General features: G+C 36.2%; 5 protein-coding genes across 15 annotated transcripts; 3 read left to right on the top strand and 2 right to left on the bottom strand.

The window, feature by feature from the left end:
- Positions 1-2,913: 2,913 nt before the first annotated feature.
- Positions 2,914-11,292, bottom strand: sigirr (single immunoglobulin and toll-interleukin 1 receptor (TIR) domain). Of its 2 annotated transcripts, none has more exons than XM_083547429.1 (9): positions 11,049-11,292; positions 5,458-5,668; positions 5,164-5,303; positions 4,799-4,939; positions 4,536-4,679; positions 4,183-4,285; positions 3,876-4,026; positions 3,281-3,458; positions 2,914-3,126 (listed from the first exon to the last, which is right to left on the bottom strand). In XM_083547429.1, exons 1-9 carry the CDS (start codon positions 11,107-11,109, stop codon positions 2,960-2,962), a joined length of 1,296 nt encoding a protein of 431 aa, XP_083403555.1. In that variant the 5' UTR covers positions 11,110-11,292; the 3' UTR covers positions 2,914-2,959. The 2 variants fall into 2 exon arrangements, with proteins under 2 accessions (XP_083403555.1, XP_083403556.1); XM_083547430.1 differs by having other exon boundaries at positions 5,176-5,303; positions 11,049-11,291.
- A 1,627-nt stretch (positions 11,293-12,919) lies between these two features.
- Positions 12,920-24,102, bottom strand: LOC310728395 (anoctamin-9). 2 transcript variants are annotated; one of them, XM_083545756.1, is made up of 24 exons: positions 23,950-24,102; positions 22,888-22,965; positions 22,482-22,607; positions 22,253-22,392; positions 22,119-22,168; positions 20,737-20,804; positions 20,031-20,110; positions 19,796-19,930; positions 18,520-18,613; positions 18,162-18,222; positions 17,989-18,071; positions 17,750-17,854; positions 17,404-17,571; positions 17,197-17,233; positions 17,005-17,116; positions 16,835-16,892; positions 16,596-16,693; positions 15,713-15,909; positions 15,474-15,626; positions 14,867-15,014; positions 14,606-14,725; positions 14,082-14,175; positions 13,832-13,944; positions 12,920-13,115 (listed from the first exon to the last, which is right to left on the bottom strand). In XM_083545756.1, exons 1-24 carry the CDS (start codon positions 23,977-23,979, stop codon positions 13,076-13,078), a joined length of 2,388 nt encoding a protein of 795 aa, XP_083401882.1. In that variant the 5' UTR covers positions 23,980-24,102; the 3' UTR covers positions 12,920-13,075. The 2 variants fall into 2 exon arrangements, 1 of the variants encoding a protein (XP_083401882.1); XR_014534250.1 differs by lacking the exons at positions 12,920-13,115; positions 13,832-13,944 and having other exon boundaries at positions 14,872-15,014.
- Positions 24,103-28,469: 4,367 nt separating this feature from the next.
- On the top strand, positions 28,470-53,909 carry ano5a (anoctamin 5a). 9 transcript variants are annotated; one of them, XM_083547301.1, is made up of 22 exons: positions 28,518-28,750; positions 34,206-34,267; positions 35,340-35,471; positions 36,838-36,879; positions 42,085-42,192; positions 42,779-42,847; positions 46,962-47,246; positions 47,425-47,544; positions 47,697-47,812; positions 47,900-48,034; positions 48,108-48,213; positions 48,304-48,364; positions 48,512-48,663; positions 49,243-49,323; positions 50,730-50,958; positions 51,247-51,425; positions 51,510-51,607; positions 51,803-51,933; positions 52,150-52,355; positions 52,576-52,778; positions 52,904-53,009; positions 53,118-53,909. In XM_083547301.1, exons 1-22 carry the CDS (start codon positions 28,681-28,683, stop codon positions 53,346-53,348), a joined length of 2,922 nt encoding a protein of 973 aa, XP_083403427.1. In that variant the 5' UTR covers positions 28,518-28,680; the 3' UTR covers positions 53,349-53,909. The 9 variants fall into 9 exon arrangements, with proteins under 9 accessions (XP_083403430.1, XP_083403429.1, XP_083403427.1 ...); XM_083547299.1 differs by having other exon boundaries at positions 36,823-36,879; XM_083547302.1 differs by lacking the exon at positions 49,243-49,323 and adding an exon at positions 50,230-50,304 and having other exon boundaries at positions 28,519-28,750.
- A 1,423-nt stretch (positions 53,910-55,332) lies between these two features.
- LOC310729261 (succinate receptor 1-like) lies at positions 55,333-56,793 on the top strand. Its single transcript, XM_083547348.1, has 2 exons — positions 55,333-55,494; positions 55,667-56,793. The coding sequence occupies exons 1-2, from the start codon at positions 55,462-55,464 to the stop codon at positions 56,681-56,683; spliced, it is 1,050 nt and encodes a 349-aa protein (XP_083403474.1). The 5' UTR covers positions 55,333-55,461; the 3' UTR covers positions 56,684-56,793.
- A 522-nt stretch (positions 56,794-57,315) lies between these two features.
- On the top strand, positions 57,316-66,480 carry slc17a6a (solute carrier family 17 member 6a). The gene is made up of 13 exons (XM_083547345.1): positions 57,316-57,921; positions 59,025-59,280; positions 59,911-60,029; positions 61,059-61,173; positions 61,982-62,069; positions 62,168-62,254; positions 62,370-62,512; positions 62,694-62,843; positions 63,027-63,159; positions 63,265-63,375; positions 63,500-63,627; positions 63,724-64,429; positions 64,572-66,480. The coding sequence occupies exons 1-12, from the start codon at positions 57,836-57,838 to the stop codon at positions 64,075-64,077; spliced, it is 1,770 nt and encodes a 589-aa protein (XP_083403471.1). The 5' UTR covers positions 57,316-57,835; the 3' UTR covers positions 64,078-64,429; positions 64,572-66,480.
- Positions 66,481-71,278: the final 4,798 nt, after the last annotated feature.

The following is a 71,278-nucleotide window of genomic DNA, read 5'->3' as shown; positions in this document are numbered from 1 at the left end:
GTCTGTTGTGTTTATTGTATCCTATGAGGTTTTCTGTCTTTCTCTCTAGCCCATCTTTTTATTTACAGTTGCTGTGAAGTGCAGTAGTTAATGGCGTAGACATGAATTTGCACAGCAGAAGTGACGACAGTAAAAGTGCTGCACTGACGTCAGGAAAGGTTTCAGTCACCAACCACAAGCCAGGCAGAGAACACATGAGCCTTAGAAAGAAAAAAAAAAACATTACGGTTATAAAATGCATAAACAATTGTACATTAATTTAATTTTTTTTAGTAATTAATTAGGCAACAGTAGTTTTACTTTACAAAGATATATTTAGATTAATTTTGACCTGTTATGAAGAAATTTATTGGAATTTGGATTCTACAAAAACATTCGAAGCAAATACAGTAGGTTTTCCTAGTATTTAACTCTATTAGATATTCTACTGTTGAAGCCACAGGGACAGTTTTGTTTGTATCCCTATTTGTTGAAATGAAAGTACCAATGTACCAAAGTAGTTTGTTGCAACAGTTTACATACCAGTCACTCTGCTACTCCACCTTTGTCTGACACACCTGTGCATCTATGACTAAATTTCCCAGCAGGTGAGGTAGATTTTCTCATACAAATTTTATATAGCTTGCATTTGACAGCTTCGTCTTCAGTGTAAGTGAAGCATATTGGAACTGTTTCATGAACATTTGGTTGGAAGGATCTTGTTTTTTGACATCTAATGTTAAATATAACACAGTATTACAAGAGTTGTTTCGATTAACAAACCATCTATTGTATTTGTATTGATGTATTGTATTGTAGATCTTATATGTATATCTCAACATGTTAAGGGATTGCAGCTGGCTAATTGATGAACAAATCCTGTTGTTTCAGGATTTTGTATTACATTTTAAACAAAACTAAATTTGTAAAATAAATAAATAAATCCAGGGAAAAGGTCCAAACAAATCCTGAACAAGGAACTGAACCAGGAAAGAACATACAATTTCACACTAGAACATACAATTTAACAACAATAAAAAGTATATTGTACAGTACTGTTTGAATATCAGTCCTAAAGATAAAAAGAATTTGGGGAAATATTTTTTGTATTTCATTTTTTCATGCTTCATCTATCTCAAGGCCAAATCTTGAGAGTACTGACAGAACAGGTTGAAGTGATGTGAATCACAGAGCTGTCTAGCCATTGCATGATATCGATGTCTTCTGTGCTGCTGACAACTGAGAAAGCACTTCCTTTTTTTCCCCCCTTCTTCTTCTTTTTTTACCCACATATTGGAACCATATACAGTGAGAGGAAATAAGTATTCAGACACTTTTGTTCTTTATTACTGAATATGCTGTATTGCCTTTGCATATAAACTTTTTATATACACACACATAATATCTTTTAACTTTGTACTTATAATTATGTATGAAAAAAATATGTATTCATATACATTAACATTAGGCTGGCAATTGCACCTTCTGAACCATCTGAGGTCAGAATTGTTTTTTTGTAGAATGGTGGTTACATTTTGGCCCATTCTTCTAATAATCTTACTTTCTCCAAGGTTAGTTCATCTGATTGACATTTACAAATTCAGTATCTATATAAATTTTTAATGAATGCAAAAGGCAGGAGCCAGTTAGATACCAGTCATGAGTTGTATGTTTAGGATCAATTCAGTGTCTTTGATAATGAGATAAAATTTTGTTTCCTTTTTGTTTTATTCAGTAACATATGTAACATAATTCCAATGAATGCCATTATATGCTTGCCGTGTGAGGAGCTTGTGTGATACACGCTACAAGGAATTATATGTTCTATACATATGTTTTATACACATATAATACATACAAACAACTGATGCATAGTGTGTTATGTGAAATTTGCTTTTAAACCAGCACTGAAATTCTAAATTCATTTTGCACTAGATTGCACTTTTAGTATTGGTATAAATAATGATATTTATATTATTATTTATATATTTATAAATAATGAAGTTCCAGAATATATTTCCACTACTTTCCAGTGCTGCCATCTACAGGTAGAAGTGGGCAAAATAATAAAAATGTAAATTTTTTTGAAGACAGAAAATTCGGTTTATATTACCAAGTTGGACAAAAGAATAAAAAAAATGATAATTTGTATTTAAATATTAAGATGTTTATTCAATATTAAAGTGTATTTTAAAGATTTGTTCGTTCAAAAGATTTTTTCATGCACTGCACATGAAACGCAAAAGAACCACACAGGCTTGTTGTGTCAAAATGGAAATAAAATTCAAATGAAGTGTGGAACACACCACTACAATTGGTTTTTAAAACTGAATATGAAAATCCTTGAGGCCTTTGGTTGACCTTTAAGGATTTGGTGTTTTTCTATAGTGTGTCATGCAGGCTAATACAAGTAGAACCTGAAATGCATTTTCACAACAAATATATATATTTTGAAAACTTTTATTTAAAGTATACAACTCATACAACATATAAAAAACTAATATGAAATGGTAGCAATATTGTGCACTTCAACAGTTTTGCATTAATGTGTGCTCATAGTACAAGAAAGACAAACAAAACACTACTTGTGTTAAAGGCATGACCTCCGAGAACTAACCGTTTAACCAGCTAGTAACATTAATTTAAACCAAAAACAATGACTTTTTTTTTAAGAAACATACAAACAAAATGTTAAAGATTCCAATTGAAGGGTAACGACATTCTGACATTCTTTACATAAACTCAGACCCTTGGAAATGATTTGTGCTAATCTTATCTGGTCAAATATACTTCCCTAAAACACATACATTTTTTCAAACACAAAGAGTGACCACTAAAAACGGCTTTAGCCGTTTTTAGTGGTCAGTGGTCACTCTTTGTGTTTGAAAAAATAGCTGCTCTATTTTGAAAAAATTTTGAAAAAATTAGCTGCTCTATGCTCATTGGAGTAAAAGAGGAATATGGTGTGGGTGCTCCAGATTCAAATATCTTCGGTAACCAGACAATAAAAATCTCTCCGAGCAGCATAGTTCCTGGAGCCCAGGTCAGACACATCAATCTCAAGAGCTTTGGCTTCAGTCAGTGGATCAGAGGTTGGTGGATGAACTTGGTCCCTGGACATTGCTTTATAGACAGGAAAGCGTACACCTAAAAGAGATCAGAGAATGTGTTTTAAGCCTGGTTATGTTACTCTTAGTTATGATACAGTTTTGTTACTTGTAGCATATCTGACATGTATGGTACCAAGATTAAAAGGAAAATTGAGAACAATTAGCAGGTGAATCAGTATTAATGTTCTTACCCAAATCTCCAGCGGGGTCTGGGTCAGGCCTGCAGTCTAGGTAGTCTGGCTGCATGGTGAGCATGGGGTCTCTATCCCCCTGGAGCAGAGTCTGCGGATCTCCAGGTGACTCACTGTGGAACACCACTTTACGGGGCATTGCCAAGGCTAGAGCCTTCCAAAATCCAGATGATGGGGCCTGATTTTGAGGAATGATATGCATATTTTGTAGGCATAATAGATAGCACTATGTGCAGCCTGATATTTTAGATCAGAGGGGATAAAACCTTATAAGTGTAAGTACCCTTTTTGCATGAAGTGTTACTGCAACCCTCAATTATTTGCATTGTACAAGAGTGCAATGTGCTGGTCTAATCATGTTAATTTTCTTACTACTAAATAACACTAAGATCCACTAATATTATATATATATATAAAATACAACAGACGTTTATGTGGCCCCCATAGTGGATTGTATTTTAAGAGACAATGTTCTAGGTAAATGATTAGATTAGATTAATTTAATTAATTAACAGAAATAAATAGCAGAATTAAATGACATTTTGTTTGTATATACAGTAGACCAAATGGGTGTGTTTACTGTGGGAAGGCTCACAATGGAATGTGCTCCCCAGATGAGAGTCTTGATTCGTGCCTGGTGATCACGTAGTTGCTGAATGATGTCCACGCTCACATGCTTCTGCTTAGACTGAAAGACAATGAAGATGGGCTTCTGAGACAGCTCCAGCAGGTGAGATAAGCCCTGTCTAAAAGCAGGACAAACCTCTCTTAGAACTGGATAGTTAGCCTGTTCCACATTTAAAATAATACAAACAATTCAAAATCTCAATTATTTCTTTTAGAAAAAACATAAATGAAATCTGTTACAACCATTAACTTGACATAGCAGGAAGCATTTGTACCTAAAGTTGGAAGTGCACCAATCCTGCTGTACATAGGCCTGTGACAACACGACGATGAGCCGCCGACATCGACTAATGTTCATAAGTAACTCTGCAGATGGCTCTGAGGACACAATCCCAACACACAAACTAGCTTTTGAGAAATGAGCGGAATGAACAACATCTACAGATAGAATCAACTGGTAGGAAATTCCTTCAAAAAAGTTTAACTGCATTCTAACATGAAGTGTAAAAAAAAAAACTGTAAAAGAATCAAGATCAAAGCATAGAAATGCAAGATTTTAATTTAGATCTGTTTGCCTGACTGACTTGGACTGTATGGAATCCTGTTATTATAGGCCTTATAGATGTACCTGCTCCAGGGAGGATGTTCGTGTTGTTAAGTAGTAATTTGTACCCATATTTATTCTCCAGTTGAGGTTTCAGAATAAAATTGACAAACTTAAGGTCATTTTCATCGTCTATGTAAGAAATGTAGGCATCATAAATTTTGCCATCTGAAGAAAAAAAAAATAGATCATTAACAAATGACATTCTAAACATTTTGCAAGATATTGTAACATTTGGTGTAAGTAAAAACAAAAACATTGGATACCTCTGTACAGTATATATTTACCATTGAGTTCATAATCTCCATATGAGTTTTTATACCAGAGTTTGAAGCTGAGGTGGCATTTTGAATATACTACAGCAGCCAAGACTAACATGATGAACAAAACCAAGGATGCCAACACTGCCCCTGTGTGACTGGGGAACACTGGGATAAAAGAAAAGAAATGTCATTATTGTTATACATTAATCTAGTCACTTGAGCATTGGTTAAATGCTGCATAGACTATTATACAATGAATAAAACAAAAAATCATTGATCAACTTTGAAAAACATGCAGACATTTGAATCACACTGTGAGTAGTCTTTAAAACATTAAACAGTCACTATCAGTATCTATCTCCTCCATCATGACTAATATGATTATTTACTGGAGGTTTTACCGGTGTTTTGAAGCCTGAACGTGGTTGTAGTGTTCGCTATTTCACATGAGTAGAGACCAAAATCAAACTCTTCCTTTAACTTCACTGTCAGAACACTGCTCACCATCAGCTGCTCTTCATCTGTGAACCTGTGACAGTAATGATAAAGATCTTTCAAGATCCATTCCAATCATGAGGGCATTTTATAACAGCATATATTCAAACATGAATTTGATGAAAATTTAAATAAATAAAGTACTTTCTTTGGATGTCTGGGATGGTACTTTGACATGTAGCACTCACCACTGGGAAGTGTTTTGAGTGAAAGAACCAGGGATCAGGAGAGGTTCTCCATCTTTGCTCCAATGCACATTGGCTTTGCATTCAGTCTTACTGTTGTTTCCATAATGTATCAGAGCTGTGCAGTTCAGTTTAACACTGGAACCTTGGCTTTCCCACACATCTTTCTCAGTGCTACTATGTAGCAATTGCAGTGTTTTGTTACAAAGAGGTTCTGCATGTAAAGAACAAAACATATATAAGAACACATAGTCAGTTAAGTAAACATATAGTCAGAAATACTACTCCATATATTGATAAGCATGAAATAAATGACAGAAATTCTTGCCATGAGAAGAAATGTGTTTAACAAAAATATGCAGCACCACTTTCAATTAAAAATAGTTTTATTTAGTGTGTATTTTATTTAGTTTATTTAGTGTCCAAAATGGGGCAACAAAAATGTGTTCATGTTATAATTTGGACTGTAGAAAGTTTCAATCAATGTGATGTCATAATTATTTGTGGCTGGGAGTCAAGAGGGCAAAATTAATCATGTTTTCTGGAAAAGCGGGAAGGCACACTGGCATACAATTACCACTAGCTAATTTTGAATGTCTGTGAGTTTGTGTACATGGAAATTTTTTATTTGCTTTTTGTGGAACAATTTATGAATGATTTTTTTTTTATTATTATTAATTCACTCACTCTATGGTCCATTTAAAAATGTAAATATTTTTTTTAAATCTTTTTTTATTTAGGTCTGAGTGGAAATAGTGTCTCAGCTGAACAAAGTAAAACCTTATTCTCCTTCACAGGTGAAGCTGATAATCATCACACCCTTCCCCGATCTCCCTTCAGTTTCTGTACTGTGGTTCAATTCTGACCCCAGTTGCACTGTGACCTACAATACTATACTATACTATACTATACTATACTATACTATACTATACTATACTATACTAATAGTAAGTATAGTATATATGTATACTAATATTACTGAGTATTAACAGTGCTGAAAAAAAATTATATTTTTACAAATATTTAAATTATATGAAAATAATGTTGCATGCAAGGTTTACGGAAAAGAAACAAGAAACTTTAAGAATATAAAAAATATGATTACGTACATATATTATTATTTATACAAATAGGTTTCACTACCTACAGATGAAAGACTTAAATGCAAAATTTCTCTTTATGTACTACATTATTAACTACAGTCTCTATAGATGCAGGCTATGTGTTTATCTCTCTCTCTCTCTCTCTCTCTCTCTCTCTCTCTCTCTCTCTCTCTCTCTCTCTCTATATATATATATATATATATATATATATATATATATATATATATATATATATATATATATATATATATACAGTGGGTACGGAAAGTATTCAGACCCCCTTAAATTTTTCACTCTTTTTTATTTTGCAGCCATTTGCTAAAATCATTTAAGTTCATTTCTTTTCCTCATGAATGTACACATAGCACCCCATACTGACAGAAAAACACAGAATTGTTGACACTGTTGCAGATTTATTAAAAAAGAAAAACTAAAATATCACATGGTCCTAATTATTCAGACCCTTTGCTCAGTATTTAGTAGAAGCCCCCTTTTGATCTAATATAGCCATGAGTCTTTTTGGGAAAGATGCAACAAGTTTTTCACACCTGGATTCAGGGATCCTCTGCCATTCCTCCTTGCAGATCCTCTCCAGTTCTGTCAGGTTGGACGGTAAACGTTGGTGGGCAGCTTTTTTTAGGTCTCTCCAGAGATGCTCAATTGGGTTTAAGTCAGGGCTCTGGCTGGGCCATTCAAGAACAGTCACGGAGTTGTTGTGAAGCCACTCCTTCGTTATTTTAGCTGTGTGCTTAGGGTCATTGTCTTGTTGGAAGGTAAACCTTCGGCCCAGTCTGAGGTCCAGAGCACTCTGGAGAAGGTTTTCGTCCAGGATATCCCTGTGCTTGGCCGCATTCATCTTTCCCTTGATTGCAACCAGTTGTCCTGTCCCTGCAGCTGAAAAACACCCCCACAGCATGATGCTGCCACCACCATGCTTCATTGTTGAGACTGTACTGGACAGGTGATGAGCAGTGCCTGGTTTTCTCCACACATACCGCTTAGAATTAAGGCCAAAAAGTTCTATCTTGGTCTCATCAGACCAGAGAATCCTATTTCTCACCATCTTGGAGAACTCCATGCGGGTTTTCATGTGTCCTGCACTGAGGAAAGGCTTCCGTCGGGCCACTCTGCTATAAAGCCCCACTGGTGAAGGGCTGCAGTGATGGTTGACTTTCTACAACTTTCTCCCATCTCCCGACTGCATCTCTGGAGCTCAGCCACAGTGATCTTTGGGTTCTTCTTTACCTCTCTTACCAAGGCTGTTCTCCCCCGATAGCTCAGTTTGGCCGGACGGCCAGCTCTAGGAAGGGTTCTGGTCGTCCCAAACGTCTTCCATTTGAGGATTATGGAGGCCACTGTGCTCTTAGGAACCTTAAGTGCAGCAGAAATTTTTTTGGAACCTTGGCCAGATCTGTGCCTTGCCACAATTCTGTCTCTGAGCTCTTCAGGCAGTTCCTTTGACCTTAATGATTCTCATTTGCTCTGACATGCATTGTGATCTGTAAGGTCTTATATAAACAGTGTGGCTTTCCTAATCAAGTCCAATCAGTATAATCAAAAATTTCTGGACTCAAATGAAGGTGTAGAACCATCTTAAGGATGATCAGAAGAAATGGAGAGCACCTGAGTTAAATATATGAGTGTCACAGCAAAGGGTCTGAATACTTAGGACCATGTGATATTTCAGTTTTTCTTTTTTAATAAATCTGCAAAAAGGTCAACAATTCTGTGTTTTTCTGTCAGTATGGGGTGCTATGTGTACATTCATGGGGAAAATAAATGAACTTAAATGATTTTAGCAAATGGCTGCAATATAACAAAAAGTGAAAAATTGAAGGGGGTCTGAATACTTTCCGTACCCACTGTATATTTATATATTTATCTATATATATTTATGTAATGACACAAGCATAAAAATAAGTGTGGCATGATAGGGGTATTAGAAAGACATCAACACTGGGTTTGCAAACATTCAAATGTGTACTTAATCACCGCTTAGTCATAAGCTAAAAAAAAAAAAAAAAAAAAGGTTAAAAAGTTTAACAGTTTAAAAGCTTTTTTTAAATTGTTTGTTTGCTATGGTAATTTCTGTAACATGGGGCTTTTTGAAAAACTTCATGACTAAAGTGAATAAGTGAAGAGAAAATTGTCGCCATATTCCAGTAATGACTCATCTTCAGTTACCTGTTGGAACTCGTTAAACCTGTTTGTTTTCATCTGCATGTGTAATATGCATTCAATTCACTTCTCTCATATTTTATCCTCTATTAAACTAGACAAAACATTGAGTTGTTTTGGTTGTTACTTTGTATTTTTCACACCATCTTTGGTTATAGTGGATGAGAACAAGCCTGAATATCCAATCTTTAGCTTAAATTAGCCTAAATGTTTTACCTTGTGCTGGATAACTAGATAATTAAAAGTTTATTTTCTGTAGTACTGCAGAATTTCCAATAATAGCATCATATAATTACATCCAGATAGTCTTGGGTATTTAGGTTGCATTTTTAATTAAATGTTACCTTTCTAAATATGCCAGAATGTCAACTACTATTTAAAATGAACACGTGTACAAATTGACATAAGGTTGTATGTCAGTTTTATAAAAACAGAGCCCTCTCTTGATGATCTTTGGCAAAATGTATTAAATCTTGACATATGATCAGTTCCCTTTATGCAGTGTAGCCTAAACTAGAGTGAATACCAAATTAATGGTATTCGTATTTATTAATTAATGGTAACGGTTTTTACATTTTCCTATTGGCTTTGCCATTAATAAAAAGTAAATAACCAACATATTTGTTCTCTAAAAGTTCAAACAAATGTGTATAATCATCATATAGAAGCATGTTTAATCATTGTGAAAATCAATATGATTACTTATTTGTAAATATGGGAAAGTATATTTGGTATGCAGTTGTTAATAATTTTAATCTTTTCTTTCAGCTTCACTGATAGATAAAATGCAAGCAAGCAAGCAAGAAAGAAAGCAAGAAAGAAAGAAAGCAAGAAAGAAAGCAAGAAAAAAAGCAAGAAAAAAAAGCAAGAAAGAAAGAAAGAAAGAAAATTGCCAAATATATTCTAAACAGACTATGAAGAACACGCATGTCAAACAAGCTGCTAAAAACCTTGTGTTGTTTATCATTTTGCTGTTGTGTTTCTCATAATGTTGCTACTGTCTAGTTCATAATATATGACCACTTTAATGCAAAAGTAAAATAACATTAAAAAGTAGATGTTCATCATCTGACAACTTTCCCCAGTTTGCTGCTGTATGAGGCGAGTGCAGGTGCAGTACAGATAAGTAAGAATAGACATTTTTAAAACAGGGAGTTTCATGGCCGCAGGAAGTGGGGGTGCTGGGGTGCTGCATTGTATTGGCTGTATTGGCGAGAGAGAGTTTTTTTTTAAATGTAGCCCTATTAAAAATATTTTGCACAATTTATAAATTCCTTATGAATATTTTAGGAAATGATTTTGCAGCCCTATGTTATTTTTTTAAATGTATTGTAAATAGGCTCATAGTTTTTTTTTGTCAAAAAAAAAAAGAAAGAAAAAATTCACAGCACCCCCTGTTCAAAATTACTTCCAGCGGCCCTGAGGAGTTTTGAAGTTAGCTAAATGGACATCATGGCAGGTGTATATCAGCTGGATATTGATGCCTTCACATTTAACAAGAGCTTTGTCTGCTTTTTGTCTTTAACATACTATATGCAGACACAAGTCTTCCCAGAGATTTAAACCAGGAAATAAACATTGAAAGATGAGAAGCATGCACACTATCAGTGCATGCAAAACCAATCCTGCATGCATTTGCATTTATTCAAAAAAAAAAAAGGACTGAGAGCAAGGTGGATGGGGAATGAGAAAAGAAGAAAAGGATACTGATCAGTTAATGCTTATATGCCATCAAAGTATGAGCTTAAATAGGGACAGTAGTAAACCGAGTAACTAAACAGGTTCAAAACAGCCTGTTGACTATGACAACAATTTGTGTGAGAAAATGACACCAGGTTTGACCTAGCAATCTAGTTGTTCAGGTACAAGAATGCTTATGAACTTTGGCTACAATAAAAAAACAATGTGTCTAGTGTGATCACTAGAAAAAAAATCACCCATGCAATAAGATCAAAATATAATCATAATTTATTTACTGTGTTCAGTCTGCGTGGTTATAGAGGGGCAGGTTGAGGTTATGATCATATGGTTTAGCTTGTGTTCCTTAGCTTTCTGTTGTGCTGACACTGATAAACTCCATCACTCATTAACCAGTTTGAGACTCCATTCTCAAGGTACAAAGTTCAGGGTGATTTTACTTATTTACTTATTTGGTTGTTTGCTTTTAATAAACATAGTAACCTACAAAAAAGCACATTATATTTTATTTATTTTTTACATTACATATATTTTTACATTATATAAAAAAAAAAAAAAAACTAAACAAAACAAAAAGCATGTAAGCAATTCCTTGAAGAAAATTCTAAGCCTCACCTCCGATCATGAGTGCAACCTGGATCCAGATTAAACACATGAAGAGAATCCTGCGCCCCATCCTGCTTTTAATACTTATAAAATTCAGCCACAGTGACCTTCGTGGAGTTGAGTTCAAGATATAAAACAGGTGTAAATAAATATACGGCGTATGAAACAATCATTTCACATGTAAGCAAACGCATACATCCACAGGCGAGGTGCGCACCGGCTGCGCAGTGAAACCGCAACAAAAAAGTGGAACTGTTGTCACGTGATACTATACAGTATTAATGGTGGCCTGGAACAACCTTTAACTCTTAACAACGCTCCACTCTTTTATAATATCTTTCGCTTATATCTAATATCTAATATCTCTCTCTCTCTCTCTCTCTCTCTCTCTCTCTCTCTCTCTCTCTCTGATAGATAGATAGATAGATAGATAGATAGATAGATAGATAGATAGATAGATAGATAGATAGATAGATAGATAGATAGATAGATAGACTTAAAAACACATCTTGACCATACAGTGATAATATCTTGTAAATAAGGTCACAATAGTAAAGATGATGAGGATGATTATGATGATGATTTCTTTATGACATTAAATTTTACATCTTTTATGGGATGTCATCTATCTTTACAGAGAGCTGTACCATGGAGTCTGTAAACTGGTTTCTTGTGTATTTGCATTGATATTTGCAGAAGGTTAAAAAAGAAAAAAACAAGTCAAATCAAAGTATATTTTTACACTTTACACACACAGTATAAAACACACTCTAAGTGCATGCATAATTGTGAAGTATATTGTTCACATACCAGTCGATGCCAAGCCTTGTATTTTTGTCAGAATCTTTGCTCTTTGCCTAGCCTATGTCTGTGCTGTTTTCACATCACCTGACCTTTAACTTTATGTGCAACATAAATCTGTGAATAATATTACACGTAAGTACCGAAGACTTACATATTTGATGATATTGTGATTTGTGGTGAGAGAAGAGAGCAGGTTGAGAAGAGATGGAGAGGTGGAGGTACATGCTGGAGAGAAGGGGAAAGAAAGTCAGTAGGAGTAAGACAGAGTACATGTGTGTGAATGAGAGGGAGGGCAGTGGAGTGGTGTGGTTGCAGGGAGAAGAGGTGAAGAAGGTGGAGGAGTTTAAATACCTAGGATCAATAGTGCAAAGTAATGGAGAGTGTGTTAGAGAAGGCCAAAGAGGAGGTTTATGGATGTGGTGAGGGAAGACATGCAGGTAGTTGGTGTGAAAGAGACAGATGTAAAGGACAGAGTGGTATGGAGATGAATGATCCGCTGTGGTGACCCTTAATGGGAGCAGCCAAAAAGAAGAAGAAAAAGTTGTACTTTATAACACCAACATGCATCTGTTTAGCCCTATTTATTTAAGCTGGTCTAACATTTTAATTGTGTTTTGTTGTTTTCTTATTTTTTAGGAAAATGGTTTCCAATTAAAAAAAAAAAATTTATTTTAGAAACTGAAAAAAGGCTTCAGAAAAACTCCTGTCTATAACGGAATCCACTATTCCGAGCTAAAAAAATATGATACAGGTTGAGCTAAATGTTCAAAATTTATTGTTTACTGTACAGGCCCATTCAATTGCATTTCTAAACCCATATTTATTGATTTGTTTTAATAAATTCCAAAAAATACAAACTCCACAAAAATGTACATACTGTATCAGTCCATAAACTGGAAACAAAAAAAATAAGCAAAAAATTGAAATAAATATAAAGCTCACAGTGGATTGTAAATCCAATGTAATAAAAAAAAAATGTAGTGAACTAATATGTATGTATGTATATATATATATATATATATATATATATATATATATATATATATATATATATATATATATATATATATATATAGACAAATTCAATAATCAACTTAGCAAGAGTACTGAATTAATCACATGGAAACAGTAAGTGTACAGCTGTACCCAGCAGCAACAACTTGCAAATTTCATAATTAGAAAACACACTGTTCATATCTTGTTTTCCAAATTGGAACATCCAGTGAAGTTTCTTATTCTCTCTGTGTTTTGATATGTTGTGTTCCTCCTCGGCTGAAAAAAAAAGTATTAAGTCGGAAATTGGGATGCACATGATTTATGCATGTGATGCATGTTAGAGGCACAATACCGCATACAGGGCACTTATTTTATGCCATTTTTCCAATAAGGCTTCACTTATATCTGTATTAATTTAAACAGAATATCAATAATATTTTTGTCTGGAAATCATTTTCTATCATTAATTTCTATGTTATTAATGGCAGGCACCAAGTACAGCGGTTGTTGATTTCTTTATTAAAAAAAGAATACTGATGTAAACTTGTATAAACTTGCTGACAGAATATGAACTCCATAAATAACCTTAAACTTTATTTAGGAAGATCATATTTAAGCAGAAAATAAAATAAATATAGCTGCTAAGACTTGCTGTATATAATATTGATTAATACAAATATAACAAAGCTTTCTTTCGGCTTCTCCCATTAGGGGTCGCCAAAGCGGATTATCCGTATTCGTGATCCGCATATTTGATTTGGCACATGTTTTTACGCTGGATGCCCTTCCTAACGCAACCCTCCCCATTTATCCGAGCTTGGGACCGGCACTAAGAGTGCACTGTTTGTGCAACCATAATGGCTGGGTTTGATTCCCTGACCAGGAATCGAACCTGGGCCGCGGCGGTGAGAGCGCAGAATCCTAACCACTGGACATGATACAATTATAACAAATTAAGGTATAATAGATTAATAATCATTTTGATCACTCACCGTAGTTCTTCTTTTAGTCTTCCAAGTTTTTCTTGCAGTCTTGTATTTTTAACCTCTAAGGGAGAACTGGGGACAAACCAGCCTGCGATGAACTTACACATGACCACCACGTGCTGCTTAGACAAAATGTCCAGTGCATTTTGGAAAGCAGGAGAAAAAGTTTAAATCATTAAATCCATATTATCCAAATATGAATGCATAATTGGATTATTCTCAATATGTCAACTTTGCTGTTTGTCAGCTACTGTACCTCAAAAAGGACAACGAAGGCAAAGCGGACTGCCTGAATGACCCAAAACTGATTGGTCAAAGTGTAGTTATCATCACTTCTGTAATCTCTATAACTAAAAAAAAACAAAACAAAAAATAACCACAATGACAACAGCAATAAACTGTGAGGGAACCACCAACCACGCCTCCCTCCTGCACTCAGCACACTCGCACAGCCTCGCCTTCCTACTAATCCCCTACACCTGTCTCTAATCTACTCTCCCCTATATAAGGCCCCCCCTTCCCACTCGTTTACCGGCCTATCTACAGTTTGCACTAGAGACCATCCCTGGACTTCCTATGTTACGGATTCTACCCTGTCTCGTGTACTAAGGCAAATAAAGCTTATTAACTGTATTCTGGTTTTCGACTCTTGATCCAAGCATGACAAACAGATCATAAACCTCTCGTGCTCTAAATGCTAATTGCAAGTATCTTTCAGCAGAAATAAAAAAGTGGCAGTTAATGTTTTGTGAATTAATTTTTTTTTTATATTACCAGTACCTGCAGTGCGTCACATTCATGTCATTGTGAATGAGTTGGTGGGGTAAAAAGTCTTTTCTGATGTTCTCATCATTTGTATCAGCAATAGATAGAGAATTATTAATATAACCAGTCATGCATCTGTGTAAGAGAAACAGAGAAAATTTGAGTTTGATAATGACAATTTGATGATTGCTTGGTAATTACAGCATGCAGTGTTGTATAATGTAGATAGTATAATATGTAGATAATGTTGTATAATGTAGATAGTATAATGCATACTCAACACCACTAGCATTGAAATTTGCACAGGGTCCATAGCGGTAGCGATACACCAACCGAGGGATAAAATCAGAGGATATGCCAATGACTAGCCCATTGGCAATAACAGCTAGCACACCAATTGTTTCCAGTATATCTGTCCAAACACCTAAAAAAAACCACAAACTGTACTTATGTGCAAAATGTAACCTGAAGATAAATTAGCAGTTATATATTGTGTGTGTGTGTGTGTGTGTGTGTGTGTGTGTGTGTGTTTGTGTGTATTGTGTGTATTGTGTGTGTATGTATATATATATATATATATATATATATATATATATATATATATATATATATATATATAATGTATGTATGTATATATACAGTAGATTTTTGAGACCTGTTGCAGCATTCAAATTCAAAAGCAATAAACCATATTTTTTCCTCAAAATATATTCTATATATGTATATATTCTCAATTTAAATAGTTGATGTTTTTTGTATTACTGTGAATAGAATATGGATTTATGGGATTTCTCGAACATTGCATTTTGTTTTTATTTACATTTTACACAGTGTACCAACCATGTTGGAATTATATAAATATATATATTTCTTTTGCTCTAACCTATGTCATTAGTCTTCCTGGGCACCAGTCTTCGCTCTAAACTGACCATTTTAATGGCATCCATTCTGATCTCAATGATGTTGTTAAGAAGAGCAAGCAGAGGAGCCAGAGGAAATGCAGCCACGAAGATGGTGGTGAAACTAAACTGGAGTACTAAGCAGAAGGGAAAATAAGCAAAGTTAACAAATATTTCAAACTGGAAGGGAACCTATGCTGCATCATAAAAACTTAGCCTGTACCCATTTCGAGAAATTCATTGAAGAGGCTGAAGGAGTCCACATTGTTAAGGTCAAAGTTCCTGAGCAAGTCCTTGAGTTTACAGTTGTCACACACATTCACACCTCCTGTACCCTCTAGACAGTCCTTCTGTGAACACTGTCTAACCTTTCGCCTGAGCTTACTACTCTGTCGCTGTTTCACCCACCGTCTGAACCAGCTGTGGAGAGAGTAAATACTTTAGTATTTAGTATAGTATTGAATAAGAGCTAGTAGCCAAGTACTGATAATTATTCTTTACTTTTAACACTGATATTTTCAGCATACACTACAGTGCTCTGTTAGACAGCTTATTTCAGCTAAATTTAAAAGCAGCATTGCAGTGGTGGAGTTTTTTCTTTCTTTTTGCTCAGCAACTTGCCAAAAAACAACCCTCGCTCCAAATGCTTTTAGTAATATTTTTTTTTCTTATTTGTGTTTATTATTTTCCAAAACAAATTAACCATAGTAATGGTTTTTAACTGATTGAGATTATTTATAATTTGCATATTGGTTATTTAGGTCTACAAGAATACAGGAACAAAACCTTAGTTAAAGCTGCATTTTCAACTGCAGTGATTATTGCAGTGAAAAAAGTTGTGAATCCTGAATCATGTTTTGTTTTCATTTTTGTCTACATTTTTATTTAAATGTTTGCTCAGTGAATCAAGAAAAGGCAAAAAAAAAAAAATGTATGAATGGTTGTGACATCATGCATTTAACTATACATGCATCCTTAAAGTGTGTACACTCAAAACAAAAATGTTGATTTATGAACTTTTGAATATAGAAGATCCACTCCTTCTTTCGTCCTATGAACAACAAATACATTTTGTAACAATTAACAGTGTAAAAATCCTGACTTACGGGCCTGAAATCTCAAACACGTTGCTGATGATCTGTTTGAGCAACATGATAATGGCCATCTGAATGAACAGGTCAGTCAGACATCCACTAGGGTGACACTAAACACAAGAAATTGTCATACTTCATTAATCCACTAGGGGGTAATAGACACACTATTAATATTACTTTCTTTAATTTAAATCTAGTCATGTCAATTATGAGATATTTATGAGATATAATATATTAGCATATATGCTCACTTCCTCTAATCTCCAAATTCCAGCTATCCTCACATATCCACCGGGATGTCCGTTTATCCTGCAATAAATTAACACATCTTTTGTAGGCATAATATAACCATGCTGGTAGTTACCACATTTTAAGAACAAAGTTTACAAATATTTATTCATCTTTTTTTGTGATTTCTTACCTGCCAAGAAAGAATGCTGTGTATATGAGTGAGGAGAAAAGAGTGAAGAACTGAAAGGTAAACATCTTCACTGTGAAGCTCCTTTCTACAGCAGCATGTGAACGCACATTTTCTACAACATAAAAAGATAAATAAACTATTGAACATTTAAAGTCATAAGCGATATAGTTTTATAGAAACATTTCCACCTACCGAATTCACATAACTTCAGAGCCACTCTGCGATTGACCTGCCCCAATTGAAAAGAAGGAGAAGCTAATAAGCATAGTTTAATGTAAAATTGGATGAACACATAATTCATTCACAAAACACACTTTTGCCACTTAGAAAACTATGAAAGCTTGAATATTAAAAATTTTATTGCAATTCTAATTAAATTAAACTTTTTATCCTTTTTACCCAAGTCATGATGGTTATTGTGATGAAGTGCAGCACTGCTCCAAGCATGAAGGCCACTGTGTTGCTGTGTTTATTAAGATAAGTCCAACTTGTGTATTTAGCAAACTTTTCACTGGTGATTACCCTGAACACCACAAGGGCCTGTGCCAACCCAATGATGAGTAGCAACTGTGAACACACACACACCCACACACACACCACACACATGTGTGTACATCTTCAGTTTGTATGCAATCATAGGGTCACTTCAGAAAAGATAGACAACAAAATATTAACTGAACCCGTGTTAAAGCAACAGTATGGTTACTCAACTGGCTCAAACGCCACATTAGAGGGAAATCCTTACCATGAGTGTCATTATCACCATTATTAGTGTACTGCGAAGGTATGAGTGACTGTGCTTCTTCGACTTGCAATCAGGATCATTTACAATTTCTAATATCAGTTCCTCCTGCACAGGTGTAAACATGCATACAAATGCAGAAATGATAAATATATGTTCACTATCAAATAAACTCCCCCTGATTGCTGTTCCCTTTGTATAATATAAAAAAAAGGGGGCACCAATTGTTTTTTATTTCCTACCTCTTCTTCACACCAGTCAAACACTTTCCACTCACAGACATATGAGGCTGTGTGGCGTTTCCAGAACTCTAGAAACACAGTAGCTGAAGGGAACAGTAGTAGTGATCTTAGCCTAACTTCAAATAGAAATGTTTTCAAAGTTTTGATGACTATAAGCAGAAATCAGAGCTTACCCCAGACTGCCATAAACATAGCAAATGCGACTGTTCCTTCATTATCGAACAATGTGCTCAACTACAAAAAGTGAAAAGCCAAAATATAACATCTGAGCTCTTTACACTGAGACACTGACCATCAAGTATGAAACTAAATCCAGAATGTTCAGAATGTGTCCAGACCTTGTGCTAGAGCACTACAGGTTCTTAATCTATTACTTTTTTTTTTTTTAAACAATTTCATGATTCAAAGATTGAACTGCATTTTAGGACAATGTTTGTTAAATAACCTACAAGCAAAGACAATTCAGCAACATTCCACTTATGTTTGTTTCATGTATAACAATATGTATTTAATGCATTCGCATGAGAATACCTTTGCGTATATGCATGTATCAGAGAGCCGCCAGACCTTACATCTCTCATCACACAGTGGGCACATTATAGTGTTTGATTCACACACCTCCTGTCTACGACACAAACACGCAAAAGCACACACACACACACACACACACACACACACACACACACACACACACACACACACACACACACACACACACACACACAAACATTATTAAGTTATGTGAAAATGACATCCAATTTAATGTTGCATTATATCTAAATGAGAGCTCGCTATTAAAAGTGTTAGAGCTACGCATCAGGGTTTGTATCAAAGACATGTGTAGCTCCTGAATTTTCTATGAATTTTTCTTTGGTGTAAATGGTTGTATTTGCATATAAATAAGATTTTTACTTTCTGACAGGTCAATTAAAACTCAGGGAAGGTGGGTTTAATAGATAATAAGCAAGGTAAGTGAAGTGCCTATCTGATGAGGTGTAGAAACCATGAGGTCAAACTAGATTTTAAATTCACTCTCCTGAAATATGATATGCGAGTAAATATATATACCGGTTTCAAGGCAAGTAGTCCAAGATAAACAATTTGGTTCATATAAACAAAAGCCAAATATAAAATGTCTATGTACCTAATGACATAAGCACTATAAGGTGTGTGAGTAATATGCTGCAGTTATGTGTAGTCTCTGTCATTATAGAAACTGTTTTACCTTTAAACAGCACATTATGCAAGTCAGATTATACAAAAAGATTATACATTTTTTTTATTATTTTTTTTATTGCTTTTATATCCTAATGGTGGTTTCATATGGTATTACTTCTTTCCATTGCTGCTAGATTATTTATTCCTTTAGTTCTGAAATGCTTAAGACTCAGTCTGTAAGTAACTTAGAACAAGTGATTAGACAAAAGCAATATTTTCAAAGTGGCTGAAAGCAAATGCTACAAAATGGATTGCAAAACGGTGTCAGAATGTTTCAAGAACATTTAGAGACATTTTTAACATAGTCTTGATCATTCCAACTGTCATTAATCATGTCTGAATTAGTTTCAGTGTAGCATGTGTGTTAACAGTACTTCACATCCTAGTATGTTCGGTGATATTCACTATCTAAAAATGCCTGCAAACTACATGTTTAAAAGAGCTATAAAATATCAGTGCAATTCTACTAATCAGATCATACCAGCCTACCTCATCAGTTGTAAATCATATACAAATCAGACATTCTATTAAGCAGTTTTGCCTTTATCGTTGTTATAATAATAAAATAGAGTAATGTAACAAAACTTACATTAGAGGGTTGGGGTGGAAGAAAAATAGGCCATAAAGAAAGACTATGACCCCTAGGAAAGCAGCAGGGATGAGCAGAAATGTGTACCAGCCCAACCAAAGGAAATACAAAGCCACCTTTTCTCCAAAGTAGTGTCTAAATAAGCACAAATAATCAAAGATTTATCAGAATTTCTATCAGATTTCAACACATTTTACAATTATTGATTTGTACCTACTAGATTCATTCACAGTACCTTACATCAGCTATGGGCTGCCCATTAAGACAGGCTGTCCATCTAGCCCAACTCTTTCTCAATTCTTTCTGTTCCTCTTTCTTCAGTAGGGAAAAAAGAAAGATCATACTTAGTGTTTAATGATTTAATTTTAATTGTGACAGCTAAACCTTTCTTTTCATGTTTACAATAGTCCCTGTTTACCTTCCTATCCCACATGATAAGCCACTAAATGTATAATTTGTCCTGGGTCCCTTTCTATAGAGTTTATTAAAAAAAACTTGTGTAAGCATTATACCAACAATACAAGAATGAATTCTCCTTTTCATATGGGAATTTTGAGTATTATGTTTGTTATGCAACAATAAGGGGAATTCTAAAAAAAACTTGATCCTTTTTATGAGTATTAAAATGATTTACAGCAAGCTTAAATTAGTTGTAGACATATGTAGACAGCTTTACTGTAGATAAAGAGAGAGAGAGCACAAGAGAGTGAAAGAACGAGAGAGAGAGAGAGAGAGAGAGAGAGAGAGAGAGAGAGAGAGAGAGAGAGAGAGAGAGAGAGAGAGACATTTATTTAAATTTATGGAGATATATATATATATATATATATATATATATATATATATATATATATATATATATATATATATGTAGATTGAAAGGGCACAACGACTAAAAAAACATTTTTGAATAACAAAAATGAAAACAACAAATTAGAACAAACCTCATGAAGACAAAACTGAGCCTGAAATACATTCTCTTTAATGAGGTCTGACAAATACTCTGCACCACCTGAGAGCCATGAAAACACACAATGTATTACAAAATTTATGCTTTATACTACAAGTCAAATATATAGACATCTGGCATACGTCGTTTTTTTTTTTTTTTTTTTTTTCGTCATAAAAATAAAGTACACACCCTTCTATTCCATGATTCTATTTATCAGGACCTAAATAATTGTGTTGATCTTACAAACTATTAAAAACATATTTTAAGATGTAGTCATTTTTCCAAAGCATAAACTAACATTTAAAAACCAGTTGAGAAAAAATATGCACACCCTACAATGTAGTGTCATTTAAAACTATCATCGGCAACAATAACTTTACATTATTTTCGTGAAACTTTAGGCGAATTTTTTTTTACATCATTGCTCAACAATTTAGTGATGTATGATGGCATTTATTTATGCACAGCTTTTTTAAGATACACCAACAGCATCTCAATAGAGTTGAGGTCTGGACATTACAACTTGTTGATTTTTCCTCTTTTGCTAGTCAGATGTGAATTTGCTCATGTGTCGCCATGGTTTGCTCATCAGGGATAAATGCACACCATTCACCTTGACTGTTGATTTCTGTAAAGCTGCTTTGAGACAATGTCTGTTGTGAAAAGCGCTATAGAAATAAACTTGACTTGACTTGACTTGACTTGACTTGACTTGACTTGACTTGTTTAGAATCAATGTCCTTTTGCTGGACAAATGGCCTGACATTTTTCTGAATAATATTCTAGCATAAAGTGAAGTACATCTAAATAGGTATAAGTTTCCTAGGACCTATGGCTGCAAAACAAGTCCAAATCATCACCCTTTACAGTTGGTATGAGGTGTTTGAGGTTATTATTTTTGTTTTTTCACCAAACATAGTGCATAGACTATAGCAGAATGATCATTTTCAAATAGTTTAAAGAAGCCTTATAACCATTACATAATGAAATAGCATCAATAATTATCAACACAAACGTGAGTGCTCCAAAACACCAAACTGCCAAATAAACTGCTTTTATAAAGTCACAGAATTATTAATAACAAATCACATGCATATTTTTTTTTGTTATAGCTGGCTGCTTATTACACACTTTTGTGGAATTGTGGAAGTACTTATTATTTCTCATCTGGTTTCTTTTTGAAAATCAGTAACCAATCATTTAAATCTGTTCTGTCAAAACATTGATCTGAATAGTTTTAAGCAATGCAATACTTTCTACAATGCATAATTGTTTATTCTACCGAGTTACTAGACAGAATAAACAATTCAAATGCATGTGCAAGTTTATGAAGTAATGCCAAAGCAATGATATGCTAATGGTACAACCACTCACCATCAGTCTCTATGCTGGTGTGATGAAGGATGTAGTCAACTATCCGTATCCTACAACAGAAATTAGACTCTAAATTAATTTGCTTCATAACAGAGCAGCCGAAGACCTGTGCATGTGTGTGTCTGCGTTATCACCTTGTTGATTGTGGTATATTCTCTTGCTGTGTGCAGCTCCAGCTACATGCATCAGATACTTTAAGTAGATATCTGTATGTATCAAAAGTTTCTTTTGGTGCTTTGATCCCATAAAAAACTTTATCTTCATCAGCAATTTTCTGTCACATAACATATATAATCAGTTCAAGACATACATTTATGTGAACTTATTCATGTAATTTAACATACTCTGAATGCATAAAAACACCGTTATCTGTAAATTCTTGTTCTTCAGAGCTATGATGAAATCCCTTTTCTTCCTGGCTTTGTCTTGTCCTTTTTCTTTATCCATTTCCTGGCACACCAACACATAGTCAAAGGACTTTGGGAAGTGCTAAGGTGAAGCAAAGATTTGGGGTATGTTAAAACCATGTCATACATACAGAACAGGGTACAAACCAGCCTGTAAATTAAAAATGTGTTAGCTTTTGGAATACTACTGAAAAACATGCAAAATTAGCATTTTTCTATTACTGTTTTTCAAGCAATTTAAAACTTTTTGTGTAATTGTGACATGCTTACTTATTACAGAATTTACTTATTACTGGCGAGGAAATGCGTGCAATTCAAAATACCATGTTTATGTTTATGGTATGTGATGCAATGGCTCTTACTAAAGGAAGCATAGAAAGGCTCCCAGTGCCATTTTCCTTTTTCACCACCCCAATTGCTTCCAGTAGTTCAATGCTTCCCTGCAACAAACAAAACGTTTGTTAACAGAGTAAATATAAAAAATCACACAGTAAAAAAATGGAATAGACTGTTGTCTGACTACTAAAAGTACATTTGTTTTTACTGCTCTGTCTGAAAAGTAAACTGAAGACCTGACTGGTTATTTAAATGTAAATTTATATTTTAACAATTAATGGAATGCATAGTATTGATGGTATCATGGGAGAGGATGTTAAGAATGAATGTCAATCTTATAGTTCAACTGTTTGGAGCATTTCTAAACAAAGATGATAGTGATTAACCTTTAAATTGCTTTTGTGTCATATGGCAGTGTTGCATAACTGAATGCATTTCAATATGTCAAAATGATATTATTCATCACTTTGGCTTCATCACTGGTCTCAGTTCCTTAGAATCACTAAGACATGTGGTTAGGGTAGTTTCTTTTCAAATGGAATTTTTTTTAAAGACAGTTTACATACTTTGCTTAGATCTGAGATTTTATTATTTTGACCAACATAAAAATAAAATAATCGCCACCATTACAAAAGTTTCACCATATGAAACTCTTACCCTTTATTGAACCTTATAATAATCATATGTAGCTGTAGCACTAGTACATTAAGAAATATCCCTAGATTTTGTAACATATTTAACATATTGTGTACGCATTAACAGAAAGTATACAAGAAGTAATGTCTGAACTTTTCCAATGAGAAAAAAAGTTTACAAGACAGCAAGTTTTAAAAGTTTACAAGACAGCAATTTCAAATTGTGTGTCTTAAAATCTTTTAAAGAGAATGTTTGAGAAAAAAAAACCCACCAAAAATGTGCAAATAATTAGTATTAGTATTAATGTGCATATTAATCAATAATTACAGTTTACTGCACACTGATCTGTAACAGCAGCGTCAACTTGTCTGCCAGCATGGTGTTTATTTTCTTCAATTATTCTCCATGTTTTAATTGGACCAAATCGATCCTGAGTGCAGATTCTACCTCACCTGTCTTCTGTGACCTATTTTGCGCTCCATCACTAAGGCAAATCCAGGTATATTCAAGAAAGACGTGAAATGACCTGGAGCGGAGTTCTTTGTCCTTCAACAACTTCAGGTCTGAACTTGCCCCAAATCTTGCCTGCTTCCGCAATTCTTTACTGAGTGGGTGAGCAAGAGGGAGAAACGTCTCAATGACTGGAATGTCACCTGTCGACTTGCTGGGATGCCTCACGTTTCGCCTATTGCATAAAGATTTTCATCTTAATATAATAACGACTTACTAATTAATAAGTCTAAATAAAAATTATTAACTGACTAATAATCCGGTCAGGCATTACATGAACAGGAACATTTGTGTAAAAACATGGACCAAGCGAAACGTTAAGGGGATCGTATCTAAATGTCAAAACAAATTTCTGACACTTGATGGCAGCAGAGGGTAATCTATAAAAGCTAGCTTCATTAATAGGGGAGAATGAGGTTGGTTATCACAGGAGGTGGTTGTCACAGTCTACACCGATCTGTCATTAAATTAAAACCATTTTCATTTTGTTTTGTTGTGTCTTGCACCAAGATGTTAGCAACAGATCCTTTAGGTCCTTATTTGCCCAGCATATCCCAGAGACCATTTCGAGATCTGATGTATTTGGAGGCCAAGTTAATACTCTTTAAACTCATGTTCCTGAAACACTTCCTGAACAATTTTTTCTGTGTCAGGGCACATTATCCTGCTGAAAGACGTCACTATCTTTAGTGGTTATCTAGGTGGTACGTGTCAAAGTAACCTCCATATGAATTATTAGATCCAAAGTTTCCCAGAAAAACATATTGACCATGGCAATATACTGCCTTTGACACCTTGACCTTTTTCTGTAGTGCATCCTAGTGCCATCTCTTCCAAAAGTAAACATACATACACACATACACCTGGTGGTCCACAAAAAAAAACATAATTCATCACCCCAGGTGCTTATGGCAGTGTACAGTAGTCAAAATGGGTACTTTGACAGCTCTGTAGATGTGCAGCCACATGCACAGCAAGCTGGCATGCACTATGTGTACTGATACCTTTTTATCATGGACAGCTTTTTTCCACTTATACAGTGGGTACGGAAAGTATTCAGACCCCCTTAAATTATTCACTCTTTGTTATATTGCAGCCATTTGCTAAAATCATTTAGGTTCATTCTTCTTCCTCATGAATGTACACACAGCTCCCCATATTGACAGAAAAACACAGAATTGTTGACATTGTTGCAGATTTATTAAAAAAGAAAAACTGAAATATCACATGGTCCTAAGTATTCAGACCCTTTGCTCAGTATTTAGTAGAAGCCCCCTTTTGATCTAATACAGCCAGGAGTCTTTTTGGGAAAGATGCAACAAGTCTTTCACACCTGGATTTGGGGATCCTCTGCCATTCCTCCTTGCAGATCCTCTCCAGTTCTGTCAGGTTGGATGGTAAACGTTGGTGGACAGCCATTTTCAGGTCTCTCCAGAGATGCTCAATTGGGTTTAAGTCAGGGCTCTGGCTGGGCCATTCAAGAACAGTCACGGAGTTGCTGTGAAGCCACTCCTTCGTTATTTTAGCTGTGTGCTTAGGGTCATTGTCTTGTTGGAAGGTAAACCTTCGGCCCAGTCTGAGGTCCAGAGCACTCTGGAGAAGGTTTTTGTCCAGGATATCCCTGTACTTGGCCGCATTCATCTTTCCCTCGATTGCAACCAGTCGTCCTGTCCCTGCAGCTGAAAAACACCCCCACAGCATGATGCTGCCAGCACCATGCTTCACTGTTGGGACTGTATTGGACAGGTGATGAGCAGTGCCTGGTTTTCTCCACACATACCGCTTAGAATTAAGCCCAAAAAGTTCTATTTTGGTCTCATCAGACCAGAGAATCTTAATTCTCACCATCTTGGAGTCCTTCAGGTGTTTTTTAGCAAACTCCATGCGGGCTTACATGTGTCTTACACTGAGGAGAGGCTTCCGTCGGGCCACTCTGCCATAAAGCCCCGACTGGTGGAGGGCTGCAGTGATGGTTGACTTTCTACAACTTTCTCCCATCTCCTGACTGCATCTCTGGAGCTTAGCCACAGTGATCTTTGGGTTCTTCTTTACCTCTCTCACCAAGGCTCTTCTCCCCCGATAGCTCAGTTTGGCCGGACGGCCAGCTCTAGGAAGGGTTCTGGTCATCCCAAACGTCTTCCATTTGAGGATTATGGAGGCCACTGTGCTCTTAGGAACCTTAAGTGGAGCAGAAATCTTTTTGTAACCTTGGCCAGATCTGTGCCTTGCCACAATTCTGTCTCTGAGCTCTTCAGGCAGTTCCTTTGACCTCATGATTCTCATTTGCTCTGACATGCATTGTGATCTGGAAGGTCTTATATAGACAGGTGTGTGGCTTTCCTAATCAAGTCCAATCAGTATAATCAAACACAGCTGGACTCAAATAAAGGTGTAGAACCATCTCAAGGATGATCAGAAGAAATGGAAAGCACCTGAGTTAAATATATGAGTGTCACAGCAAAGGGTCTGAATACTTAGGACCATGTGATATTTCAGTTTTTCTTTTTTAATAAATCTGCAACAATGTCAACAATTCTGTGTTTTTCTGTCAATATGGGGAGCTGTGTGTACATTCATGAGGAAGAAGAATGAACTTAAATGATTTTAGCAAATGGCTGCAATATAACAAAGAGTGAAAAATTTAAGGGGGTCTGAATACTTTCCGGACCCACTGTATATGCAACAGTAGCTTTTCTGTAGCATCAAACCTGACATGGTAGCCTTCACTCTGCACATGCATCAATTTTCCTGTTGCCAGTTCATTGCTTGTGCTTCCTTGAACCACTATTAATTAGTTGTAACCATTGCATATCAAGAACACCCCAAAGACCTGTCGATCTGACAGTGATCAGAATTTAGAGTCCATCAGATATAACTCCTGGTGTCCTGACTACGAACACAAGTCTCTTTTTTAATCTTTATTCCAATAGATTATACCCAGACCACCCAATAATGTTACTGCTGACCTATACAGGGTTTTCCTCACATCTGCCTTGTATTCAGTCTCAGCCATTTGGCAACATGTTAGCAAGATTGGAGGGCCTGAGGTTTAGGAAATAAGCACCTATAGCACTATTTCTGACCTTTTTGCCACACCCTTGGAAAAACCATGGTGTAATTGCTAGGCCAAAGGAGTGTACTAACCACTTGAAGGGCATATTTGACAAACAGTGTCTATATGCAGGCTCCCCTGCTTACAGGAGGCAAAGAGGGAGATAAAGAAATAGACACAGTTCAACATATGTACAATAAAAAACTTTTTCAGACCTGCTTTAAACTGCTAAAGACCAATGTTTAAGTTATGGTAAAATTATTATTCATGTGAAACACACTCTGATTACACAACATAAAATCCTAATAAATCTGAAGGGAAGAGGGTGGAATCCACTGCACTCGAAAAACAATACAAGAAGACTTGTGGGCCTACTTCCATCCAACAGAAGTTGGTTGGTGTCCAAACTGACCACTATGAGGGTGAAATGCTACGAGAAATGCATTGTGCATCTGTGCTTAACAGATTTTTTCGATGCTCACACACACACACACACACACACACACACACACACACACACACACACACACACACACACACACACACACACACACACACACAGAGACAAATTCCCAATTTATTTTCTATTTCAGTGTGTTGGATTTTTTCACATTTTATATGAAATTTTTTCAATGATATGTCTCTTGTAACTGTTTCCTTGAAATCACATTAGTTTGTAAGCAAATTATAAGCAAGCAAAAAATATTTGAATCATGAACTGAATCATGATGCTATGTTTGTGTGAGCTTACTTGCATCAAAACAAAACATGATCAAGTGTGCCTAATAAATCAGTGTTATACTCAGTCGTAAAATAGCAAATAATATTTTAGTATGAAATTATTTTTCTCATAAGATATTGTGTGTGCTCCAGAGGGAGGTTTTTGTTGTTGTGTCATCATTTGTGCCTTACATGTTAAAGGATCATTGTGATTAGAGTTATGGGCATTCGTGTATATGTAGGTTTCTCCTTTTTATTAAAAAAATTATACATGCATATACAACTTGTCCCATGCATGAAACAAAATATAAAGAACACACACACACACACACCAAACACACACACACACACACACACACACACACACACACACACACACACACACACACACCTAAAGAGATAGCTAGTCAATCACCTATCTGAAAGATATAACAGATCAAATATGTCATTTGAACTGAATCATGGAAAGGAATCGTTTTGGTTTGCAGTTTAATCATGTGTTTTACCTTTATAATAAAGATAACCTAAAATAAAACACAATGGAATAATTTTTTATTTGTATAAAACTGATAAGATGTGAAAATCAGGGAATTAAACCCTAATGAAGACTTTCTGTTTTATCATGGCTTCTCTGTAGACTACTGCCCTTTAAAGCACAGTGTGTGTGTGTGTGTGTGTGTGTGTGTGTGTGGGGTGGGGGGTGGCTTGTGGGCTGTGTTCTAGTTGAAATACCCACGTAAGACGACGCTGAGTGAGGCGAAGTGAGTGAGTGCCGTTAGCAAACAGGCCGCTGCTCTAGAGAGCGGATGTCTGGGGCGTGGGAAAGAGAAAAGTGTCACAGTGTAGAAAACGAGCTCAGTTTCTGTATCTTCTTATAAACTTTTAAATCGTTTTAGCAGACATGAGTCAGGGAAAGGGAAAGTCAGCTCAGGAGACGCTTATTGAAATGAGTGAGACCGCTTCTCAGGGTGGTGAGTGTTACCCGCTTTTACTGTTTTTTCGAGACGTTTCGGTAACGGTGCTTTAGACAAGAAAGAATGATGAACTGCGCCTGATATCTAACTGTTGGGACGTGAATAAACTGCTTCACAAACACTTTATTTTGTGTAACTAATATCCATATATATATATATATATATATATATATATATATATATATATATATATATATATATATATATATATATATATATATATATATATGTATATTATTGGAAGTACTGTATGTAGGCCACAGCTGAAACTATCCATTAGAACGTTGTAGTCATGATGTTGGCGCATGTGGTTCATGGTTAAACAATACAAACGTGCCGCTGGAGAATCAAAACATGCTGAATGTTTAAAATATATTTCCTGAAGTATAAAGGTTGGGAATTGCCTCCGTGTTTAGATGATATTTTAGTAAATTAGACGTAGGCGTGTAGGTTAATAGACTAGGATATTGTGGATAACGGATTCTGTAAGAGAAATATGCTGAGAATGAGCGCTTTTTACAGACGTGCGCAACAAGTCATCAACTTGTGATTCAAAGTATGCCGGGGTTGAGTTTCCATTTCGAACCCTGTCTGCCCAAGATCTCAGTCTTTTTTAGGACGGTCTCTCTCTCTCTCTCTCTCTCTCTCTCTCTCTCTCTCTCTCTCTCAATCCCCCCCCCCTCTCTTTCTCTCCCCTCTCAATCTTTCTCTCTCTCTCTCTCTCTCTCTCTCTCTCTCTCTCTCTCTCTCTCTCTCTCTCAATCCCCCCCCCCTCTCTTTCTCTCCCCTCTCAATCTTTCTCTCGCTCTCTCTCTCTCTCTCTCTTTCTCTCTCTCTCTCTCGCTCTCTCTCTTTCTCTGGAAATACTCTGTCACACAGCTGTAGCTATATCAGTTGCTATTTCTTCGGCCAACCTCCTAGGCAAGCCCTTCTAAATAAACACAAAGCAAACACAATACTCGACTAAACCGAACAATACTGTTTACTGTCAACACTTTCCAGTACACATTAGTTAAAGGTTGTGATATTTCATCACCAGGGTTTTGGTCCTGTGTATCCAAAAGATTTGGACTATTAAAAATTATTAAGAATACTGATGCCATGACTTAGATTTCAGAGATTAGGTTAAGCTTTCCCATTTTGCATGCAGTGACACGTCAGATAATACAACAAAACATTATTGCTTAAGCATGTTTGCATTGCAATTATATAATTTCGAGTTGTTTGTATTTATCATCTTTATAGCCTATAAAGCGAAATAAATAATGGTTATTTTAAGACATGAGGTGACTGCTTGGGAAGTCAGTACATTGCACATCTTGATTTTATTTTTGCAGTTAAGAAGCTATAAAGATCATGACCTCTTGGCACTTGGAACTTCATCACCTCACCATTTAAATACAGACAATACTTTGCACTCTCTTATCACTGTTATCATAGGTGTAGATAGAGCTTTACATAACTGTTTTCAGGTCTTGCACAGTGGTTGCTGTGGTGATAGAAGGGGGTAGAGGAAAGGAAAAAAGAAAAAAGTCAGATTTGTGAAGACGTTTGCAACCAAAATATGATTCATTACTATTTTAATATCCAGCAAAAAAAGTTAATATAATTTTCAGACAATAAGGGTGGGGTTTGCAACAGCAGCAAAGACTTCCTGAATCCTGAAGCAATATGAAATATGAGGCTATTAGTGTTTAGAAAGGCCACCATGGTTTTTAGCCCCAGCAGAATTGTCCTCTGGTGGCTTATCCTCTGCCATCTCTGTATCATCCGTGACCTTGTAGGGTGTGTCACAGCCGGATTATGAAATACTAGCAGTTGTAAATTTTACAAATTATCTACAGGGACAAATCATTTTTTAACTTTCAGCTTAGTTTATGGTCGAAAGGATTATGTACTAGTCAGGCAACAATATGATCAAACTTATGGACATAAATTATGCAATTGCTGTTTAATTTGATTAAACTTGTTATACTGGTAAGCATAAAAGTATAAATAATTGGTGACATTTCAATAACTTCATCTTCAATGTGGGATACTTTGGATACTTTAAATTTTTTAAAGCAAACGGAGCTGTACTGGGTAAATAATAATAATATTAATAATAATAGCATTTATGTCAAACACAAGACTGATCCTTTCCTGTTATTTTTAGACAGATGCTCTATCTAATGATTCAAATTAGCATCGCTGCACTCTGCTCTTGCATCACTCTGTAGAATACAGAGAATGGTATTTGTCATGCATGTTAAAAAAAAAGGGCTGATTTGCTGCAGATTAGGCTAGTGTTTGAAAAGTCTTGTCTTCTTTGTTATATTGCTGTATATGTAATATGCAAACATTGTAGGACACTAAATGAATTGAATGGTATTAAAAATCTTTATTATTGGTATTAAAAATACCTGATAGAATGGAAAAAGTGGATATGCTTGATATAGACTTTCATTTACCTAGACACTTTTTATACTGTTTATACTGCATACTTTTTACAGCGATCGGTTAATATTAAGCATTAGAAAACAAGATGCAAGAATATAAAAAACACTATAATAAGTTTTTGTTGTAGTGGTGATTTAGTGGTTAAGGCTCTTGGTTACTGATTATAAGGTCAGGGGACAAGCCCCAGCATTGTTAAACTGCCACTGCTGGGCCCTTGAGCAAGGTGCTTATGCCTACCTGCTCCAGGGGAGTTGTACCATGGCTGACCCTGTGCTCTGACTTCAGCCCCTAATAACCTAGGATATGTGAAAATGACATTTTCTTTGGCATTAATAAAGTATTATTTAAAAAGGTTTCATGGCAGGGGTTTTTAATTATTATTTTGCTTTCCTCTGTTAATTAGTTTCCTCTATTTGGCGATGTGTATCCCAGGCTTTATATATATGCTGGGTATACATGCAATATATGCATGTGAATATTTGTATCATATGTGCAACTGTGTATGCATGTGTGTCCTGATTAGAGATATAAGGGAAGTAAACATCTTTCACAGGAGGGTGTGTTGATGTGATTAAAATGAAAAGTTTATTACCCTTCACAAACCATAAACTGTATTTTATTGTGTATAAGAGACATCATTATGCAGTATGCTGAATTGATTGTTCAGTGCGCATATCAAGCCAAGAAATACTTATCAAACAATATGATTTGCAGTATTCTAACACTGATTATATAGTTATAGAGTTTTCATAGTTACCATAACAGACATATTTGGTCAGTGTGACGTTTGAAGTAAAGGTGTGTTGTTTTAACACAGCTTATGTTTGCTTGCTTAAGTTTCTTTACACTGATGGCAGTTGAAGTCTTCAGGAGCTGAGAAGTAAGATCCGTGCTGTGCACTGACAAATCATGAAATTACTAAGAAATACAGTTTCAATTTACCCAAACCCTAACCACCTCTGTGGACAGTGTGTTTAAAATGTAAACAGAATTAAGTCCAAGACATATCTCGGCAATACTGACAAATAAAATATAGCATTTTCATTCACTCTTTTTGTAATGACAATTAATCAGACCAATGAAATGTGTAATACATCACACATATTTTAAGAGAATACAAGGATTTCTTCTCATCCAAGCAAAACTGGTTTCTGGTTATTGCAGTACCCTCATGAAAAGCATTTCCACAAACATCAAGTGTGATAGACATATGATATATGCATATCTGATGATGTGTGGGTGGTAACAAACTGTGAATTCTGGATAGTGTAAATAATGTAGAGCAGTAGTGTGCCAGAGGCCATTTTTCTTTTCTTTTTTTAAGTTTCATATACCAAATGAAAAAAGACCATGGACCTCTGATGACACATGTGTCATAACACTACCTTCTGATTAGTTGGCACCATTGGCATTGAGCTCTTGTTTCTTATCTAAAGTTTAGCTAGATAGACCTAGCTGTCTGATGTCCTCATCTGTACATTCTGCTCAATCTGATGTCCTCATTTGAACATTCAGCTCAAACTGTCAAGGTTCCAAATCATCAACCTCCAAAACGCACTGCTCCGATTATAGGTAGCTAACTTATAAAACCGAGTCTGATGTAACTGTCATTTTTCCATTATGTTAGCATTGGATTGATATGACATTGAAACGATTTTTATTATATATTGGAACCATTATCTCTTTTTGAGGTTCACACAAACATGAAAAGTCAACAAAAACTAAGAAATTCTTTAAAAAAAAAAGGAAAGTGCATGAACAGGGGGATGGTATATAGCACAACATTTTGTGGCTCCACTTACACATAAGTGTATGCACAATCTGTTTCCTATTCACAGTGTTGGTGAAATGTAATTATTTACAATTTCTTTATTTTAATATGTTTTTCACTGGCGGTGGAGACACAGATCAGGGTCATGTCAAGCAGCTGCCTAGATCTTGTTCTGTATAAATGTTAGAGACATGTGGAATCACACATGGAATATTTTTCCTCTTTTTACCTTGGCGTTCAGCCCCCTATTCGCTACTACACAAGTTAATCTTCCACATTTCAGTTTCAAGTTCCTGGTTTCATGTACGATTTTGGTATTTGCAGCTTCTCATATTACTGTCTTTGGTTGTGACTGTTTCTTGGGAGGGTTTGTCACAACACGACTAAGGTTCTACTGGCAATTATCGGTGATTGCTGTCAGAATGCTGCACTGAGAAATCCAGCAGGAAAAAAATTCCACTTGTGAGTTGTTAAGGTGTATGTGTGTAAATGCACTGGCTTGGTTCAATAGGGATTTCATATATGAGTAAATAAACAAAACAAAACAAAAACGCAGGGAAGCAGATTTTTATTTTAAGATAATTTGCCAGTTCCAAGGCATGTATAAGAATGATACATAGGCTGCAAAGAGAGCTTTTAAATGTATAAACTTTAAAATGTATAAAATTGCTTAATTTTTCTCCTCATTCGTTCGTCTTTAACTGTGATACAAATTCAGATTATATGGCACTAGCGGTTTCCAGGACACCCATTTTGCCTCTGTGTTCTGTGATCATTCGTCTTTGCTTGACAGCAGCTCCTCATAAACCCTGGCTTTGTCTAGAGTAAATTTACTGTTGCAAAAGAATGACCCTCCATAATATGGTCTGTAGTTACAGTAAGCTTTTGTTTCTTAGATACTTATTTTCCCCTGTTTTCTCATTTCTGCTTGTCATGGGTATATCATCTTTGAATAGGGATAGATATGATAGGGCTGTTTTATTTTAGTCTTTGTTTAATTTGAGCAGCTGCTTTTTATGATCATCACCTTTGCTTTTATTTACAGCAGGGCGTTCTAACAATTATACCACTCAGAGTATCAGAGGATAGTGGTTCCAGTGTTATTAGGTAGAAATTGCATAAAATGCTGTTTAATTTTCTTTACAAACTTGAAACATGATATAGATGAGTAAGACACAGGAAATGATGAATTTGAAAGAATGTTGTAAGCATCATGTGATAATTGGCTTTCTTTTTTCATAGAGGAGAACAATGGTTTCTTTCCCAATTCAGAGAGCGTGTCCCTCAAGCAACGTGATTCAAAGGTAAGTCATAAACACTCACACATGCAGTATGTTCTAAACATTCAACAGGTTATCACTTTATATATTTTATAAGCCAATGTCCCAGTTTGCACCAACAGGGGGACCTCAGGCATGTAGTTTGAATTTTAGCTTCAGGAAGTGCTGCTAAGTTTCACATCCTTTCATATGAATTTGCAAAATAGAGCTTCAACCAGATAGAGCTGCACATTGTATGCTTCAGTACTGTTAAGTATGAAACAAGGAAATAATGCACTAAACTTGCCTGCAGGACTCTCTACTCATATAATATTCTACTGAGTGGTATATAAACCTTTGGCAGGCTAGAAGTGATCATTATGGTAAACTAAATAAAAAATCTCTTATCATGTTTATCATGCTTGATCACTTTATTTATTATCTCTGGATATCATGATGACAACGTTTTCTGAAACCTTGACCAAATATAATATATGAGGTTTGAGCTTTAGCAAATGTTGCATATTTTTTCATTAATGTGCTCTGCCATGCAAAATAACCCACATCTTGGACTTGCCCATTATTTGAATATGAAAATCAGTATGGCTACCATTTCCATTATTTTTCCTAGCTCCCTGTCATTGCTTGGATGATCTTACTTTTCAGCGCAATACAAGACAAATACTTCGAAGAGCACAGACTCTATTTCGAGCAGTATTTAAGGAAGGATTTACCATTGTGTATAAAATTAGTTGTTCGGGAGTCTTTTTCCTTTTGTGCATTGCATACTGTATGTGAATTGCCTCCTCTGATTGGGAGGTACAATATGAAGAGGAAGTTCCTGTTTTTCTGTAGTTCATAATTAACCATTGACTGCCAAATCCTAAAATAATAAAAAAGTATCCATTAAAACACACAAGTGATATAATTAGTGTATTGTTATTCAAGCAGTTGGTATTTATATCATTTAAAGTCCATTATGCATTTTTTTTTATTTCATGCTTAATTTATCATTTCTTTTTTATAGCAGTTCATTCTTTCATTCCTGACTTCACTCAATCAGTTACACTGATTTTATTTTAGCTTACCCCAACATTGTATAATTTTTCTTCCTCAGTCTTTAGAAAGTCTTTGTTCAGAGTGCAATGGCTCTGTGTCTAAGAGCTCAAGTCACTCCTCAGAGTTTTTGTGTGATCAGTGTGAGAGAGAACACACTGAACCTGTCCAACATCTTTCAAGCTTTGCAGGGGTAAGAGGTGTGTGGTTTTGCTTGTTGTGTGATGTGTTGTGTAAGCGCTTGCTGTTCTCACACTAACATACAATTAAGCTTTGCAGTGCATAGTGTGCAGGCCTGTGTCAAAAAAGTGCAATTCAGAGTCAGTGGTTTGAAATAAATATCAGTTCAGTGTTACGGTAAATATGCTGTGAACTTTGCTGGATAAGTTGATTTAAAATGCTAGACTTGGTGCTCGACTGCTTTGAATGCATTTGTGGTGGAATGTGTGTTCACTGCCTAGTTTTAGTCTGTAGCACAGAGTGACATTTAGACTTGTATCTTGTGTTGTGATCCAGGACTGCAGTTGTCCCATTGATTGCTTGATGGGTCAGGACTGTTTTAGCAGTAAAAGTGGGACCAACTCAATATTAGGCAGATGGCCATAAAGTTATGCCTGGTCAGTGTATATAGCATGTAAGCATATACACAATAGTATGTAAGAGAATAGCAATATTTACTGACATTAATTATTATACCGTAGAAATACTGAGTTATAAAAGAAGAATGGGCAGGATTGTGCATTCACTAACTGTAAATTGATATGTTTCAACTAGCAGTAGGCTTCTGGAAGATCTAGAAGGGAACTGATATTTCTAAAGTAGTAATCTTTTTGGAAAACAAAGGATGGCTTACACAGTAAATCAGTTTCGTTTGTCAAAAGTCTTTACTTTTAATGCTGTGAAACTGACTGTGAAATTCCTGTGCATGCCCGAGTTTTGTCCTTGATTAGATATCTTACTCTTGGCATGCTTAAGAGACAGATAAGCAACTGATTTGGTGTTTCTCAACCTTATTCCTTCATCGTGCCGTGTATCATCACTGGGCTTCTTTTTGATATGTATCAGATTTCCTATGAACACATTCCCTCCTGCTTTTCCAGCACAACCCTATAAGATTGCTTAGACCGTGAAGGGCTGAAGATTGCAGAAATAAAACAGATTAACCTTACAGTTTTCGTGTGGTAGTTTGTGTTCAGGTTGTGCCCATTTCTGGTGCCAATACGTTGCTAACTATTTGTTATTGGCATAGGTATGAGTCATATAATCTTCCACTTTTATCACTGAAAGTTAAACAAAAACTTAAAAACCTAAAACCGTGCATAAATTAAGGTTGGCCTATAGTTACACAATTTTTCACCCTGACAATTTCTAGTTTCCGTTACACACCTAATATAGGAATGAGAAAATGTTAAAGATGAAGCAGTAAATTAGCTTCAATGTGCCTTATTTTACTGTAAGTGGTATACGTTAAAGCAGTATGTATGCATAAAGGTATGGTACTGTTATGCCTTACCATGTGTCTTCCTGTATTTTTTAAACTTCAGCTGGTTTCCCCACAGATCTGGAGGAAAAGAACTCTGTTTCTGAAGTATCGCTCCAGGGTACGCCACGGTAAAGAGGGTTGAATTGACTGGTGGTTGGCCAGAATGCTGAATGCTTTATTTGGCTTGTGTGTGAGATAAATATTGGGCTTGTTTGCTTCATAGCATGCAGTGTTGTTCTTGATTAATACATGAACATTTACATTTTAATTACACTGATTGCAAAAGATTGATTTACTATAATACATTTAAACTAATTGTTATATTTATTGAACTATAGCTATTCAGTAAAAGTCAATGAAAACATGAACTAGGATACAAGAATAAAAAAAAAAAAAACATGAAAGCTAAATATATACAAGTGCTCATCAGAGATGAGAAGGAACAGGTGTCAGTGATCATTGGCATGTTCATGTGACATGCAGGGGCTGATGAGAGACATAGTCCAGTGGCTTCCAATACACAAAAGTTTTTTTTGTAAGTATGATCAGAGGTGGGACAGATGTTCTTCACATAGCCAAAAGAGGGACAAATGTTCTCTGCAAAGCTAGAGGGGTGTCTGACATGCTTCATGAGGCAAAAGGTGGTGGCAATGTTCTCAACAGAACAATTAGGCAGTAACAGTTAAGCATGACAGACAGAGCTATGTCCTCATTAGTTGAGGGAAGGTGTAAAATGTTTTGGTTGACCAGCCCCTCTATAAAAAATTCCATGAAAAGCCACATAGATTCAGGTCACTCCAGGGTGGCTCATCCTTCACTGTTGCTCCTAAAGCCTTTCTAGGTTCGTCGCCAGTAGGAATTCCTGGATACCAAAGAAATTTTCTGCTACACCAATTGTTTAGGTTTTAAATTCTGTCACGTAATAATGAGAACGCGAATGCAAGTGCAGATCACTTATTAAATATATTGCAACAATACAAAATAAACTAAATGAAAACCAAACATGAAGAAATGACAAAGAACATAACCTGACATGGAAAACCATTAAAGAGAACAAACTAAGACAGTGAGTGCTGTTGAGTTGAGGCTGTGTACCAGTTCTATTCAAAAGACAGGTTTGAGTGATCAGTGAAGTGCAGGGGTTTATGGGTAGTCATGTGGCTCTTTGTATAATCTTAACCCATTTTCAGTCAATTTTAAGATATTGGGTATGTATTTCTACACAGAAAAGACTATAATGGCTTACATCATACTTTTAAAAGATAGTATTATGTTAAATACTTCATACTGTTTTTGTGTTCATGTAAATGAACTTTTTCAAACTTAACATTTTTCAGTTTAATTGCACATTACAGTATATTGTTTGCAGATACAGTTGAAATGACTATTGCAATTTTAACCTGAGTAAGGTCTTTTTTTTCGTATGGCTTATTGAGTGTTTAAACACTAAATTTCAATTGCTTAGTGAAGAATAACACAGGGGTGTCCAGTCATTTCCACAAAGGGCTGGTGTAGGTGCAGATTTTCATTCCAACCAAGCAAGGGGAACAACAAAGTCTATCTGTTTAAATCTAATGTTGATATGCTCATTATAAATCGCTATGGACCGGAGCCCTTGCTTGGTTGGTTGAAATGAAAACCTGAATGCACATTGGTCCTTTCTAGACACCCCTGGATAAACACAGATTAATAAACTCTGTCCCAAACAGCAGGAGACTTCTAAGCAAGGCTGTGATGAAATACACAAAAAGAGATTTATTTCCTCTTTAACACCACTTAAAGGTTTTAAATATGAATCCTTCATATTACAACACGCAGTATGAGCCGATATTACAAAACCTCTCATAAATGGTGGCTCATAATGCTTCACTAAATACAAAACAGAAACTCTCATTAGAAAAAAATGCTTAAATCGTAATAAAACATATTTATTTAGTGATCTGTGAACTGTGTGCTTGGGCTGTGCTCTGTGACCTCTAGGTCTGTTGTGATGAATCATTGTGTTGGAAAATATAAGAACACAACTGGCACACAAATTTCTAATTATGGAGTAGTCATTCCCTGTTATTTTTTTCACACATTCAGGTAGAAGGACTAGCAGGATCTAATGAGCGGCAACACACACACATGCACTGCACTTAAATCTGAATAGAGTATCATGCATTAGACCACACTTCAGTCCTCTCATCCTAAATACGGAGATCCTCCCTTCTCCTGATGATAAGCTCTCTTTAAACATGAAACAACTTCAGCATGCATTATTTACTGTACAAGTCTCTTATAGTGCCTCATTGCATAATTATTATGTGTCCGTTATTTGAAGAAGTTCTCCTGTGTGGCACAGGGTGGGGCATGTGGACTTAACTGCAGTTCTCTAAACTCCATATGGTGCCACTAACCTCCATACAGTATTATAGTTTAGCTTATGGTAGACTAAAAAAAAAAAATTTATGGAAATAGTTCAAAGGCTGTAGTTGCACAGCTTTGGCCAGTGATCCATCTGTGCATTTTTTTTTCTCCAAATTAAGACCTTTCCTGTGGTAATGTAAAATTAAGGGTGCTTTCTGACAAAAAGTGAGTTATAGTGATGCGTGCAATCTACAGTGTATAATTAGGTTAAATGAGAGTACTGGGGAGGAGTAGGGAAGGGAACACCCTTGTTGCTTACTCATCTAACAAGGGTGGATGGCTAATGTACATAAGGATTTGTTACACAAGCTGTGTGTGTGATGTTTTTTGGAGGGCCTACGCTGCTTTACTTCTTATTTAGCACAAAACTTCTTAGCCATTTTTTAGAAGGGGGAAAAAAAAAAAAAAAAAAAGCAAGTTTAAAATGTTTATTGTTGTGTAATCTATATAATGATGTGGTGAAAATATTCCTCTTGCTGTGTTGTCATTTTGAGTGCAAAACATATATTCCAATATAAATCCATTGTAATAAAAGGTATACACAGTACAAGCAATACTTCTTCTTTTGCTTTGTATAGATGATGTGAAATAATCTGAGACAATCTGTATTTTCTAAGCACATTTGGACATAGGGAAGATACACCGCCATTTCAATAATCCCCTTTGCATGTTCCTTCTTAGGCACAACATGTATTCAAATCTTGGGGTTAAATAATCCCCCAAGAAACATAAATCACTATTTAGAGAATAATGACCTCAACTTTCTGCGCTTGGCTACTTTCAAGGGTTTTCCCCACACAGTGTTGAAGTGTTTCCTTTATTTCTAGGTCAGTTACTAAAAAGAAGAACATAGATAATGTAATTTAATGGAAATAGTGTATATAATAGTGGTTATCTGCAGCAGAGAATGCTGTACCACACTGCTCTGCCTCCTGTTGGTGTACTTTTTCAAATCACAATCAGGGCAGTGGCCACTTTGCTTTGCCTGCATGTTGACGTCAATGACCAACCCCTTCTTTGGCTCTGCTGTGGATGACTGGGCAGGAGTGAGCTTGCTCTGCTCACACATGCTAAGTAAGTCAAATGGAATGCAGCAGATCTGTGTGTGTGTGAATGCAGCATTTAGGGGTGACTAGTCTTGGTGCTTTGACTGTAAGACAAGGGAGAAGAACGCGTACCGGTTAAATTCAATCTTGCAGCACTTATGTGATGAAGCGTCTTGTCGAGGAGACCGTCATGGAGGAGGTAAACTGCTTTCTACTGTCTTCCTCCCCTCCTCCATCCCCTAGAATCCTGTTTTCCTTCAGGCTGTGTGGAATGTGCATAGTAAATAAGATTATAGCAGGGATTGAGCTGACTAAGGGAAAGATTGTGTGTGTGTTTTGTTTATATAACTGTATCCTGGAAAGAATTAGCACAAGAAATAGATGAAAGATAATAGAGATGTGAGGTGAATATCATTACACTACTTTGCAGCCAGTTTGTTTAGTTATATACCGTATGTTCAGCAAGCTTGAAGAGAAACTTACAGGCATTGTGCATTCATAGCACTGGAGTGGATAGTGTATGGTGTACAGCTGCACTGTACAATTATATGCTATTTATAGCCTATGAGAAACAGCTGCAGAACAAAACATTGGATCCCTTCTTTTGCACTATATACTTAGAGAAATCTGAGCATGAAACAGTATAGTCTATAGTTCCAAGGTATTTTTCTAAAAGTGGGTTTGACTGTACAGTTTGACTTGCCGTTATGTCTAAACCAAATATGTTTTGTGTGTCTCAGCATCCAGGATGATTGAATTAATCAATAGAGTATAGGGTTCAGGCTGTGGTGTGATATAGTTTGATTAAATATAATTGTGTACCAGGTTTACTCCTGATGTATATTTTGATACTGGTTTCATGCTGCCATGCAATATTATTTTGGATCCAGGTGATAATGCATATTCATTTGCAGATAAAAAAAATATAGCTGCTTCTATTATAAAATGTTGTCTAAAGAAATACATGTGCATTTTCCAATAATTAGAAACCATGCTATTGTTAGAGAGTGGATAGCAACACCTTCTCCACTGTTGCTGACAGGCACAGTAATCTTTGATTAGGAGATACATACACATAGAATCATTAAGAGAGAGTGAAAGAGAAGAAGAAAAACACTCACTATGTTCTGAGAAAATACCTTTATAATTTACTATTAGCAAATAAATAAATTGATGCTGGAACAGGTAATGGCTCGTTAGTAACAATGAGCCATATAGTGGTTATATTATATATCAGCTTATGTACCGACTGATTACAGTGGAATGTTTAGTTACAGTCATAGATTTAGCGAATATATTAGTATGTTGATTTTTCTGTAGCAGCAGAAAGCATAAACAGTGTAACTCATTTGGAAGGAAAAAAGTGCTCATTTGTTTACTGTTGACATCCTCTGCTGATCTCAGGGTTCAGGAGACTTTCGTCACATAATTAAGTTGGAATTAAGGGAGTGTTTTACCCAGTCGTATGTCTGAGATCCAAAGTTACAACCTGTAGCTGAGTGCAGCATAACAACTTAACTGAAAGAGGCAGTATTTTTATTTACATTGTATTTAAATTGCTGGTGCTTTTTTTAGGTAAGTGAAAAGAAATGTTCAAAGTGTAATATCACTACATGAATTTTTAAGCTCAAAGTTTTAAAAGATGGCTTATATCTCCTGAAATATTTTATGCTAATCATATGAAGACCTATTTGGAAACCAGTATGCAATCCATGTACTGATGATATGTAGATTCAGAATAATAAATGTTGAATTAACCTGCTTGGTGTGCCAAATTGACCGTAATGTTCATTTATTGTTAATGACTAAAATCATCTCATACTAATAAAACAATTTGTGACTAACAGACAATTTGTGTTTGTATGCAGGTGGATAAACAACAACAAAGTAAAGACTCTGTTTACTTCAGAGATGGCGTTCGACGAATAGATTTTGTTCTTTCTTATGTTGATGAGAAAGATGGAGATAAAAAACAGGTGAGCCATACATGTTTTTGTAATTATTTTTATAAAGAATATTTTTATGTAAACACTCTCTCTCCCTGGCAACCATAGCATTACATCATGAATATTTAATTACAGAGGGGCCTCTAAGTGGGTGGGATTTATTAAGCATTATGTGAAAATTCAGTTCTCAAATTTGATGTGTTAGAGGGAGGAGAAAGGGCAAGTGTAAGCATCTTAGCAACTGTAACTAGGGCCAAATCGGTGGCTAGACAGCTGGGTTAGAACATATTCTAAATCTCAGGATGTTTCTCAGTATGTACTGGTTATTACCTACCGAAAAAGGTCCAAAGATTTACAATGGGTGAACCAGCAACAGGGTCATGGGCACTCAAGACTCACTGATACATCAAAGAGCATCAAAGCACAAATTAGTGAAATTCTTATTGCTGATCCCAGTTAGGGTTACATAGCAGTTCTAGAATTCTGGGATATGCTACACCCATTATTTTTCTTTTTTTAAGTGTGTTACTGTGAGTCCATTTGGAAATAATACAGAGTGTGACTATATTAACATCTTAGTTCAATCTTAAAATCCTTACCATATTTAATGACACAGGAAAGAAGGAAACAGTATGAAGCTAATCTGCAGAAAGCCGGGCTAGAGCTGGAGCTTGAAGACAAATCGGTGAGTATAAAATATGTCATGTATATTCCACATAATGCAAATATTACAGGCAATAAACTAGTTAGCTTGCTTGAAATAATAAATTCTATTTTATTATAACTTCATTTACTATATTTTCACTATATATAATATTCTATTGTATTAGCATTAGACAGTAGAACATGTAAATAAATAAAAAAGATACAGTAGATACAGTACAAGTGTTGATATGCTCTGTGGGCAGAGGTATTTGGACATTAGATATTAACATCCATATGTGATTGCTGACTATTCCTTTCTAAAATCATAGGTGTTAATATGGAGTTTATGTGTGCATATCTCAGTTTGTGTCAATCACGTTCTGAAACTGAAATAAGAGAAAAAACTGAATGATTTTAGGCTTGTGACTATGTAAATGCTTCAAGCCTTTGCTAATTAACAGTTATGTAGGAACTATTGTTATTCTTTTTATATGAAGCGGTTAGTAGCCATTTGACCTGGTTTGAATGATTGGTGTAGCAAATGTATAAGCATTATGTGGATTCTACTAAAAATGTATCCTACAATTTGCTAACCTGCCCACTTTAAATGAAAAGGATGATACTACAGCACCCGTAATCTTGTTGTGGCCACTGATTAAAAAATCAAAATAGTGTGCAGCTGCTTGTCCATAGAAACCCATCCATGAAGCTCCAGATGCACATGACTTGTGCTATTGTTGCATCCACAGGCAATTTTCATATGAGAACTGGCAATTTTGTGTGATGTGTGCTTCAGGACTTAAGATTTACCTTTATTCGTCCCACAGTGGGGAAATTTCTAGCACTTGACGATTTTGCTCTATCATTTTTTAACTAAATTTTTAGATTTTTTAAACTGGCAGTCATTAAAAGTGAACTCAAATAATTTTGGCCATGTAGTGTATGTTGTGTTGATATGATTTTATACAATGTTCCTATTCTGTATATTCTAAACACTCTGCATCACAGCTGGGATGGGCTGGCTCTTGTCCCTAGATCTTTCTTGTGTACTGTCACCCCCTGGTGACAAAAGAGAGAATTGTTTGGCAAAAACAGTCAAAAGATTTGGCAGATTTTAACTTAACTGTTTAAATACTAAGGAACATTTTAGCATTTGCCAAAAGTCCTTTTTTTGATCTGCTGAAGTGGGTTTGGTTGTTTTTAAAATGAGTGTAGATTCTTACAAGCAGTGACACAATAGGGTGCCTTATTTTGCCACTTTTATTTTGGAGCAAAATGTAATACCCGGCAAAAGTGGCCCACCCACATGGACATTACAGATATACATTTTTTTTTTCCAAATCAGATTATATCTTCTGTGAGAATTTTTGCCTGAAAATACCAAATTGTCATTAATTTTAGTTCGGTTAAAGCGACCATATTTTTGGGGTAAGATGTCACTTGCGATTAAAACTGACATTTAAGCCTCAAAATAGAAGTTATATGCCCCTGGGGAGGGCCAGGGATGCCTCCTCTGGGGGCCGAAAAAGGGGGCAAATTCAGTACAATTAAGCAGTTTTGTAGCCCTTTCAGTTCTCGTCTTTTCCTTTGCCTGGTGGCTCGTAGCGGTAGCAGAGCATTGTTGCATTGCACTGTGACCCCCCCAACTGTCCACCTCTACACTACACCAGCGCACTGGCAGGCAGAGACAAGCAGGACAAGCTTCGACTTGCGCCCCTGATGTTCTCACTATAGCTTTCCACGTTTGCATCACCACAAATCACACACGCCTCTTTTCTCTTCTTTTGTTTGCCGGTTTCAGTGGAACTCTTGGTTCCTCACTACTCAAGCACTGTATCGTTGACTTGTTTACTGAGCTTTTATTTCTTAACATTTGACAGCATTCCTGGCTGTGTGCTCTGGACTTTCTTTCAGTCAACAGAATGTCACTTTCGAAGTTCGTTCTTCGTGGTGTAAACCATTGCTCGATTATTTATGAAAACCCTAAGGATTTTGACAAAGTTAATCTCCCAACAAAGAAAGATGTTCTCCTTTGCTCTCTAGCAGTTCGTCAGCATATTGGCTTAGCGTCCCAAAGTAACAAGGAGCCAGCTTTTTCTTCTGTAGCCTGACAAGTTGCAATCAAGCTGGATGTTATTTGGGATAAAGCATCTATTCCAAGAGTAACACATAACAGAATAATTCAACTAATTACATGCTGCTGCAATGATGAATAAAGTTCTAAACCAGACATGGGCAAACTACAGCCTGCAGGCCGCACACAGCTCGTTGGGTTAATGAATCCGGCCTGCCGAACTTGACAAAATTCCATTAAAATAGGTACGGGTAAACCTTGTTCAAGTTACTTTTCTCCTGTAATGCCCACGTTTCCCCAAAAGATGTCGCACTTCAGCAACATTGACCTTGTTCGTGTGTATTACTCTCTTCTTCTCTTATGAGCCCTTCTGCAAAAATGAGCTTATCAAAGAAAAGAAAAGTGGATAGTGAGCGCCAAGTGTTTAATACAACAAAATATTTTTCACTGAAGTCAAAGGCTGTATGCCTAATATGCAAATAAACGGTCGCGGTTTTCAAAGAGTACAATATCAGCCGTCACTTTGCACTTTTCAACTGGTGTCCTGTCCCCTGTCACAAGACCCTGAAACCGCACCACAAGAAGTGCAATTGGAACTGATCCATCTTTAGTCTGACTCCGTCTTAAAGGAGAAGTTGAGCTCTCTTAAACTGACTGACTTTTATGCTTCATTTAACAAAGCAATGTTCCCAAACATCCGGAAGATGGCACAGAAGATGCTGACTTTGTTTGGTTCGACCTACATATGTAAGCAGACATTTAGCGTCATGAACATCAACAAAGCCCCTCACAGATCCAGGTTAACTGACCAACACCTCGGATCTATCCTGAGAATTGCCACAACAAAACTTACTCCAGACTTTGATGAACTGGCAAAATAAGGAGTTCAACAACACTGTTCCTACTGAAACTGAATGTGTTTTTCTGCTGTGTTTATTCAACTGAAATTTTATAAATTAATTATTAATTTAATTAATGCATTTGATAATGATAGGCATGCTTTGCTACATGTTACAGGCCAAATCTTAAATGTTATAATATATATATACATATATATATCTCCTGGCCCGGCCCCTCTGTCTGTGGCCTGTGAGTCAAAAAGTTTGCCCAGGAAACAGTAAAACAATAACTCAAAAAACAAAGGATGATCAATTGACATATTTTACAGAGCAGACCACAAAACTTTTTGACATAGTCTTCTGTAAATGTGCTGACTTTTCTGCATGTACTTGTACCAAGGACAAAGATTCATATTTAAATTAAAAATTAAAAAAGGTCTACAGAAGATGATCCAATTAAAAGCTTATACTTTGATGGTCGAAAGGATGAGACTAAAACTCACACAGGCATCGTTAGAGAAGAAGAACTCTTAATACGTTGGTCATGTCACACCATCCTCTGGCTCTGCACATGATGAGACCACTGCTATTTTTTAAAACATCATGAGCCAACTCAAAGGTGGCTTCGATGAGGTTAATGTTCTTGGTTGTGATGGAACGAACACCAATACTGGTTGGAAGGGTGGTATCCTTCGAAAATTAGAGGAATTAACAAGAAAACCCATGCAATGGGCTGTTCCTTTTGCATTTCAACGAACTGCCGTTACAAGCTCTTTTCACGCATATTGACGGCGCATGTTCAAGCCCCCATTCTTACACAGGTCCCATAGGTTCAATACTATCTGACTGTAAAAAGCTTCCAGTGATGTCATTTAAACCAATAAAACGTGACTTACCTTATCACAGTCCAGAAGAGCTCAGAAAACTCATAAGGACCTTTGGTACTAATATTGTTACACAGAAATTATTTCTTTTACATTTCACTCCGAAAAACAATTGGTAAAAATGAGGCACCCCAGTGACACACCAGGCTTAATTGAGCTCCTCAGTACAACCCCTTCAACTCTCAATTATTAGAAGGAATGTCCAGATCTTTTTGTAATTTTTTTGTGTTTTGGCCACGCTGTGTTAAAATGCTGATTATGTTTAAAACATTGGACTCTGTTGCTATTGTTTTATATTTCTTACCCTAACCCTGTGACACAGCTCTGCATAAATCTCCAAAATGTTATTGTTTCTAGGAATCTGAGGATGGGAAGACGTATTTCTTAAAGATCCATGTCCCATGGGAGGTGTTGGCCACCTATGCTAATGTTCTAAAGATTAAAGTGCCTTTCAAAGTCAATGACATCCCTGACAACAGTGAGATTCCTGCCTCCAGGCTCTTCACACTATTCCGCCTGCCTGATTCAGTCATACACCCTGAGCCAGACTACTTTACCGCCACCTTTAACAAGAGCAAGATTGATTTCTTCCTCATCGACAACAAAGATACCTTCTTTCCTAACTCCACACGCAACAGGATAGTAAGGGCCCCTACACGAAATAGATAATCTATTATGTTTAACTAGTGTTCTCTTACTTTTTGCTTATTTGATTTCATAATCTTTTAGTCTTTAATATTTATTCTTAACACCATTTTGGATCAGAAATTGAGTAAATAAATGAACAAAAACCATTAAGCTGACATGAAAATGTCTGCAGGTGTATTACATCCTCTCTCGGTGCCCTTACAATAAAGAAGATAAACTCAACAAGGACAAGAGAGGCATCAAACGGCTACTTAACAACGGGACCTACACTGCAGCCTTTCCTTTGCATGATGTAAGTCTCTTTCAAAGACCACAGAGTACCTCAGTACACACTGTGCTGCACTTTAATAATATCATAAGACTAGAAGTTTATTATTTAACACACTGTCATTACATGATTGCATTTAATCTGCTGAAGAAAAATCTGTATATTATGTTATTTAGTGCAGATACTGGACAAGGTCTCGAGACCCTAACTGTGAGAATGAGAGGTTTAGCCTCTACCAATACTGGGCTCACTTCCTTCGCTTCTACAAGGAGCAGCCACTCAATCTTATCCGGTGAGAGCACCAATGAGAAAAGCATGTCCATGTGCTATTGCCTTTTTTATTCAGCCCTTTTAAAACCATGCATGTTCTGTTCTGTAGGCGATACTATGGGGAAAAGATTGGGGTCTATTTTGCATGGCTGGGCTTCTACACAGAAATGCTGTTCTACGCTGCGCTGGTTGGACTTATCTGCTTCATTTATGGACTGGCGACCTATGATGAAGTTGTTTGGACGTGAGTGAGAAAGAGAGAAAGAATGTTTGTAGTAAAACAAAATAAAAGTACTAAAATATGCCATGTTTTATAGTAAAGAAGTCTGTGATGAAAACATTGGAGGACAGATTGTTATGTGCCCTCTTTGTGATAAGAAATGTGGCTATTGGAAGCTTAACAGTACCTGCAACTCCACCTGGGCAAGTGGCACGATTATTATAATTATTTTATTTGTAATATTTCTCTAGTGAGAACATTAGATTAAAATTACCTTTTTTATTTTTTGATAGCAATCGCATCTTTTTGACAACACAGCGACAGTGTTCTTTGCTATATTTATGGGTATATGGGGTAAGTCATGGTTATAACTATTTCTCTTGATTTTTTTTTTTTTGCTGTCACCACCATAAGAAAATTGTTTGGTAATAACAAGATCAAAAACATTGTCAGAACTCATCCCTTGATGAGCATTTATTGATGTGCTGGCTTTTTATGCAGTGACTCTGTTCCTGGAGTTTTGGAAGCGGCGACAAGCTAAGTTGAAGTACGAGTGGGACCTGGTGGACTTTGAGGAGGAGCAGCAGCGGCTGCAGCTAAGGCCTGAGTATGAGACCAAATGCACCAGTCGGCGGATAAACCATGTGACGCAGGTATATTTCATTTCACATGATAAGCAATGACATTTCTATAAGTACTTGATTGTTATTATTAATATTATGATTATTATGGTTCAAACTAAATTTTTATGTTCACTGTGCCTACATGGGTTTCCTCTGAGTTCTCAGTTTTTTTCGTGTCGATGTCCAAAAACATGCCAGTAGGTGGATTATTTCGAAGATACAGTATATTGGCACAAGGTTAACGCATGTATGCGTGGTGCCATATGAGGGACTGATCCCCCATACAGGGTATATTACAGTCTCATGCCCAGTGTTCCTGGAATGGCTCTGGATCTACCATGAACCTGACCAGAACAAGAGCCTTTACTACTTTAATATTTTGACTGACTCATACGATTTGAAATCTCAAGCTTTCTTTTGTATATTAGATCTCCCCTGAATTATTTTTGTATGTAATATACTAATGTCCCTTATTTTAGTTATAAATTAATGGAAAAGTTCTTGGGTCAATGGGTGCATAGTCTGGTATAATGTACCATGGTGTTTCTGTAAGTTGGATCATATGGTAAACAAAAGCTGCTTCAATCAGTTTACTCCTGTTCTCTTTAGGAGTTGGAGTGGGTTATACCCCAAACACTTAGTGGTTTTTTAGGCACGGTCATCTTGTGCTGGTCCACTGTAGTCCTGTGGGTAAGATTTACACAAGATGAACAAAAGGCTTGTTCTTTTATGTGTTTGATTGCTTTTTAAGTGCATATGCACTGAGTTTAGAGTGTAATGGGGACATCTACCCTGTAGCTATACTCACTAGCTTTTATTATAAATTGCACAAACTTGTACACAAGTAATCACTTATTTTGCTTTTAGTAGCCACCTTTTAACACATTAATTGCTGGAAAGGACTGAACAGCAATCATTTGTACATTTGGGCGGTAAAATATTAAACATAAAAAATTATATTAACAGCACGTGTGTGTATATATATATATATATATATATATATATATATATATATATATATACATATATATATATATATATATATATTTCTTATATATGCAACTACATTACTGAAATGTAGTACAATTGTGGTATCTTTATACAAAACAAAAGCAACTAATTAATTTAGGATAAACCTTTTCTTAAAAACATTTATGTAAAATAATGGATTTTTTTTACTTTTAATGTCAGAATGTCTTATATAGGTTATATATAATTTATCTGTTGTAGTACAGACATAACATTATACACTTATTTGTCATTTTATCATTTGTTATTTATCAAAGTTGCTGGTAAGGATATATACAAGTTAGGCATTGGTAATAAGCAGACAGAGCTTGTGTTGATTTAAATAGGTTTAAATGTAATACTAGTTTTTGCAGTCAAGCTTTATTGTAAGAGTTCTTTGTGATTCAAAACCACAGTAAATCCTGAAACATGTTCTGTAATGTATGTGAGTAAGCTACAGGAGAGAAGACCTTCAAGCGCCTCTGGCATCTGTTTGCTGGGGATAACACATGCCTGTCTAGTTGTGTGCTCATAATAGTTGCTATTTGCTAACTGCTTTGTTCCTTGCTGTGCTTGCATGTTATATAGGAGATGGAGCCTTACTTACCCGTAACAAGCAAATGTGCTCGCTCCCTCCTGTCTGGGGCCACCGTGTTGTTCTGGGTGAGCATAACAAGTATCGTTAACATCAGTTGTTTAATTGTCAGCACCACTAAAGAAAATATAATGCCATTTCTGAATCTGAAAATGTTAGTTTATGTTAAAATTTAAATAAATGATTATTAATAAAATTATTCAAACCCTTTGGAATATTTTGTGTGCCAGCATGGACAGTGAGCAACAGCAAAATGAAAATATTGAAAGAGTGGAAGTAAAAAAGTTATGGATAAAGATCTTTACGCCTCTGAACGCATGGTTTGAGTTGCATGCAGTGGTGTGATACAAATATTTTAACTAGAGTATGTTGTTTATTAGAGCTTATAGCCAGTATTTACTATATTAAAGTAATTTCTGTTTAAATGTTGTAATAGTTTATTTTAAATAATAATTTTCGTTCTCTGCTTCTTCATGGTTCTTCTTCTATAAAGATCTCTCTAATCATAGCGAGTATAATCGGAGTGATAGCATATCGGCTGGCTGTGTTTGCTGCTCTGGCTAGTATTATGAAGGACAGTCCAACCAATAAGATGGAATTGGTGGGCTCACTTATCACCCCACAGCTGGCCACATCTGTTACAGCCTCCTGCATCAATTTCGTAATTATCATGATACTTAACTTCCTGTATGAGCGTGTGGCCATCTGGATAACAGACATGGGTAAGTTATAGACAAGCTCATTATTCTGCTTTGAGCTTTAATAGGTGTTATGATGAAGCACAGATTTCTCTGATTGTTTAGTATGATGCATGATCCATAGATCGTTTGATTTCGTTGCAGTTGGTGATTTTTTTTGTAAATTAGAAGTTTTGTTTATCTGCTAGCATGATTAGGACGGCACAAAAAAAGGAATTTAAATTTTTATCTTCATTTCACAATAGAATCACATTTAAGACCAGTTGATAAATCATGCTTGTAATCGTTATGTCTTGTGTTATCTCTCTGCAGAAATCCCCAAAACTCACCTCGAGTATGAAAACAAACTTACAATCAAGATGTTCCTCTTCCAGTTTGTTAACTACTATTCCTCCTGCTTCTACGTGGCCTTTTTTAAAGGAAAGTTTGTGGGCTACCCTGGCAAATACGCGTACATGTTCAGTGAGTGGACTAGCCTGCGTAATGAAGAGGTACAATTAAGTTTTTTTTTTTTTTTTCAAGTATGCCTGCTTTGTTTAGTCTAATAATACTAATAATTGTAGCTTTCTCTGTAGTGTGACCCTGGTGGTTGTTTGATTGAGTTAACGACCCAGCTTGTAATAGTGATGGCTGGCAAACAAGTGTGGGGGAACATCCAGGAGGCATTAGTTCCGTAAGTAACTTGTTACAAAATACTACTGAACAGGAATATGCCACAGTGTTTTTATTTTTTGTTTTTGTAAGAAGTTTAGTTTTGTTGACTGAGTACTGAGAACTAATTACTGAGTAATTGTTCATTGGTTATTATATAGCCAGAAATTACAGTAAATGGATTAATGAAATAAAGGTTATGTGTTTCTGTGTGTAGCTGGCTGCAGAACTGGTGGAGCAGCAGGAGTGCTCGCAGTCACCCAGAGAGTCTGTACAGTCGCTGGGAGCAGGATTATGATCTGCAGAACTTCAGTCAGTTTGGTCTATTCTACGAGTACCTGGAAATGGGTGAGTTGCATGTGTTCTGTGATAGACTTAGTACATTAGTACAAATTTCTCTTGTAATTAAGTTTACAGACAGAGAGTGCTGCTGTGTTAAAACCATTTGTTATTACTACATCTGTACAGTTGATCATTTTTCTCTCTCTCTCTCTCTCTCTCTCTCTCTCTCTCTCTCTCTCTCTCTCTCTCTCTCTCTCTCTCTCTCTCTATTTCTTCCTCCAGTTATTCAATTTGGTTTTATCACACTGTTTGTGGCCTCCTTTCCGTTGGCTCCTCTCTTGGCTCTTATTAATAATATTCTGGAGGTGCGTGTGGATGCATGGAAGTTAACCACACAGTTCCGGAGACCTGTAGCAGCGAAAGCCCATAGCATCGGTGCCTGGGACGAGATCCTAAATATGATTGCCGTGTTCTCTGTAGTAACCAATGTAAGAATATATCTCTTAACTCGTCTGACTGGTCTGGTTTAGCTGCAATGCAAAATCACCTGAAGAGCTTTCTTTTTTTTTTTTTACTTGCACACATTTTTTTAGTGTGTTAACAGGTTATCTCTCTTGTATCACAGCAACCAATGCAGTTTGTAGAATACAGTAAACTGGAAGGCTGTCATTTATATTTCCACTACCTTATTTGTTTTTTCCTGATCAGGCATTCATTGTGGCATTTACCTCTGAAATGATTCCTCGCCTGGTGTATCTATACACAAAAAGCCCAGGAAATCAGCTGTCTATGGAGGGCTACATAAACGACAGCCTATCCATCTTCAACATCTCACAGATTCCGCTTCAAAACCGTCCTGATGATGGTGAAAATCCTGCCTGGTTTAACAGCTCTGTGATCACCACCTGCAGGTTTGTGTGTCTTTTCTGTACACATATGTTTTTTTCAAATGGAAACATATGCACTCTTTACATTTGAATGCAAAAATGAGTTTCAGAATTTATAAAATGTAACGTTGTGAATATGACGTGTGTAGGTACAGAGATTACCGCTACCCCCCAGGCGACAAAAATGAATATACCCACAACATGCAGTTCTGGCATATCCTGGCAGCTAAAATGGCTTTTATTATTATTATGGAGGTAGGTCTTTTTCACTGTGTTTGTTGTTCTGTCACTATACATTTACAGTCTCTGTTTGCTAGTCATACGATTAAACCTTTCATTAATCTTTATCATTGTCTTTCTCAGCATGTTGTGTTTGTGGTGAAGTTCTTCGTGGCATGGCTGATTCCGGATGTGCCGTCTGATGTCAAGGCTCGGATAAAGAGGGAACGTTATCTGGTCCAGGAGTACCTGCACAACTATGAGGTAGAGAAGCTCAAACTGCAGTTGAGTCAGAACCAAAATGGAGCCCAGTGCATCTGTCCCGAAATAACTGCAACTGTGAAACACGAGGTGCTATCTGAGTGCCTTACCTAGCCTGGGCTACATTCCACTTTCCCTCATCACAAACTTTATTAAAAAGTTATAAGCGACTTACCTCACCTAGGCAACAACCTTTTCAAGCTCTGTCAGCTACCAGTTAGGATCAGTTCTATTCTACCCATATTCGTTTGGACATCACTATCCTACATCCAGTCCTAAATTTGCATTTGATAAAAAAGACATGTTGAGACAATATTTTTCTGTGGCCTGTGGAGCTGGTCAATCTTTTTTTACAACATATATTGTTGCCACTTTGATCACTCTGCCCTAGCTCATTATTACAGTTCTTCATTTAGAAACAATTAGTCAAGCGTTGGGCTTCCCCGGTTCCCCTCATTTTTGTTTATTTAAACAGTATATGACTGTAATACATCTTAGGCATCCAAAGAGAATAAGCCTTATTGACACTTGGTGTTTATTACATTTCCTGTGAGATAAATATGTATGTTATAGTACCAGTAAGAGATGCCTCTTGCCTTCTGATAAGCAAATTCATGGTGAAAGAGCATTAAGATTTATCGAGAAATATATTTTTATTCCATAATTTATCATCTTTTACTGTCTCCATATCTCTCTATATATAGACTAATATCACTAAATGTCAATTTACTAAACATTACATAGTGTTTTCCTGCTGCCCCTATGCAAATCAAATTAATATGCAACTTCAGGCAGGTAACTTCATCAGTGCAGTCACAGTTTGTTTACAGTGATAGCTTAGCTGATGACAGTGGAAGTCAATCACATATCCTATATACCAAAAAAAATTCCAAACAAAGCCTTCTATTGCAAAGTTGAAGTGTGAGTATGATGATTGAGTAAGCATCATTTAATGCATGACTGAAAGGGAAGACAGGTCATGCTAATGGATTTTAATGTGCCTTTATTTATCTACACGTTTATTCCTCTGAAGGAAAGTCTAGCTGTAGTCATGGGGACACTGTGACAGTCTTTGTTCTGTTCCATTTTGTTTTTGTTCATGTTATGGGTGAGGAAAATGTGAGGATTTTTTGCACAGAGCACTTATTGAGGAAGGAATCTGTTCATTTAAGTATGTCAGTGTGATTATTGTATTTACACTACAGTATCAGTGTTCTAATCAAGATGATGTGTGGAAGAGATTAGGTCATGTGAATTGCTGTAAATGCTTTGACAACCACAACCTGTAATTTATTTTCAGATCCCTTAAATGCATTGTAGCATGATAAATAAAAACATTTATGTTTTTATGTTTATGGAAAAAAGATGCCTAAAATTACCAAAGTACACATCTTTTACAAATGCGTATAGAGAGACGAATAAATCAGGTGTCATGTTTTATTTTTTTTGTTTTCAATTCTTGTTGATTTGATTTCTGAAGATGTTACTATTTATATTGTGATCTGTTTTTTAATTTTGTTCTTCTGTCTTCTGTGTTATAGATACATACAGTATATCTAAGAACACAGAATTCTAGGAGCCATAGACACTAGAAGTCATGCTTTAGAAATAGCTATATTTGCCTTAAAATTGTCTGATTTAAATATATAACTGTAGTTCACATTCAGTGCTTTATCATTTCATCAACTTGTACCTTTTTTTGACTGACAGCTTGTGATTATTGTATCGCAACAAGTGTTGCATCATGTACTACAAAGATTATATAATGCTGGTTCTGAATGCTGGTGCAGTCATCAAATTGTTATTGATTCTGTATACATGAATACCATTTAAAATAAAATAAAGAAAAAACTAATTACAACTTTTAACTTTCTTGTGTCAAAATATTTTAATTTATTATTATTTTTTGAAATACCATACACAGAGCAATTGGAATGTCTGCTTGAATTACACCATTTCCACTTATTTTCCCAGGAATACGATTTTTCAGAAATATGATTTTCCCTTTAAAATTAAGCCATTTTGAGAGTGAGACTTGCCTCTCCTGTCTATTTATAATGGCACACTTTTCAACATATCATCATTAGAAGCAGATGGCATTGTTGGGTTGATATTTGCATTGGTTTATTTCCTCGCTACCAAAGAATGCAGGAGTGGGAGGGAAGGTGCAAACACTCGTTTGCTCTTTCCTTTCAACATATTGAGGCTGTGTGACAACAGAAGGAGCATGTCTTCTGAAATGGACAGCAACCACACTGCTGTAAGTAAACAATGCAGCTTTATCTTTTCTTTAAAAAGTGCATTTTATAGAGAAACATCAGTATAGATCTCTCTTGCAGTTAAAGTTATAGCCTTGTTTGACAGTAAGCTCATTAAACTCTGGGTTTTTGATCTCAGGCTTTTTGTTTCTCTCTGTTCCTTTCCCTATGCAGGCATATTATGAAGCTTTTTCTTGTAATATGACATCCCCTGGTCAAGGTGCGATGCGAATAGTTCAGCTCTTCTTGATGCCATGCGTCTTTTTGGCTGTGTTGGTGCTTGGTGTACCCCTTAACATCCTCTCCCTGTGGGTGTTGTCCCGCCGATTGGCACGGAATAACCGCAGTACTCTGTTCCTCCACAACCTAGCATTGGCTGATGTTTCCTGGCTAATGGCCTTGCCATTCCTTATTCAGTTTCATTTTTCTGGAATGGAGTGGTCACTTGGCTTACTATTTTGCAAACTTATCCGTATGTTCTACCATAGCTACTTTTACCTAAGCATATTCTTTGTGACCTGTGTGAGTGTAGACCGCTACCTGGCCATTGTCCACCCTGTTCATTCGCCTGTTCTTCTTACTCGCCAACGTGCCATTATGCTATGCATCACTGTTTGGGTGTTTGCCATAGTGATGAGCATTCCAGTGGCCCAGCTGACTTACCTCTCAGACTGCCAAAATGACAACAAGACGGTGTGCTCTCTGTACATCTTTAATGGTACAGTAAAACACAGCTTACCCTATTCCATCTGCTGTACCTGTGCAGGATTCCTGCTTCCATTTATAGTGCTGAGCTACTGTTACATATGCAGTGTGTGCCAGCTGCGAAGACGGGTTGACCCACGTCTCAGAGGATTGGCCTGTGAGCTTGGTGCTGCCATGGTCTTGTTTGGACTTTTTTACTTACCATATCATTTAAGTCGGAATGTGGCTATAGCCATGCCATCACTAACACCAGATGATCCATGGGCATGGGAAATGGCAGATTTAGTGTTTTCTATAGAAATGTGTGTGTGCAGTTTTACTTCCTGTACTAACCCTCTGTTCAGCTGCTTTGTTGGGAGGACACTTCGAAGGGAGATATCCTCAACTCTCACTAAGCTGCGGAAAAAGCACAGAGTGGAGCCTGGGCATGAGGAGGACAGCAAAACTGAGGAGTCCAGGGTTAGTGTTAATAAGGCAAAAAGTTAGATTCAACCAAACCGGAAATACAACATTACATTTGTTTACACTTAGCAAATGTTCTTTTATTATTTTAACACGGAAAGAGTGAATCATATGCTACAAAACTGAAAGACTATATAGAAAAGGATCTACTATCTAGTCCTACAGCGCCCACTTGTGGTCATTTCGACTCGATTAATCAGGTGTCCTATTGTTCTTTTTTACTCTTCTTTTTTCTTTTGATGTAGACATTTAAGCTCTACTTAAAAAAGACCATTTCGTTTATATCTGATATAAAGTGGACACAGAAACCTGAAACGATGCTCTGATATCCATTCAATGCAAGCAGCATTAACATCTCTTCTTTAGCAAGCAACTAATGGATATTAAACCAATTAATTATGAAGATTTGGGAGTGTGCTTTTTTTTCTACAATATACTATATTTTCTACAATACTTTTAGATTCATCTTTCTACATGTCTCATGATGCTGTAATCTTGTTTCTACGGCCCCTTTAACACATACATCACTTAAATATTAATAGCAATAATATTCAACCAAATAAATATATTATTATTATTTTGAATAGAATAATGATGCCTTAATGGTTCTATGGATTCATAATTTACATCTCAACGCGTACACTGTTTTTGTCAACCGTGCGTGGGTATGTGGGAGTGAAGCGGGCGCGAGCTCCGTGTGCGCGCAAAATCCACGGCTAAGAGAAAGCGCGCGCGCTCCCGCGCTCCTCCGCTCCAAGGGCGCGCGTGTCGGTTCGAGCGAAAGGGCAACGCGCTTTATCTCCAGCTCTATCTTTAGATCTATCTCCAGCTCTATCTCCAGCGCATTCAATGATCGTCTTTCCACCAAAATATGGCACGTTACTGCTTCTAGCATCCACAGGACAGGAAAATGGAAAGATTGACGCGCAGCGAGCGTGGAGAAGCAGCGGGGATGAACTGAACTCGAGGGCGAGGAAAACTTGACCGTGTGTGTGGCTGTGAAAAGAGGAGCATAAGTGAGTGCGTAAAGGCGTTTTGTATACCGCTCATCCTCACCTACAGTGGGATTACACACCGAAATCCGATTACACCTGATCAAACAGATCCATACACCCAGTTCCCCAATTCCTGGATTATGAAATTTCATTAAGTCTGGTATTAAGCGCGGGTTTGGATATGGATACGGTGAAAGAACGAGTTTTAGCCCCCGGTAAGACGGGATTGAAGAACCTGGCGGGAAAGACCCTGGCACATATGCAAAGGTAAATGCAACTCCTACCTTCACAAAATGTTTATTTTGTATTTTTCTATAATTCACATGATTTTATAAAAATGTAACTGATGCGAGTTTTTTTTTTTTTTTTTTTTTTTTTTTTTTACAATAATGCATTATTTCATTTCATTATATTATGTCATATTTTCGAGTGCTTTCGTTAAAGAAATATATGCGCAAAATCATGCACATCGTGTTAAATAATGATTCGGTCCTGACTACAATATATGTCATTGGAGACACGTTTATTCCCTCGAGAATCCTCTGGTCGTGTCTTCCTTAAATAGTTCATGAATCCTAAAAACGAGTTTAGAATTGATGACACGATTTATATGAGCATTAACACACCCGAATCTTTGTGTGTATATATGTGGGTTTTCTCACTATGATAATGGCTCTTTTCTTTTATTGAAAATCAGTAAAAGGTGTAATTTCGATGAAAGTCCGATTTGCCTGATATTTGAAAGTCGTGATTTTAATCAGATGCGTAAAGCGCATTCATTTTACACGTTCTTTCATTTTTATGGATTAAAAAAAACATTAATTTATTACATTATTTAATCACATGCATCTGCTGCTTTTTCGTTGTAGTATATTTATTGTGTAACATTCTCACCATCAAGATGAAATATACAATTTCAGTAAATAAAAAAAAAAAAAATTAGACACCAACAACGCAGATAAATCGTGTTGTTAAGAATATGGGTTGCATATAATATATATTTTTATAGTATTTCGTTACTTAGATATTTTAGGAATTGATGTGGAAGTGGAAGTGATGGACATTTAAATGCGTTATATATATATATATATATATATATATATATATATATATATATATATATATATATATATATATATATATATATATATATATATATATATATATATGTGTGTGTGTGTGTGTGTGTGTGTGTGTGTGTGTGTGTGTGTGTGTGTGTGTGTGTGTGTGTGTGTGTGAATAATAAATTGCTAATTAAATATTACACCAATGAAAATTATGTGTCGGGGGGGGGAGCAGGTGTCGTGACCCACAGGGTTTGTTGACTTTGTGCTAGGCTATAGGTGAGTTTCTGAATGACGCCATTCTAGAGTTATAGAGAAGAAGCAGAAAACGGGTGAAGTGATCGAGCTGACGGAAGATGGCCGCCCCAAAGCGATCAGAGAGAGGAAAGCGCCTCTGCTTGACTGCGCGTGCTTCGGGCTGCCTCGTCGTTACATCATCGCCATCATGAGCGGCCTTGGCTTCTGCATCTCCTTCGGAATCCGTTGCAACCTCGGCGTCGCGATCGTGGACATGGTCAACAACAGCACCGTACACCAGGGTGGCAAGATCATCATCAAAGAGGTGTGTGAGTTAAGGGAGTGGGTCTCGCAGCCACGCCCACATCTACTTCCCCGCCCCTTTATTTGTCTCTCTCCACTGGTTCAGCGAGATCTTATCGATCTGATTGGTGGATAAGGGCTGGGACGTGACTTGACGTGGGAATGATTTGATACACTAATAAACTTATAAGAATAAAAACAATAAATATATGTAATTCTCTAAAATAATGCTTAAGGATATCAGTGATGAAGTGATTTCGATGAGAAAACACATCACTCTGTTTCTCTTCCTCTTCTTCTTCTTCTTATTTTTTAATATTATTATTATTATTATTATTATTATTATTATTATTATTATTATTATTATTATTATTATTATTCATTCATTCATTCATTTTCTCCCGCTTATCCGTAATTCGGGTCGCGGGGGCAGCAGTCTAAGCAGACCCCCGCCTTCGACTGCTGCCCAATCCTCACAGCACCGTATTATTATTATTATTATTATTATTATTATTATTATTATTATTATTATTATTATTATTATTATTATTATTATTTTTTTTTTTTTTTTTTTTTTTTTTTATATAGGGTAAATAAACTACCCATACATTTAATATTAACAGCGTTCTCATTCCCGTGTCTCTTTATTAAGAAAGCGAAGTTTAATTGGGATCCGGAGACGGTGGGGATGATCCACGGCTCGTTCTTCTGGGGTTACATCGTAACACAGATCCCGGGAGGGTACATCTCCTCCAGACTGGCAGCAAACAGGTGACCGAACACATTCAACCAAACTCATTTAAACACGCAGGTCAAAACAAAACATTATAGATGCATAATTCCCTAAAATACTTCGTAGACCAATCTAGGTGGCGTACCATTTACGTAGCTCAGCAGCTCCAGTGGGTGTGCGGTGCCCTATATTACTTACAGCCATCATTCCCATCACTGTAAAGCCCTTGATATGCCTACATTCTTAAAACAGTCTGTGAATCCGAACCATTTTTACGCAACTTTTATGTGTAGCTTTATGCCTCGAACCTCTAATGATGAAAACTGTAATATTAGTCAAACTAAGTAAAAAAAAAAGAAAAAAGAAACGCAGACTTGCTGAGCAGCAGACATGCGGCGCGGGTTCGGTGCTGCGCGCGCCGGCTGCTACGCGTTAATGAGGTCTCCAGGGAGAGTCGCGCGCTTCCTTTATTGTAATCCAGCATTGAAATGTACAGAATTCCACACGCTCAAATCCACGTCAGGTGACTACACAAGGCAAGACACAATAATAGACACCATGGAAAAATATACAAAAGCAAAAAAACCCAACAAAAAACCCCTTAAAAACAGCTTAAATAATACAAACCGAATAAGTAAAATAAATAATTAGATTTAAAGGGAGTCAAATTAATTTAAACACCCATTTTTCCTAGTAGCCGATTAAAAAAATTTACTCGTTGCCATATTATTCTGATACTGTGGATATGTTTGGCTTGAAATCCTGCAGTTGACCTAAAAGCAACTGCTTATTTTGCTTACATAAATCCAGAATTTTGTCGGTTTTAAGTGGAAATAGATCTACATTTCATTTAGGTTTAATAAATAAATAAACAAAAAAACACTCTTGCTGCAAGGATTCAGGCTTATAAAAGTATCTTATAATAGTACTATAATAGACTTATAATAGTAATCATCTCAGTGAATTCTAACGCTCCTGGAAATAAGCTTTAGGATTTATTTCGCTTTATATTCCATTAAGCGGCAACCAACGTGGAAAGTGTTTCACGCATGTGCTTCACTTTGCAGGGTGTTCGGTGCCGCCATCCTGTTGACGTCAACACTCAACATGTTCATTCCGTCGGCGGCGCGCGTGCACTACGGCTGCGTGATATTTGTGAGGATATTGCAGGGCTTGGTGGAGGTAAGTGGTGCACGAGGTGGCCTGTAAAGCACGTACAAGTGGACACGCCCTCTCAATTTACACCATATAATAGGTACACGATGTACCACTGCATAGTTTAGTCTTGATTTCTGTTAAAGCCGATTTTGTGAAAAGCCTATCATGAGCTCTTTGTTCTATTTGTATCTGCGGTTTCAAACTCTACCCCCTAAAAACCGAGCAAACAGGAACACCAGACAGGACAGGGAGAGAATGAATAACAGAACATAAGAAACCAAACAAAACACAAGAGGAGAAAAAAAGAGAGAGCGAGAGAGAGCAGTAACATCTGTCAGTCTTTCACCTATGAGGAGGTCATCTACCTTTACATCCTTTGTCATGTTCAGCATAAATGACAACAGTAGGGTCAGCATGCTTTGTGAATGAAAGCTCGTTGAGGTTTCAGTGTAACCTCAGCAGCTTGTGTTCTCTGTGTGTATATCGACCTATTAATGCAAATTAAACATTAGTCTGCTAGATCTCTTTGATAGCCCAAGTAATTTATATCTATTAGTGACTGACTGTGTGCAAATAAGGAGATAATGAAAATGTAATGAAAGTATTAGTGTTTTGTGGTCAACAGCAAAAATCCATGGTCAGTAGTTTTGTTTGCTTCTTGCTTGCTTTGTATAAATGTTTGCCATTTACATTTACATTGTGCACATTGTACAAAGTAAGTATATGCCATTATAATATAATATTCATCATCCATCATGCATCGAATATTAAATATTAAAATATAAGATGTTAGTAGTGATGTAAATGTGAAGCACTGTTGATCTGATTTCAGGGTGTGACCTATCCAGCATGCCATGGTATCTGGAGCAAGTGGGCTCCACCATTAGAGAGAAGTCGCTTGGCAACCACTTCTTTCTGTGGTAAATATAAAATCACTCATTTCATGTGCAGTATTACATGACCACTGCTATCTTTGCTGGGAACTGATTTTGTCGTTCTCTTTAAACCAACCCTGCAGGTTCCTATGCTGGTGCTGTTGTGGCCATGCCTCTGGCTGGGATCCTTGTGCAGTATTCAGGCTGGTCATCTGTCTTCTATATTTATGGTACATTAAATAATAATGAACATGTAGTTTAAGCTTCATATAAAATTGGGTTGCAAGTGCTTAGAAATATGCTGGGTTGAACCTGACTCCCAAAACCTTCTACCTCAATCTGTAGGGAGTTTTGGTATTGTCTGGTATGTATTCTGGGTCCTGGTGGCTTATGAGAGCCCAGCAGAACACCCCACTATTACAGATGAAGAGCGGCTTTACATAGAGGAGAGTATTGGAGAAGGGGCTCATCTGCTTGGGGCAAATGAAGTGAGTATAATATGCCTCTTTCAAAAAGAGGATAGTTTGTTTTTACATTATTTATTACATAGTATAAGGACACCATAAAAATACCCTTGTAAATATCCAACAGCCTAATTTACAGAAATATAAATGCTATACCATTTATTCTAACTGTGAATACCAAACCAAACAAACTGTGTTGTTGCAGAAATTTAAGACACCGTGGAGGAAGTTCTTCACTTCAATGCCTGTCTATGCAATTATTGTGGCCAACTTCTGCAGGAGCTGGACATTCTACCTGCTACTCATTAGCCAGCCGGCATACTTTGAGGAGGTGTTTGGTTTTGAGATCAGTAAAGTGAGTGAAGCTCAAAAACTAAATTTTTTTTATGGTTGATTATGCAACATTGTGCTCATTAAAAGGAATGAATTTCAGCTGCATTAATTATGTATAAAGTGATAAACTGATAAAGTGCAGTGAATGAGACTAGTTTTTATGAATAAATTGTCTATAACACCATATTCTTTTATGTGTACTTAGGTTGGCATGGTATCTGCTTTGCCTCACTTAGTCATGACCATCATTGTGCCCATAGGAGGCCAACTTGCTGACTTTCTACGAAGCAATAATATCATGTCCACCACTAATGTCCGGAAAATAATGAATTGTGGAGGTAAGATTCGCAAGCAGTAATCCTTAGGCTTTAGTTAGTGTGTGCACTTTGAAAGGGAATATGTACATCTCTCAAGGTAACATATATTTTCTTGCACTGACATAGGGTTTGGGATGGAGGCAACATTGTTGTTGGTAGTTGGTTTCTCCCACAGTAAAGGTGTAGCTATCTCATTTCTGGTACTAGCAGTGGGTTTCAGTGGCTTTGCTATATCCGGTAAGTGACTCTTAAAAACTGCTCAATACAGTATGTGACACCCAGTTCTCACTTTAGCCAGAAATGAATTTGCTGTTGATTTACTACTGTTATCTTTCTATGCTTATTTATTGCCCCCATTAAGGTTTTAATGTGAACCACCTGGACATTGCACCCAGGTATGCCAGCATACTGATGGGCATCTCTAATGGAGTTGGCACACTTTCTGGAATGGTCTGCCCTCTTATAGTGGGTGCCATGACAAAAAACAAGGTAAATGTCAAAAATGGTAAATGTCAAAAATGCTTCTATTACCTACCATTAATTTGTTTCTGTCAGTCATAAATACTTTTCTTATTTTATTCTTAGACCCGGGAAGAATGGCAAAACGTCTTCCTGATTGCCTCCTTGGTCCATTATGGTGGGGTGGTGTTCTATGGGATCTTTGCTTCAGGTGAGAAGCAGCCATGGGCAGACCCAGAAGAAACCAGTGACGAGAAGTGTGGCTTCATTGATGAGGATGAGCTCGCGGAAGAGACCGGTGACATTACACTCAGTCATGCTCCATTTGGAGCCCAAGGAGCCTTTGGGGCTCCCGCAAAATCATATGGGGCCACGACTCAGCTGAATGGGGGATGGGCAGGAGGTTGGGAGAAAAAGGAGGAGTTCATCCAGGAGGGAGCTATGCACGTCTACCCTCAGGATGGAGACGGATACTCATAGAACACAGGGGCTGGTTTTATGAAGGAAGGTCACTTTAGTTGTAAAATCATAAAATAAAATTAAAAATGTGGTGACTGAACTAAAATGTACCAGCATACTGTAAATGCATCTGCATGGATGCCCCAGATAACAAATAATAGTTTGACCAGACATATTCAGAAATTATTACATGGGAGGTAGAGAAGATTAAACACAGATTATATCTAGAAATACTTTATAACTACAAATAGAAAAGTATTTATGTAATGAAACCTATACTTTTTACTTACCAAATCCTAAAATGAAAATACAATTTCTTTAGCAACATAGTACAAACATTAGTACAAGTCAGAATAAGGTAAAATATTTAGAAGTGAAACTTAAATAACATCCACTTTAATAAGTTCAATTAATTATACATGATGTACTATATACTATTAAACATGATAAGATTTAGAGATGGTTATTTCATAGCTAAACCTGCCCTATGTTGCTGTATGCACATCATTACTAAGGTCCGTCTATTGCACATTGAGTCAGCATCCGTCCATCAGTCTAAAAGGACAATTTAAGGACCACAATAGGTCACGGACAATTCATGGTACAGCAGTGACTTCTTACTTTTCCCCTTTTGATGAATCTTACATCAAAAAAACATCTTACAGAATTTTAAGCTCTATAACCCCACAAAATAAACTATACATGTTATTGCAATTAGACAAAATAGGTGTATTTTATTTTTAATAGGTTTGCTTAATTAATACATAAATTAAAGACCTGAATAGCACAGATTACTTGGTTCATGCTGACCTGATGAACATTATTGCCATCTGAGGACTTTCAGTCTCAGGTATACAGAGCACTTTTGATGTGGGAAACAATAGGTTGCCTAGACTTATATGATACACTTTTAACTACTTTGCTTATTTAGTACCAAAATGTAAAGGCAAAAGATAAATGATAATGCCTGATATTTATCTAAAACAAAATTTAATAAATGCAAAAGAGAATATAGTAGTCAAGTATATGGTATATACCTTGCAAAACAAAAAAACATATGTACCTTAATATATTGTGATTCAAAGGTGTAATTTATGTCATGGAGCTTTTTATGTGAAGAGTTGTGTCTGACAGTTCTGTTGTTTACATTAGTGCAATCTCGTATCCATCATGGCACAAAAATCATTCTACAGAACTACATTTACTTTACATATGCACTACATCAGCAGTGTGTTGTAACAATCCTGTTTCACAATTACAGGTCGTACTTTATCTAATATTGAGCCAGTGTTTAAGACACATATTCTACCATGCACCATAAAGGCACAATATGCCAATTTCACGTGAACCTTGAATGCACTGACAAGTATTTCTTAAAAAAAAAAAAAAAAAATTGTGGTTTCATTCCTTGTCTGTGTGTTTATATAGATCTGCTGTTTCTGTGAGACTGTTGTGAAATTGGTTTGGTAATCTGTATGCTAATTGTTATACAAAGGCCATATTTTTTAATAGACAGCACCATATCAGAGCTGTTCATTTATAAAGTGTATTGAGATGTCAAATGGTGCATGCTATATGTGTTGTCCAACTTGAATGTGTGGAAAGCATCATCTTCTGTTGAAACTTTCAACAAAATACATCTGTGGTTGTAATGTTTTCAACTTCCATTCAACTTGTGATTTATTTTGCTAGACTTTGTAACAAATGATGGGCTTCTCATCTAATATATTAACTTGATATGCTACCAAGCATGGGTTCGAGATTTACACGTGACTACCTGAATTGTTTGAAGGGGGGTGAATAAGATGCATTGCAATAACTTTTTAAATAGCTATCATAAATAATTTACTATTAGTCATATTAGTTGTTTTTGAAGTGAAGTAAGTAAAGAGTCATGTGGATTTATAAAGGAATGGCTTAAATCTAGCTTGCTACCTTCAGGGGTATAATGCTATAATATCATTCAACATTGTGTGCAGTTGGAACATGAGCCATGATTTCACTAATCTCTAAAATGGACTGCCTAACTGGTCCATTGGGTGGCACTATGAAATAAATAACCAAAGCCCTATATAATATATGGAAAAAATTATGTATAAAAATGTCAAATATTTATTCAGAGAACTATATCACAGATAGAGAATACAAACTTATACTAAAGTCCTTATTTATGAATAACATGCAAATGTTCTTATCTTCTGGTGTGTCGAAGAGTGATGTATTAATGGCAAAAAGTGTTATACTGTACTGTATAATTGCTCTTTTTCATTGTATATAAAATTTACCAAAACATCCCAAACAGCACTCTTCTTTTATGTCAAGGACCAAAACCATCATTTTTTTTCTAGCTTTATGTTTAAATTCTTTATAAATTGTAATGTTTTGAAAGACTTAGTCATTAAAACTAATGATTGTGATTTGAAACCTGACGTTTTTCTAATTTTCAGCCTATTGTTTCTATGGATTCTTTATTTTTGCATCTTACCACTCTTCTAAATACCTCATCCATTATATCACTTTATAGACAAGGCAATGCCAATGATTACACTTTAAACACCACACTGGGGCTATTAATCTCTGTTTCCTACAGAAAATAAGAACAACAAATGAACACTAGGAAATTAAATTTAAACTATTTGCAAATCAATATCTATTTAACCACTTTACATGAAAGTGCTGAGTGGCCTTCTCATTTGTAAACAACACTGTTGGCGATGAATGGGAGGTTTTCTAAAAATAGTTATATGATGACAAAAGTTGATTTTTTTATTTTTATTTCACATAAAAAAAAAAAAAAGGAATTCTAATCTGTTAGTGTTGTATAAAGATTCTCTGTCGAATAAAAATTTCCTATGCTGGTTTGACTCCAAATTAAGGCAGTGAGTCGAGCTGGTACGCACTAACGACCTAAAGTGCACATATGTTGATGTGACAGACCTCACAATCCTATAACTAGCCAACCTGAACCTGTTTTCCCACAGCTAACCAACCACAACAGTCATGGCAATTGCCCCTCTGACATTTCCACCCATCTGATTACACCATTGAGTGATCTTCCTTTAAAGCAACTACTTTATGAGTTGTTTCTTTCTTTCTTAGTTTTTACAAGAACATGGTACTACTTCTTTGTCATGGCTGCCCTAATGACAGACAGAAGAGCTCTGTTGTTTTGATTGTGTGCATGATGAGATGGAGCTGGTTTTGGGCTTTAAGGACAGGTGTTTTGGGGTATCCATGGATCTCTAGGGGACTGTGCATTCTAATCAAGCTTCAGAATGACTATTTAATGACAAGAGCTCACCAGGAGCTCAGTTTTGCCTAAACATGATTATCCTTCCGAACAAACCACCCTTCCAACAAACACACCCTGTCTTACATCCAGCCTTTCACTCGGTAAGATTACCATGGACAACAGTCTTGGCGCAATTAAAGCATCAGAAGACAAAGAGATGGTATTTCAACCTGTCTGGCCTTAAAGCCCTTTTTGGGCAATCAACACTCACATGAAAGTCATTTTCTATGTGTATATATTTTCAGAAAAGACACCTTTGGTTCAATCATTTATCAACTCTGTATCTATGATTTTGCTGTATTTATAGCTGTATCTATGATTTTGCTGTATTTATAGCTGTATCTATGATTTTGAGAGTGTATTCTTGTGGATATTTTAAAATAATTTTCAATAATCAGAGCAATCATAAAGCAAGTCAAGTTTGCATGCAGTGGTATCCTAAATGAAAATATTCAAAAGCAAAGTGTCCAGATAACAGCTGATTTGTCCATCATAATTTCTATATTTCAAAGAATAGAGTTAATGTTAATTATATCTGCAATAGATTATCATCTCTGAACAAGGTCTCATATAACTTACTTAGAGATTGTGATGCTTTGCTATTGGTTAAATCTAGTAATCCATAGATTTGCATCAATCAGAACTATTACTTAATAAATATTCGAAATTACACATTTGACAGTGTTTCTTTGTTTTCCTAATTACAGCACTTGTCCATCTTTTTTCTTTCCTGTTGCAGCAAAATGAATATTTCATCACTTATTAACACGTCTCCTCAATGTGGTATCTACTTTCCCCTTCCTCATCTTGTTCACACCATCCCAAAATAGTTGAGATCCTGCCAGAATTGCACATTGCTATTCTCACTTTTTTCCTCTCTAAAGATTTAAACAGACACATTCCGAAAACATTGAACTATGGGAGCAGTAAATACACCAAAAACATTTTCAACCTTATGGTGCATATACAGATTAAATTATGACTGCATTGTTAGAGGTATGGCGTCACAATAATTAAATGAAGCTGAAACCAGAGAGCAGTGCTGTGTGTAATAAGAGTTTTGCTTAATGATTTCTTTGAGGAATGGCTCATGAATTTGATTAGAGTAATTTGAAGTCATGTGATGCTGCTGGGACTCAGGTGTAGCTGAAGACCTTCTGCCTCGCTGTCTGACATTGATCAAGAAGAAAGAGAGAGAGAAAGAGAGAGAGAGAGAGAGAGAGAGAGAGAGAGAGAGAGAGAGAGAGACCAGCTTAGACACATGTTGAAAAGAGGGTACATGTCCCTCGGGAAAGGCTCTCCTATTCAGCCCAGACCCATACCAGATGGGATCTGCTCTGTGCATGTGTGTGTTAGTGAGTGTGTGTAAGCGAGAGAGCTGGGGGGCTTACATTTAATGAATGCTACACCTCACACTCCACTCGCTTTGATTAAAAAGTGATATGAAAGACACTGCTGGGGAGGGGGTGTCTAAAATCGAGGGTAGTCAAAATTAAATATGATCACTAAAAATAGCTGTTTTTACTCATTCAAGCAAAACATTTTCTTAATCCGTTAGCAGTTAACTTTGCATCTTTCTAGGAGGGAAAAAAAAAAAGTGTATGGTGGTTTAAATTACTTAAATCATCAGGACACAAAACGGAACGTTCGCCGTGTTTCCACACGGATGGATTTATATTTTTAATTTCTTAAATTTTAATTAAAAATGGTAATCGGGCATTAATAAATACAATTGCGTTAATGCGTTATTAATGCATTGACTTTGACAGCCCTAATATATATGTATATAGGTTAGCAAAACATATGATCTTGACAATGAGTTTGTCCGTCCTTACAAGCAGTCACAACCATTAGAGATAAACCAATACTGAAAAACACTCTCACACATATACACACACAGAAGCATTCAAGACAGGTGCATGCATGCAGGGCAATGAAGGCGAGAGACAAAGAAAGAGGAGGTGCTTGTATGACATACAGCTGATTTAGATGAGTTGAGAGCCTATAGTGAGCAGGCACAAACAAATTCTAAACAACTGACCTTATGATATCACTCCAGGCACTCTTTCCCCCAAATTAACCCTTTATGTAATACCATGAACAGTTGCTGGAAACCTGGAAAAAAAAAAAAGCCTAATTTCTATATTTGGTACATATAGCTTGTAAGACTGTACTTCCACATTTACTTATTCTAGCAGTGAGCAATCACACACTCCAAATTAAACATATTGTACAAATTTAAACAATTATTATTTAAGGTAATAAATGGCACAGTTACAGTAGGTGGATTTAAATTGTCTAGTGATTGCAAAATCTGTGATTATGATTTACTTTTCGGTATTATGTTTGTAAAAGTAAATAAAAAAAATTTAAGATGCCCCACGGTTTCAATATATTGATTATACCTTGTGATGAAACAACTGTGACCAAGTTAATATTCACAAAAGATTTTTGAAAAGATATACAGAAGTAGGACCTACTAGTGTGTAAAATTTATTTGCAAAATATTTGGGATTGCGTTCATGTAATAATTTCGTCAATACTTTTAACACTTTTATATGCGAAAACCGAAAGCAACATGTTTTTGACACTCAGGTCATTCTCATTTGCTGCTTTTGTGGTGGAGAAATTGGCTGGTTGTGTCATTACATCTGGGAGGTATTCAGCAGCAAACCCGCTTAATGTATCTTCATCTCCACAAGCTACCCAGTGCTGCGTGAAGAAACAATGCAATAAAACAGAAAAAGTGAAATGAAATAAGATACACCACAAGGGAATATTGTAAATAATCTCAAAAAGAAATGTAAGCACTAATTTCAATCACATAAGCAGTGGGTTATCATGTGATCACGTCAGTGTTATATGGAATAATCCTCAATAAATTTTTTCAACTCAAAAGAATTTCAGAATAATTATCATCAAAGTAACATTAAGAGATATCTAGTGGAAATTTAACAAATAAACTTGTGTGTGTGTGTGTGTGTGTGTGTAAAGTATAAAGCCTTGTACTTAGCCCAGTCACCTGTAATTAGCGTCAAAGAGGTGCAGGCCAAGTCAAGTCAAGAGGTTTTTATTGTCATTTCACCTATACACAGTGGTACACAGTACACAGTAAAAACGAGACAAAGTTCCTCCAGAACCCTGGTGCTACACTAAACAACATAGAGCTACAACACAACACAAAGCTACATAAAGTGCATCGGGTGCAACCGAGTGCAAACAGTGCAGACGAAAAACAGTACAGACAGACAGTGCAGACAGACAACACAAGACAAAACACATAACCCAAGATAGCGCCGACCAGTAAACCTACTGTATACTCTGATAATACAGCACTGTGCAAAGAGAACTGTAAAAACTATAACTGGGAGTAAATATAAACAGACACAATGCAGTGCAAAAAACAGCAGTAGCAGCAGTCAAGAGGTGCAAAAAAACAGCAGTTAAACAGTGTAATGCGGTCAAGTATAAATTATAATAAATAAATAAACAAATGATGGTGGAATGGATTGAGATGAGTAATGTGTGTGTGTTAAGTTTAGGTTGTACAGTTCAGTAACACACATTTGAGCGAGTGTGTGTGTGTGTGTTCCATTTCAGTTCTGTGTATTGAGGAGCCTGAAGGCTTGCGGGAAAAACTGTTACACAGTCTGGATGTGGCGGCCCGAATGCTTCGGAACCGCTTTCCTGATGGCAGGTGTGTGAGGGGTGTGTGTGGTCGTCCACAATGCTGTTGGCTTTGCGGATGCAGCGTGTGGTGTAAATGTCCATGATAGAGGGGAGAGAGACTCTGATAATTTTCTCAGCTGTCCTTACTATCCTCTGAAGGATAGGATCTTGTGAATCCCGAAACTTGACCTTCCCTTTCCACCCATTCTCCAATTTCTTTTTATTTTTTTTTTAGTTCCTGTCCTCTTTCTGTCTGACACT

Source organism: Silurus aristotelis (genome assembly GCF_946808225.1).
Source record: "Silurus aristotelis genome assembly, chromosome: 7".
Lineage (NCBI taxonomy): Eukaryota > Metazoa > Chordata > Actinopteri > Siluriformes > Siluridae > Silurus > Silurus aristotelis.
This window is presented reverse-complemented; position numbering and strand designations above follow the sequence as displayed.

Bases quoted from the DNA above. Each gene is read 5' to 3' on its own strand.
- slc17a6a (XM_083547345.1), top strand. From the start codon at position 57,836: ATGGATACGGTGAAAGAACGAGTTTTAGCCCCCGGTAAGACGGGATTG. The intron at 61,174-61,981 runs GTAAGTGGTGCA...ATCTGATTTCAG, and splicing joins TATTGCAGGGCTTGGTGGAG to GGTGTGACCTATCCAGCATG. The intron at 62,844-63,026 runs GTGAGTGAAGCT...ATGTGTACTTAG, and splicing joins TTGGTTTTGAGATCAGTAAA to GTTGGCATGGTATCTGCTTT.
- sigirr (XM_083547429.1), bottom strand. From the start codon at position 11,109: ATGGGGCGCAGGATTCTCTTCATGTGTTTAATCTGGATCCAGGTTGCA. The intron at 3,459-3,875 runs GTGAGCCTTCCC...CCTCAAAATCAG, and splicing joins TCTGGGGAGCACATTCCATT to GCCCCATCATCTGGATTTTG. The intron at 3,127-3,280 runs GTAAGAACATTA...GATCTCTTTTAG, and splicing joins AGACCCCGCTGGAGATTTGG to GTGTACGCTTTCCTGTCTAT.
- LOC310728395 (XM_083545756.1), bottom strand. From the start codon at position 23,979: ATGGAGCGCAAAATAGGTCACAGAAGACAG. The intron at 17,855-17,988 runs GTAGGAAATAAA...ACACCTGTGCAG, and splicing joins TTGACTGGTGTGAAGAAGAG to GAGGAACTGATATTAGAAAT. The intron at 15,015-15,473 runs GTTAGAGCAAAA...GGTTTTTTTTAG, and splicing joins CAGGAAGACTAATGACATAG to GTGTTTGGACAGATATACTG.
- ano5a (XM_083547299.1), top strand. From the start codon at position 28,681: ATGAGTCAGGGAAAGGGAAAGTCAGCTCAGGAGACGCTTATTGAAATG. The intron at 28,751-34,205 runs GTGAGTGTTACC...CTTTTTTCATAG, and splicing joins TGAGACCGCTTCTCAGGGTG to AGGAGAACAATGGTTTCTTT. The intron at 36,880-42,084 runs GTACGCCACGGT...GTTTGTATGCAG, and splicing joins TTCTGAAGTATCGCTCCAGG to GTGGATAAACAACAACAAAG.
- LOC310729261 (XM_083547348.1), top strand. From the start codon at position 55,462: ATGTCTTCTGAAATGGACAGCAACCACACTGCT. The intron at 55,495-55,666 runs GTAAGTAAACAA...TTCCCTATGCAG, and splicing joins TGGACAGCAACCACACTGCT to GCATATTATGAAGCTTTTTC.